Here is a 72,089-nt window from a genome sequence, read left to right as displayed (position 1 = left end):
CGTGGGTCCACCCTTTTTCTTTTGTCCTTACTGCAGCTTCGGTGGTCAGTAGCACCTGGAATGGGCCTTCCCACTGTGGCTGTAACTTCTCTGGCTTCCAAGTCTTAATCAGGACCCAGTCACCGGGCTGAGTTCGGTGGAGTGCGAAGTCCAGAGGTGGGGTTTGTGCGAGTAACCCCTTCCTGCGCAATTCTGCAAAAGAACGAGACAGTGCCTGTAAATAGTCCCTTACAAAGACATCTCCCCCTTGCAGGGAAGGATAGCCCTCCACCTTGTTCCAATATGGAAGGCCAAACAACATTTCATAAGGGGATACTCCTATATCTTTTCGAGGAGCCGTGCGGATTCTTAGTAGGGCCAGGGGTAGACACTTGGTCCAGGGTAGCTTGGTTTCCATCATTAGTTTTGTCAATTGCGTCTTCAAAGTACTGTTCATCCTCTCAACTCTTCCTGAGCTCTGAGGGTGCCGGGGTGTGCAGCTTCCACTGGATTCCTAAGGCGTCACAGATTAGCTGGTGTGTTTTTGAGGCAAGTGTGTTCCCCTATCTGAATCAATAGACCCCATTATTCCATATCTCGGGACTATATTTTCTAATAGGATCCGTGCCACTGTAGGGGCGTCCGCTTTAGTGGTTGGGAATGCTTCCACCCACCGAGTGAAGTGATCCACAATTACTAACAGGTACTTCCATCTCTGAACTTGTGGTAGTTCCGTAAAGTCTATTTGGATCCGATGGAACGGTCGGACGGCTAGTGTTTGTCCCCCCTTATGGGTGGCACGCATCATTTTCTTGTTTACCTTTTGGCAGGTAACAGCCCCACACCTCCTGTTGAGCTAGTGTGAATATCCCTTTACAAACATAGTCCCTTAGGATAGTGTCGCACATAGCTTGCACTCCCCAATGGCTTTGTTGGTGTAGTTGTTGCAGTATATGACGAGTTACTTCCTTATTCAGTACTTGCCGTCCGTCGGGGGTCTTCCACTCGCCTTCTGATGTTTGTCGGGCTCCCCTGTTGATTCCCCGTATAAGAACTGTGCCGGGTTACAACTATTGTTCCTTTCAAAGCTTACATCATCCCCGACCATCAGAATGGTTTCGTATTTCAGTATGCGAGAGTCCGTCAACCACCGCCGAGCTTTTTGGGCTAAGAGGGTGCTAACGGAGTGCTGGGTATACACCGTCATTCTTCCCCCAAAGGTTAATTTCCGTGCTTCTTCTACTAGTACGGCTGCTGCCGCTACGGCTTGTATGCACGTCGGCCATCCCCGGGATACCGGGTCTAACATTTTTGATAAAAAGGCCACAGGTTGCCGCTTTCCTCCTTTTTCTTGGGTTAGTACTCCTAACGCAGTTCCTTCATTGTTTGTTGCATACAGCTGAAAGGGCTTTTCCAGTGCTGGCAGTGTTAATACCGGGGCCCGAATTAGTTGCCCTTTTATTTTCCTGAACTTATGTTCTTCTTCTTCGGTCCAGCTGATTATTCCCCGGTCTTCCTTTGCCAATTTGTCGTACATAAACTTCACCAGGGAGGTATAATTCTCTATCCAAATCCGGCAATAGCCCACTAAGCCCAGAAATTGTCTTATTTCCTTCTTTGTCCTGGGAAGCGGTATTTTAGTTATTCCCGCTATTCTTTCTGGGGTTATTTGGCGGTGCCCTTTACTGACTGTGTCCGAGATATGTTATTTCCTTCTCGACAAATTGTAGTTTCTTCTTGGACACCCGCAATCCTTTTTCTCCTAGGTAATTCAGGAGTCTTATAGTATCGTCTCGCACTACCTCCTCTGCTGGTCCCGATAGTAGTAGGTCATCGACATACTGTAATAGTTGGTTCTTTTCGGTACAATGGAATCCAGCCAATACTTGCTCCAGTACCTGTTCGAATAGGTTTGGGGACTCCGTGAACCCTTGGGGCAAGACGGTCCACCGGAGTTGCTTCTTCCGCCCAGTGAAGGGATTTTCCCATTCAAATGCGAACATATCTCGGCTACCTTCCTCCAACGGGCAACTCCAAAAGGCATCTTTTAGATCTATCACACTGAACCATTCATGTTCAGGAGGTATTTTGCTCATTAATGTATAGGGGTTAGGCACTACCGGGTATCGTGTTTGGACTACCGCATTTAAGCCTCTCAGATCTTGAACCATTCGATACGTGCCGTCGGGCTTTCGGACCGGTAGGATGGGGGTGTTAAAGGGTGACATACATTCTTCCAGGAGTCCATCTGATACTAATGTCTCAATTACAGGTTGTAATCCCCTCCTCCCTTCCATGGCAATAGGATATTGCCGTCTTCTCTCTTGTTTGTCCCACTGTGGGTTGTTTACTGGAAATTTCCGGTCCCCCGGTAACTCATTCGGCTGTTCCCTTCCCCAAATTGATATTGCAGCTTGTCGTATCATTTGCCTCTCTTGTGCAGAAAATAGCGTTCCCATAATCGCATGCATTTCTTCCCAAGTGTAAACATTAGGTCCTAAGAATTGATCCAACTGTTCTGCCAGTCCCATTGGATCTTCTAATAAAGTTTTCATATCTTTCTTAAATCCTCGTACTTCGGTACTTGTCAGAGGGACGTTTACAAATCCTGTTCCTCCCCGTTCTCCTCCCATTGGAACCTCTCGAAGGGGACACAGCTGTACCTCTTCCTTTATAATTCGTCTTTCTTTTTCTTATCTGCTCCTGTCACACTCCTTGTTTCGATCCTTGCTTTTGCTTTTTCCCTAACATCCCTCTCTTCCCTCTCCGGGTCTATTTCTTCTGTTTTTTTTCACTTTCTGCACGTCCTCCCTCTGCTCCCGCAAGGGGCGCAGAAGGCTGGACATAGGGAGGGGGTAAATGATTGAGTGGGTCCCACTTCCGCTCCCCTTTAATGCCCAATTTAAAACTCTTTGTTGTTACTCCTGGCCAGGGAGCCCAACAAAAAGCATTTCACAGTGTGTCACCGTACACCACCCCGAGACTCATTTCACAGTCTGTCACCGTAAACCACCCAGAGACTCATTTCACAGTCTGTCACCGTACACCACCCGGAGACTCATTTCACAGTCTGTCAACATACACCACCCCGAGACTCATTTCAGTGTCTCACCGTACACCACCCCGAAATTCATTTCACAGTGTGTCACCGTACACCACACTGAGACTCATTGCACAGTGTGATACGGTACACCATACCGAGACTCATTTCACTGTCTGTCACCGTACACCACCCCGAGACTCATTTCACTGTCTGTCACCGTTCACTACACCGAGACTCATTTCACAGTCTGTCACGGGTACACCACCCCGAGTCCCATTTCACGGTCTGTCATCGTACACCACCCCGAGTCTCATTTCACAGTCTGTCGTCGTACACCACCCCGAGACTCATTTCACAGTCTGTCACCGAACACCACCCGGAGACTCATTTCACAGTGTGTCACCGTACACCACCCCGAGACTCGTTTCACAGTCTACCACCGTACACCACCCCGAGACTCATTTCACTGTCTGTCTTCGTACACCACCCCGAGACTCATTTCACAGTACGTCACCGTACACCACCCCGAGACTCATTTCACAGTGTGTCACCGTACACCACACCGAGACTCATTTCACAGTCTGTCACCGTACACCACTCTGAGACTCATTTTACAGTCTGTCACCGTACAACACCCTGAGACTCATTTCACAGTGTGTCAACTTCCACCACCCGTGACTCATTTCACAGTCTATCATCGTGCACCACCCTGAGACTCATTTAACAGTGTGTCACCGTACACCACCACTAGAATCATTTCACAGTGTGTCAACGTACACCACCCCGAGACTCATTTCACAGTGAGTCACCGTACACCACCTCGAGACTCATTTCACAGTGTCTCACCGTACACCACCCCGAGAGTCATTTCACAGTCTGTCACCGTACACCACCCCGAGACTCATTTCACAGTCTGTCACCGTACACCACCCCGAGACTCATTTCACATACTTTGACATTACCCCAACCCGAGACTCATTACACAGTCTGTCACCGTACACTACCCCGAGACTCATTTCACAGTCTGTCACCGTACACCACCCCGAGACTCATTTCACAGTCTGTCACCGTACTCCACCCCGAGAGTCATTTCACAGTGAGTCACCGTACCCCACCCCGAGACTCATTTCACAGTGTGTCACCGTACACCACCCCGAGACTCATTTCACAGTCTGTCACCGTACACCACCCCGAGACTCATTTCACAGTGTGTCACAGTACACCACCTCGAGACACATTTCACAGTCTGTCAACGTACACCACCCCGAGACTCATTTCACAGTGTGTCACCGTACACCACCCCGAGACTCATTTCACTGTCACCGTACACCACCCGAGACTCATTTCACAGTCTGTCACAGTACCCCACCCCGAGACTCATTTCACTGTCACCGTACACCACCCGAGTCTCATTTCACAGTCTGTCACAGTACCCCACCCCGAGACTCATTTCACAGTCTGTCACCATACACCACCCCGAGACTCATTTCACAGTGTGTCACCGTACACCACCCCGAGACTCATTTCACAGTCTGGCACCGTATAGCACCCCGAAACTCATTTCACAGTGTGATACGGTACACCACACCGAGACTCATTTCACTGTCTGTCACCGTACACCACCCCGAGTCTCATTTCACTGTCTGTCACCGTACACCACCCCGAGACTCATTTCACTGTCTGTCACCGTTCACCACACCGAGACTCATTTCACAGTCTGTCACGGGTACAGCACCCCGAGTCCCATTTCACGGTCTGTCATCGTACACCACCCCGAGACTCATTTCACAGTCTCTCACCGTGCGCCACCCCGAGACTCACTTCACAGTCTGTCACCGTACACCACCCCGAGACTCATTTCACAGTCTCTCACCGTGCGCCACCCCGAGACTCACTTCACAGTCTGTCACCGTACAAGACCCCGAGACTCATTTCACAGTCTGTCACCGTACACCACCCCGAAACTCACTTCACTGTCTGTCACCGTACACCACACCGAGACTCATTTCACTGTGTGTCACCTTACACCACCCCAAAATTCATTTCACAGTCTGTCACCGTACACCACACCGAGATTCATTTCACAGTCTGTCACCGTACACCACCCCGAGTCTCCTTTCACACCGTACACCACCCCGTGTCTCATTTCACAGTCTGTCACCGTATACCACCCGAGACTCATTGCACAGTGTGTCACCGTACACCACCCCGAGACTCATTTCACAGTCTGTCACCGTACACCACACCGAGACTCATTTCACAGTGTGTCACAGTACACCACCTCGAGACACATTTCACAGTCTGTCACCGTACACCACCCCGACACTCATTTCACATTCTTTGACATTACCCCAACCCGAGACTCATTACACAGTCTGTCACCGTACACCACCCCGAGACTCATTGCACATTGTGTCACCGTACACCACCCCGATACTCATTTCACAGTGTGTCACCGTACACCACCCCGAGACTCATTTCACAGTCTGTCACCGTACACCACCCCGAGACTCATTTCACAGTGTGTCACAGTACACCACCTCGAGACACATTTCACAGTTTGTCACCGTACACCACCCCGAGACTCATTTGACAGTGTGTCACCGTACACCACCCCGAGACTCATTTCACAGTCTGTCACCGTACAACACCGCGAGACTGATTTCACAGTCTGTCACAGTACCCCACCCCGAGACTCATTTCACAGTCTGTCACGATACACCACCCCGAGACTCATTTCACAGTCTGTCACCGTACTCCACCCCGAGACTCATTTCACTGTGTGTCACCTTACACCACCCCAAAATTCATTTCACAGTCTGTCACCGTACACCACACCGAGATTCATTTCACAGTCTGTCACCGTACACCACCCCGAAATTAATTTCACAGTCCGTCACCGTACACCACCCAGAGACTCATTTCACAGTCTGTCACCGTACACCACCCCGAGACTCATTTCACAGTCTGTCACCGAACACCACCCGGAGACTCATTTCACAGTGTGTCACCGTACACCACCCCGAGACTCGTTTCACAGTCTACCACCGTACACCACCCCGAGACTCATTTCACTGTCTGTCATCGTACACCACCCCGAGACTCATTTCACAGTCTGTCACCGTACCCCACCCCGAGACTCATTTCACAGTCTGTCACCATACACCACCCCGAGACTCATTTCACAGTCTGTCACCTTACACCACCCCGAGTCTCATTTCACAGTCTGTCACCGAACACCACCCGGAGACTCATTTCACAGTGTGTCACCGTACACCACCCTGAGACTCGTTTCACAGTCTACCACCGTACACCACCCCGAGACTCATTTCACTGTCTGTCATCGTACACCACCCCGAGACTCATTTCACAGTCTGTCACAGTACCCCACCCCGAGACTCATTTCACAGTCTGTCACCATACACCACCCCGAGACTCATTTCACAGTGTGTCACCGTACACCACCCCGAGACTCATTTCACAGTCTGGCACCGTATAGCACCCCGAAACTCATTTCACAGTGTGATACGGTACACCACACCGAGACTCATTTCACTGTCTGTCACCGTACACCACCCCGAGTCTCATTTCACTGTCTGTCACCGTACACCACCCCGAGACTCATTTCACTGTCTGTCACCGTTCACCACACCGAGACTCATTTCACAGTCTGTCACGGGTACAGCACCCCGAGTCCCATTTCACGGTCTGTCATCGTACACCACCCCGAGACTCATTTCACAGTCTCTCACCGTGCGCCACCCCGAGACTCACTTCACAGTCTGTCACCGTACACCACCCCGAGACTCATTTCACAGTCTCTCACCGTGCGCCACCCCGAGACTCACTTCACAGTCTGTCACCGTACACCACCCCGAGACTCATTTCACAGTCTCTCACCGTGCGCCACCCCGAGACTCACTTCACAGTCTGTCACCGTACAAGACCCCGAGACTCATTTCACAGTCTGTCACCGTACACCACCCCGAAACTCACTTCACTGTCTGTCACCGTACACCACACCGAGACTCATTTCACTGTGTGTCACCTTACACCACCCCAAAATTCATTTCACAGTCTGTCACCGTACACCACACCGAGATTCATTTCACAGTCTGTCACCGTACACCACCCCGAGTCTCCTTTCACACCGTACACCACCCCGTGTCTCATTTCACAGTCTGTCACCGTATACCACCCGAGACTCATTGCACAGTGTGTCACCGTACACCACCCCGAGACTCATTTCACAGTCTGTCACCGTACACCACACCGAGACTCATTTCACAGTGTGTCACAGTACACCACCTCGAGACACATTTCACAGTCTGTCACCGTACACCACCCCGACACTCATTTCACATTCTTTGACATTACCCCAACCCGAGACTCATTACACAGTCTGTCACCGTACACCACCCCGAGACTCATTGCACATTGTGTCACCGTACACCACCCCGATACTCATTTCACAGTGTGTCACCGTACACCACCCCGAGACTCATTTCACAGTCTGTCACCGTACACCACCCCGAGACTCATTTCACAGTGTGTCACAGTACACCACCTCGAGACACATTTCACAGTTTGTCACCGTACACCACCCCGAGACTCATTTGACAGTGTGTCACCGTACACCACCCCGAGACTCATTTCACAGTCTGTCACCGTACAACACCGCGAGACTGATTTCACAGTCTGTCACAGTACCCCACCCCGAGACTCATTTCACAGTCTGTCACGATACACCACCCCGAGACTCATTTCACAGTCTGTCACCGTACTCCACCCCGAGACTCATTTCACTGTGTGTCACCTTACACCACCCCAAAATTCATTTCACAGTCTGTCACCGTACACCACACCGAGATTCATTTCACAGTCTGTCACCGTACACCACCCCGAAATTAATTTCACAGTCCGTCACCGTACACCACCCAGAGACTCATTTCACAGTCTGTCACCGTACACCACCCCGAGACTCATTTCACAGTCTGTCACCGAACACCACCCGGAGACTCATTTCACAGTGTGTCACCGTACACCACCCCGAGACTCGTTTCACAGTCTACCACCGTACACCACCCCGAGACTCATTTCACTGTCTGTCATCGTACACCACCCCGAGACTCATTTCACAGTCTGTCACCGTACCCCACCCCGAGACTCATTTCACAGTCTGTCACCATACACCACCCCGAGACTCATTTCACAGTCTGTCACCTTACACCACCCCGAGTCTCATTTCACAGTCTGTCACCGAACACCACCCGGAGACTCATTTCACAGTGTGTCACCGTACACCACCCTGAGACTCGTTTCACAGTCTACCACCGTACACCACCCCGAGACTCATTTCACTGTCTGTCATCGTACACCACCCCGAGACTCATTTCACAGTCTGTCACAGTACCCCACCCCGAGACTCATTTCACAGTCTGTCACCATACACCACCCCGAGACTCATTTCACAGTCTGTCACCGTACACCACCCCGAGACTCATTTCACAGTCTGTCACCGTACACCACACCGAGACTCATTTCACAGTGTGTCACCGTACACCACCCCGAAATTCATTTCACAGTCTGTCACCGTACACCACCCCGACTCTCATTTCACATTGTGTCACCGTACAGCACCCTGAGACTCATTTCGCAGTCTGTCACCGTACATCACCCCGATTCTCATTTCACAGTGTGTCACCGTACACCACCCCGAGACTCATTTCACAGTCTGTCACCGTACACCACCCCGAGACTCATTTCACAGTCTGTCACCGTACACCACCCCGAGACTCATTTCACAGTGTGTCACAGTACCCCACCCCGTGACTCATTTCACAGTCTGTCACCTTACACCACCCCGAGTCTCATTTCACAATGTGTCACCGTACACCACCCCGAGGCTCATTTCACAGTCTGTCACCCTACACCATTCCGAGACTCATTTCACAGTGTGTCACCGTACACCACCCCGAGACTCATTTCACAGATTGTCACCGTACACCGCCCCGAGTCTCATTTAACAGTGTGTCACTGTACCCCAACCCGAGACTCATTTCACAGTCTGTCACCGTACACCACCACGAGACTCATTTCACAGTCTGTCACCGTACACCACCCCGAGACTCATTTCACAGTCTGTCACCGTACACCACCCCGAGACTCATTTCACAATGTCTCACCGTACACCACCCCGAGACTCATTTCACTGTGTGTTACCGTACACCACCCCGAGACTCATTTCACCGTCTCTCACCGTACACCACCCCAAGACACATTTCACCGTCTCTCACCGTACACCACCCCGAGACTCATTTCACAGTCTGTCACCGTGCACCACCCCGAGACTCATTTCACATTCTGTCACCGTACACAGCGCCGAGACTCATTTCACAGTGTGTCACACTACCCCTCCCCGAGACTCATTTCACAGTCTGTCACCGTACACCACCCCGAGACTCGTTTCACAGTCTGTCACCTTACACCACACCGAGTCTCATTTCACAGTCTGTCACCGTACACCACCCCGAGACTCGTTTCACAGTCTGTCACCTTACACCACTCCCAGTCTCATTTCACAGTGTGTCACCGTACAGCACCCCTATACTCATTTCACAGTGTGTCACAGTACCCCTCCCCGAGAGTCATTTCACAGTCTGTCACCGTACATCACCCCGATTCTCATTTCACAGTGTGTCACCGTACACCACCCCGAGACTCATTTCACAGTCTGTCACAGTACACCACACCGAGACTCATTTCACAGTGTGTCACCGTACACCACCCCGAAATTCATTTCACAGTCTGTCACCGTACACCACCCCGACTCTCATTTCACATTGTGTCACCGTACAGCACCCTGAGACTCATTTCGCAGTCTGTCACCGTACATCACCCCGATTCTCATTTCACAGTCTGTCACCGTACACCACCCCGAGACTCATTTCACAGTCTGTCACCGTACACCACCCCGAGACTCATTTCACAGTCTGACACCGTACACCACCCCGAGACTCATTTCACAGTGTGTCACAGTACCCCACCCCGTGACTCATTTCACAGATTGTCACCGTACACCGCCCCGAGTCTCATTTAACAGTGTGTCACTGTACCCCAACCCGAGACTCATTTAACAGTCTGTCACCGTACACCACACCGAAATTCATTTCACAGTCTGTCACCGTACACCACCCCGAGACTCATTTCACAGTCTGTCACCGTACACCACCCCGAGTCTCATTTCACAGTGTGTCACTGTACCCCACGCCGAGACTCATTTCACAGTCTGTCACCGTACACCACCCCGAGACTCATTTCACAGTCTGTCACCGTACACCGCCCCGAGTCTCATTTCACAGTGTGTCACTGTACCCCACGCCGAGACTCATTTCACAGTCTGTCACCGTACACCACCCCGAGACTCATTTCACAGTCTGTCACCGTATACCACCCCGAGACTCATTTGACAGTCTGTCACCGTACACCACACCGAGACTAATTTCACAGTGTGTCACCGTACACCACACCGAGACAAATTTCAAAGTCTGTCACCGTACAACACCCCGAGACTCATTTCACAGTCTGTCACCGTACACCACACCGAGACTCATTTCACAGTGTGTCACCGTACACCACCCCGAAATTCATTTCACAGTCTGTCACCGTACACCACCCCTACACTCATTTCACATTGTGTCACCGTACACCACCCTGAGACTCATTTCGCAGTCAGTCACCGTACACCACCCCGATACTCATTTCACAGTGTGTCACCGTACACCACCCCGAGACTCAGTTCACAGTCTGTCACCGTACACCACCCCGAGACTCATTTCACAGTCTGTCACCGTACACCACCCCAATACTCATTTCACAGTGTCACCATACACCACCCCGAGTCTCATTTCATAGTCTGTCACAGTACCCAACCCCGAGACTCATTTCACAGTCTGTCACCGTACACCACCCCGCGACTCATTTCACAGTCTGTCACCGTACACCACTCCGTGACTCATTTCACAGTCTGTCACCGTACACCACAGCGAGACTAATTTCACAGTGTGTCACCGTACACCAACCCGAGACACATTTCACAGTCTGTCACCATACAACACCCCGAGACTCATTTCACAGTCTGTCACCGTACACCACACCGAGACTGATTTCACAGTGTGTCACGTACACCACCACGAAATACATTTCACAGTCTGTCACCGTACACCACCCCGAGACTCATTTCACAGTCTGTCACCGTACACCACACCGAGACTAATTTCACAGTGTGTCACCGTACACCACACCGAGACAGATTTCACAGCCTGTCACCGTACACCACACCGAGACTCATTTCACAGTTTGTCACCGTACACCACCCCGAAATTCATTTCACAGTCTGTCACCGTACACCACCCCGACACTCATTTCACATTGTGTCACCGTACACCACCCCGACACTCATTTCACATTGTGTCACCGTACACCACCCTGAGACTCATTTCGCAGTCTGTCACCGTACACCACCCCGATTCTCATTTCACAGTGTGTCACCGTACACCACCCCGAGACTCATTTCACAGTCTGTCACCGTACACCACCCCGAAACTCATTTCACAGTCTGTCACCGTACACCACCCCGAGACGCATTTCACAGTGTGTCACCGTACAGAACCCCGAGACTCATTTCACAGTTTGTCACCGTACACCGCCCCGAGTCTCATTTAACAGTGTGTCACTGTACCCCAACCCGAGACTCATTTCATAGTCTGTCACCGTACACCACACCGAAATTCATTTCACAGTCTGTCACCGTACACCACCCCGAGACTCATTTCACAGTCTGTCACCGTACACCAGCCCGAGACTCATTTAACTGTGTGTCACCGTATACCACACCGAGAGTCATGTCACAGTCTGTCACCGTACACCACCCCGATACTCATTCCACAGTGTCACCATACACCACCCCGAGACTCATTTCACAGTCTGTCACCGTACACCACCCCGAGACTCATTTCACAGTTTGTCACCGTACACCGCCCCGAGTCTCATTTAACAGTGTGTCACTGTACCCCACCCCGAGACTCATTTCACAGTCTGTCACCGTACACCACCCCGAGACTCATTTCACAGTCTGTCACTGTATACCACCCCGAGACTCATTTGACAGTCTGTCACCGTACACCACACCGAGACTAATTTCACAGTGTGTCACCGTACACCACACCGAGACAAATTTCAAAGTCTGTCACCGTACAACACCCCGAGACTCATTTCACAGCCTGTCACCGTACACCACCCCGTGATGCATTTCACAGTCTGTCACCGTACACCACAGCGAGACTAATTTCACAGTGTGTCACCGTACACCAACCCGAGACACATTTCACAGTCTGTCACCATACAACACCCCGAGACTCATTTCACAGTCTGTCACCGTACACCACACCGAGACTGATTTCACAGTGTGTCACGTACACCACCACGAAATACATTTCACAGTCTGTCACCGTACACCTCCCCGACACTCATTTCACATTGTGTCACCGTACACCACGCGGAGACTCATTTCACAGTCTGTCACCGTCCACCACCCCGATACTCATTTCACAGTGTGTCCCCGTACACCACCCCGAGAGTAATTTCACAGTCTGTCACCGTACACCACCCCGAGAATCATTTCACAGTCTGTCACCTTACACCACTCCCAGTCTCATTTCACAGTGTGTCACCGTATAGCACCCCTATACTCATTTCACAGTGTGTCACAGTACCCCTCCCCGAGACTCATTTCACAGTCTGTCACCGTACATCACCCCGATTCTCATTTCACAGTGTGTCACCGTACACCACCCCGAGACTCATTTCACAGTCTGTCACCGTACACCACACCGAGACTCATTTCACAGTGTGTCACCGTACACCACCCCGAAATTCATTTCGCAGTCTGTCACCGTACACCACCCCGACTCTCATTTCACATTGTGTCACTGTACAGCACCCTGAGACTCATTTCGCAGTTTGTCACCGTACATCACCCCGATTCTCATTTCACAGTGTGTCACCGTACACCACCCCGAGACTCATTTAAGAGTCTGTCACCGTACACCACCCCGAGACTCATTTCACAGTCTGTCACCGTACACCACCCCGAGACTCATTTCACAGTGTGTCACAGTACCCCACCCCGTGACTCATTTCACAGTCTGTCACCTTACACCACCCCGAGTCTCATTTCACAATGTCTCACCGTACACCACCCCGAGGCTCATTTCACAGTCTGTCACCCTACACCATTCCGAGACTCATTTCACAGTGTGTCACCGTACACCACCCCGAGACACATTTCACAGATTGTCACCGTACACCGCCCCGAGTCTCATTTAACAGTGTGTCACTGTACCCCACCCCGAGACTCATTTCACAGTCTGTCACCGTACACAACCCCGAGACTCATTTCACAGTCTGTCACCGTATACCACCCCGAGACTCATTTGACAGTCTGTCACCGTACACCACACCGAGACTAATTTCACAGTCTGTCACCGTACACCACCCCTACACTCATTTCACATTGTGTCACCGTACACCACCCTGAGACTCATTTCGCAGTCTGTCACCGAACACCACCCCGATACTCATTTCACAGTGTGTCACCGTACACCACCCCGAGACTCAGTTCACAGTCTGTCACCGTACACCACCCCGAGACTCATTTCACAGCCTGTCACCGTACACCACACCGAGACTCATTTCACAGTGTGTCACCGTACACCACCCCGAAATTCATTTCACAGTCTGTCACCGTACACCACCCCGAGACTCATTTCACAGTGTGTCACAGTACCCCACCCCGTGACTCATTTCACAGATTGTCACCGTACACCGCCCCGAGTCTCATTTAACAGTGTGTCACTGTACCCCAACCCGAGACTCATTTAACAATCTGTCACCGTACACCACACCGAAATTCATTTCACAGTCTGTCACCGTACACCACCCCGAGACTCATTTCACAGTCTGTCACCGTACACCACCCCGAGACTCATTTCACAGTTTGTCACCGTACACCGCCCCGAGTCTCATTTAACAGTGTGTCACTGTACCCCACCCCGAGACTCATTTCACAGTCTGTCACCGTACACCACCCCGAGACTCATTTCACAGTCTGTCACCGTATACCACCCCGAGACTCATTTGACAGTCTGTCACCGTACACCACACCGAGACTAATTTCACAGTGTGTCACCGTACACCACACCGAGACAAATTTCAAAGTCTGTCACCGTACAACACCCCGAGACTCATTTCACAGCCTGTCACCGTACACCACACCGAGACTCATTTCACAGTGTGTCACCGTACACCACCCCGAAATTCATTTCACAGTCTGTCACCGTACACCACCCCTACACTCATTTCACATTGTGTCACCGTACACCACCCTGAGACTCATTTCGCAGTCAGTCACCGTACACCACCCCGATACTCATTTCACAGTGTGTCACCGTACACCACCCCGAGACTCAGTTCACAGTCTGTCACCGTACACCACCCCGAGACTCATTTCACAGTCTGTCACCGTACACCACCCCAATACTCATTTCACAGTGTCACCATACACCACCCCGAGTCTCATTTCATAGTCTGTCACAGTACCCAACCCCGAGACTCATTTCACAGTCTGTCACCGTACACCACCCCGCGACTCATTTCACAGTCTGTCACCGTACACCACAGCGAGACTAATTTCACAGTGTGTCACCGTACACCAACCCGAGACACATTTCACAGTCTGTCACCATACAACACCCCGAGACTCATTTCACAGTCTGTCACCGTACACCACACCGAGACTGATTTCACAGTGTGTCACGTACACCACCACGAAATACATTTCACAGTCTGTCACCGTACACCACCCCGAGACTCATTTCACAGTCTGTCACCGTACACCACACCGAGACTAATTTCACAGTGTGTCACCGTACACCACACCGAGACAGATTTCACAGCCTGTCACCGTACACCACACCGAGACTCATTTCACAGTTTGTCACCGTACACCACCCCGAAATTCATTTCACAGTCTGTCACCGTACACCACCCCGACACTCATTTCACATTGTGTCACCGTACACCACCCCGACACTCATTTCACGTTGTGTCACCGTACACCACCCTGAGACTCATTTCGCAGTCTGTCACCGTACACCACCCCGATTCTCATTTCACAGTGTGTCACCGTACACCACCCCGAGACTCATTTCACAGTCTGTCACCGTACACCACCCCGAGACTCATTTCACAGTCTGTCACCGTACACCACCCCGAGACGCATTTCACAGTGTGTCACCGTACAGAACCCCGAGACTCATTTCACAGTTTGTCACCGTACACCGCCCCGAGTCTCATTTAACAGTGTGTCACTGTACCCCAACCCGAGACTCATTTCATAGTCTGTCACCGTACACCACACCGAAATTCATTTCACAGTCTGTCACCGTACACCACCCCGAGACTCATTTCACAGTCTGTCACCGTACATCAGCCCGAGACTCATTTAACTGTGTGTCACCGTATACCACACCGAGAGTCATGTCACAGTCTGTCACCGTACACCACCCCGATACTCATTCCACAGTGTCACCATACACCACCCCGAGACTCATTTCACAGTCTGTCACCGTACACCACCCCGAGACTCATTTCACAGTTTGTCACCGTACACCGCCCCGAGTCTCATTTAACAGTGTGTCACTGTACCCCACCCCGAGACTCATTTCACAGTCTGTCACCGTACACCACCCCGAGACTCATTTCACAGTCTGTCACTGTATACCACCCCGAGACTCATTTGACAGTCTGTCACCGTACACCACACCGAGACTAATTTCACAGTGTGTCACCGTACACCACACCGAGACAAATTTCAAAGTCTGTCACCGTACAACACCCCGAGACTCATTTCACAGCCTGTCACCGTACACCACCCCGTGATGCATTTCACAGTCTGTCACCGTACACCACAGCGAGACTAATTTCACAGTGTGTCACCGTACACCAACCCGAGACACATTTCACAGTCTGTCACCATACAACACCCCGAGACTCATTTCACAGTCTGTCACCGTACACCACACCGAGACTGATTTCACAGTGTGTCACGTACACCACCACGAAATACATTTCACAGTCTGTCACCGTACACCTCCCCGACACTCATTTCACATTGTGTCACCGTACACCACGCGGAGACTCATTTCACAGTCTGTCACCGTCCACCAACCCGATACTCATTTCACAGTGTGTCCCCGTACACCACCCCGAGAGTAATTTCACAGTCTGTCACCGTACACCACCCCGAGAATCATTTCACAGTCTGTCACGTACACCACTCCCAGTCTCATTTCACAGTGTGTCACCGTATAGCACCCCTATACTCATTTCACAGTGTGTCACAGTACCCCTCCCCGAGACTCATTTCACAGTCTGTCACCGTACATCACCCCGATTCTCATTTCACAGTGTGTCACCGTACACCACCCCGAGACTCATTTCACAGTCTGTCACCGTACACCACACCGAGACTCATTTCACAGTGTGTCACCGTACACCACCCCGAAATTCATTTCGCAGTCTGTCACCGTACACCACCCCGACTCTCATTTCACATTGTGTCACTGTACAGCACCCTGAGACTCATTTCGCAGTTTGTCACCGTACATCACCCCGATTCTCATTTCACAGTGTGTCACCGTACACCACCCCGAGACTCATTTCAGAGTCTGTCACCGTACACCACCCCGAGACTCATTTCACAGTCTGTCACCGTACACCACCCCGAGACTCATTTCACAGTGTGTCACAGTACCCCACCCCGTGACTCATTTCACAGTCTGTCACCTTACACCACCCCGAGTCTCATTTCACAATGTCTCACCGTACACCACCCCGAGGCTCATTTCACAGTCTGTCACCCTACACCATTCCGAGACTCATTTCACAGTGTGTCACCGTACACCACCCCGAGACACATTTCACAGATTGTCACCGTACACCGCCCCGAGTCTCATTTAACAGTGTGTCACTGTACCCCACCCCGAGACTCATTTCACAGTCTGTCACCGTACACCACCCCGAGACTCATTTCACAGTCTGTCACCGTATACCACCCCGAGACTCATTTGACAGTCTGTCACCGTACACCACACCGAGACTAATTTCACAGTCTGTCACCGTACACCACCCCTACACTCATTTCACATTGTGTCACCGTACACCACCCTGAGACTCATTTCGCAGTCTGTCACCGTACACCACCCCGATACTCATTTCACAGTGTGTCACCGTACACCACCCCGAGACTCAGTTCACAGTCTGTCACCGTACACCACCCCGAGACTCATTTCACAGTCTGTCACCGTACACCACCCCAATACTCATTTCACAGTGTCACCATACACCACCCCGAGTCTCATTTCATAGTCTGTCACAGTACCCCACCCCGAGACTCATTTCACAGTCTGTCACCGTACACCACCCCGCGACTCATTTCACAGTCTGTCACCGTACACCACCCCGTGACTCATTTCACAGTCTGTCACCGTACACCACAGCGAGACTAATTTCACAGTGTGTCACCGTACACCAACCCGAGACACATTTCACATTCTGTCACCATACAACACCCCGAGACTCATTTCACAGTCTGTCACCGTACACCACACCGAGACTGATTTCACAGTGTGTCACGTACACCACCACGAAATACATTTCACAGTCTGTCACCGTACACCACCCCGAGACTCATTTCACAGTCTGTCACCGTATACCACCCCGAGACTCATTTGACACTCTGTCACCGTACACCACACCGAGACTAATTTCACAGTGTGTCACCGTACACCACACCGAGACACATTTCACAGCCTGTCACCGTACCCCACACCGAGACTCATTTCACAGTGTGTCACCGTACACCACCCCGAAATTCATTTCACAGTCTGTCACCGTACACCACCCCGACACTCATTTCACATTGTGTCACCGTACACCACCCCGACACTCATTTCACATTGTGTCACCGTACACCACCCTGAGACTCATTTCGCAGTCTGTCACCGTACACCACCCCGATTCTCATTTCACAGTGTGTCACCGTACACCACCCCGAGACTCATTTCACAGTCTGTCACCGTACACCACCCCGAGACTCATTTCACAGTCTGTCACCGTACACCACCCCGAGACTCATTTCACAGTGTGTCACAGTACCCCACCCCGTGACTCATTTCACAGTCTGTCACCTTACACCACCCCGAGTCTCATTTCACAATGTCTCACCGTACACCACCCCGAGGCTCATTTCACAGTCTGTCACCCTACACCATTCCGAGACTCATTTCACAGTGTGTCACCGTACACCACCCCGAGACACATTTCACAGATTGTCACCGTACACCGCCCCGAGTCTCATTTAACAGTGTGTCACTGTACCCCACCCCGAGACTCATTTCACAGTCTGTCACCGTACACCACCCCGAGACTCATTTCACAGTCTGTCACCGTATACCACCCCGAGACTCATTTGACAGTCTGTCACCGTACACCACACCGAGACTAATTTCACAGTCTGTCACCGTACACCACCCCTACACTCATTTCACATTGTGTCACCGTACACCACCCTGAGACTCATTTCGCAGTCTGTCACCGTACACCACCCCGATACTCATTTCACAGTGTGTCACCGTACACCACCCCGAGACTCAGTTCACAGTCTGTCACCGTACACCACCCCGAGACTCATTTCACACTCTGTCACCGTACACCACCCCAATACGCATTTCACAGTGCCACCGTACACCACCCCGAGAGTCATTTCACAGTCTGTCACCGTACACCACCCCGAGACTCATTTCACTGTGTGTCACCGTACACCACCCCGATACTCATTTCACAGTCTGTCACCGTACACCACCCCGAGACTCATTTCACAGTGTCACCATACACCACCCCGAGACTCATTTCACAGTCTGTCACCGTACACCAACCCGAGACTCATTTCACAGTGTGTCACCGTACAGCACCCCGAGTCTCATTTCACAGTGTCACCGTACACCACCCCGAGTCACATTTCACAGTCTGTCACCGTACACCACCCCGAGTCTCATTGCACAGTGTGTCCCCGTACACCACCCCAATACGCATTTCACAGTGCCACCGTACACCACCCCGAGAGTCATTTCACAGTCTGTCACCGTACACCACCCCGAGACTCATTTCACTGTGTGTCACCGTACACCACCCCGATACTCATTTCACAGTCTGTCACCGTACACCACCCCGAGACTCGTTTCACAGTCTGTCACCGTACACCACCCCGAGACTCGTTTCACAGTCTGTCACCGTACACCACTCCCAGTCTCATTTCTCAGTGTCACCGTACACCACCCCGAGACTCATTTCACAGTGTCACCATACACCACCCCGAGACTCATTTCACAGTCTGTCACCGTACACCAACCCGAGACTCATTTCACAGTGTGTCACCGTACACCACCCCGAGTCTCATTTCACAGTGTCACCGTACACCACCCCGAGACTCATTTCACAGTGTCACCATACACCACCCCGAGACTCATTTCACAGTCTGTCACCGTACACCACCCCGAGACTCATTTCACAGTCTGTCACCGTACACCACCCCGAGAGTTATTTCACAGTGTGTCACCGTACAGCACCCCGAAATTCATTTCACAGTCTGTCACCGTACACCACCCCGAGTCTCATTTCACAGTGTCACCGTACACCACCCCGAGACTCATTTCACAGTGTCACCATACACCACCCTGAGACTCATTTCGCAGTCTGTCACCGTACACCACCCCGATTCTCATTTCACAGTGTGTCACCGTACACCACCCCGTGACTCATTTCACAGTCTGTCACCTTACACCACCCCGAGTCTCATTTCACAATGTCTCACCGTACACCACCCCGAGGCTCATTTCACAGTCTGTCACCCTACACCATTCCGAGACTCATTTCACAGTGTGTCACCGTACACCACCCCGAGACACATTTCACAGATTGTCACCGTACACCGCCCCGAGTCTCATTTAACAGTGTGTCACTGTACCCCACCCCGAGACTCATTTCACAGTCTGTCACCGTACACCACCCCGAGACTCATTTCACAGTCTGTCACCGTATACCACCCCGAGACTCATTTGACAGTCTGTCACCGTACACCACACCGAGACTAATTTCACAGTCTGTCACCGTACACCACCCCTACACTCATTTCACATTGTGTCACCGTACACCACCCTGAGACTCATTTCGCAGTCTGTCACCGTACACCACCCCGATACTCATTTCACAGTGTGTCACCGTACACCACCCCGAGACTCAGTTCACAGTCTGTCACCGTACACCACCCCGAGACTCATTTCACAGTCTGTCACCGTACACCACCCCAATACTCATTTCACAGTGTCACCATACACCATCCCGAGTCTCATTTCATAGTCTGTCACAGTACCCCACCCCGAGACTCATTTCACAGTCTGTCACCGTACACCACCCCGCGACTCATTTCACAGTCTGTCACCGTACACCACCCCGTGACTCATTTCACAGTCTGTCACCGTACACCACAGCGAGACTAATTTCACAGTGTGTCACCGTACACCAACCCGAGACACATTTCACATTCTGTCACCATACAACACCCCGAGACTCATTTCACAGTCTGTCACCGTACACCACACCGAGACTGATTTCACAGTGTGTCACGTACACCACCACGAAATACATTTCACAGTCTGTCACCGTACACCACCCCGAGACTCATTTCACAGTCTGTCACCGTATACCACCCCGAGACTCATTTGACACTCTGTCACCGTACACCACACCGAGACTAATTTCACAGTGTGTCACCGTACACCACACCGAGACACATTTCACAGCCTGTCACCGTACCCCACACCGAGACTCATTTCACAGTGTGTCACCGTACACCACCCCGAAATTCATTTCACAGTCTGTCACCGTACACCACCCCGACACTCATTTCACATTGTGTCACCGTACACCACCCCGACACTCATTTCACATTGTGTCACCGTACACCACCCTGAGACTCATTTCGCAGTCTGTCACCGTACACCACCCCGATTCTCATTTCACAGTGTGTCACCGTACACCACCCCGAGACTCATTTCACAGTCTGTCACCGTACACCACCCCGAGACTCATTTCACAGTCTGTCACCGTACACCACCCCGAGACTCATTTCACAGTGTGTCACAGTACCCCACCCCGTGACTCATTTCACAGTCTGTCACCTTACACCACCCCGAGTCTCATTTCACAATGTCTCACCGTACACCACCCCGAGGCTCATTTCACAGTCTGTCACCCTACACCATTCCGAGACTCATTTCACAGTGTGTCACCGTACACCACCCCGAGACACATTTCACAGATTGTCACCGTACACCGCCCCGAGTCTCATTTAACGGTGTGTCACTGTACCCCACCCCGAGACTCATTTCACAGTCTGTCACCGTACACCACCCCGAGACTCATTTCACAGTCTGTCACCGTATACCACCCCGAGACTCATTTGACAGTCTGTCACCGTACACCACACCGAGACTAATTTCACAGTCTGTCACCGTACACCACCCCTACACTCATTTCACATTGTGTCACCGTACACCACCCTGAGACTCATTTCGCAGTCTGTCACCGTACACCACCCCGATACTCATTTCACAGTGTGTCACCGTACACCACCCCGAGACTCAGTTCACAGTCTGTCACCGTACACCACCCCGAGACTCATTTCACAGTCTGTCACCGTACACCACCCCAATACGCATTTCACTGTGCCACCGTACACCACCCCGAGAGTCATTTCACAGTCTGTCACCGTACACCACCCCGAGACTCATTTCACTGTGTGTCACCGTACACCACCCCGATACTCATTTCACAGTCTGTCACCGTACACCACCCCGAGACTCGTTTCACAGTCTGTCACCTTACACCACTCCCAGTCTCATTTCTCAGTGTCACCGTACACCACCCCGAGACTCATTTCACAGTGTCACCATACACCACCCCGAGACTCATTTCACAGTCTGTCACCGTACACCAACCCGAGACTCATTTCACAGTGTGTCACCGTACAGCACCCCGAGTCTCATTTCACAGTGTCACCGTACACCACCCCGAGTCACATTTCACAGTCTGTCACCGTACACCACCCCGAGTCTCATTGCACAGTGTGTCCCCGTACACCACCCCAATACGCATTTCACTGTGCCACCGTACACCACCCCGAGAGTCATTTCACAGTCTGTCACCGTACACCACCCCGAGACTCATTTCACTGTGTGTCACCGTACACCACCCCGATACTCATTTCACAGTCTGTCACCGTACACCACCCCGAGACTCGTTTCACAGTCTGTCACCTTACACCACTCCCAGTCTCATTTCTCAGTGTCACCGTACACCACCCCGAGACTCATTTCACAGTGTCACCATACACCACCCCGAGACTCATTTCACAGTCTGTCACCGTACACCAACCCGAGACTCATTTCACAGTGTGTCACCGTACACCACCCCGAGTCTCATTTCACAGTGTCACCGTACACCACCCCGAGACTCATTTCACAGTGTCACCATACACCACCCCGAGACTCATTTCACAGTCTGTCACCGTACACCACCCCGAGACTCATTTCACAGTCTGTCACCGTACACCACCCCGAGACTCATTTCACAGTGTGTTACCGTACACCACCCCGAGACTTATTTCACAGTCTGTCACCGTACACCACCCCGAGTCTCATTTCACAGTGTCACCGTACACCACCCCGAGACTCATTTCACAGTGTCACCATACACCACCCCGAGACTCATTTCACAGTGTCCCCATACACCACCCCGAGACTCATTTCACAGTCTGTCACCGTACACCACCCCGAGACTCATTTCACAGTGTGTCACCGTACACCACCCCGATACTCATTTCACAGTGTCAGCATACACCACCCCGAAAATTATTTCACAGCTTGTCACCGTACACCACCCCGAGACTCATTTTAGATGTCACAGTACCCCACCCCGACACTGATTTCACAGTCTGTCACCCGTACAACACCCCGAGACTCATTTCACAGTCCGTCACCGTACACCACCCCGTCTCATTTCACAGTTTGTCACCGTACACCACCCCGAGACTCATTTCACAGTGTGTCACAGTACCCCACCCCGAGACTGATTTCACAGTCTGTCACCGTACACCACCCCGAGACTCATTTCACAGTCTGTCACCATACACCACCCCGAGACTCATTTCACAATGTCTCACCGTACACCACCCCGAGACTCATTTCACAGTGTGTTACCGTACACCACCCCGAGACTCATTTCACATTCTGTCACCGCACACCACCCCGAGACTCATTTCACCGTCTCTCACCGTACACCACCCCGAGACACATTTCACCGTCTCTCACCGTACACCACCCCGAGACTCATTTCACAGTCTGTCACCGTGCACCACCCCGACACTCATTTCACATTGTGTCACCGTACACCACCCTGAGACTCATTTCGCAGCCTGTCACCGTACACCACCCCGATACTCATTTCACAGTGTGTCACCGTACACCACCCCGAGACTCAGTTCACAGTCTGTCACCGTACACCACCCCGAGACTCATTTCACAGTGTGTCACCGTACAGCACCCCGAAATTCATTTCACAGTATGTCACCGTACACCACCCCGAGACTCATTTCACAGTGTGTCAGATTACCCCACCCCGAGACTCATTTCACAGTCTGTCACCGTACACCACACCGAGACTCATTTCACTGTGTGTCACCGTACAGCACCCCGAGACTCATTGCACAGTGTGTCCCCGTACACCACCCCAATACGCATTTCACAGTGCCACCGTACACCACCCCGAGAGTCATTTCACAGTCTGTCACCGTACACCACCCCGAGACTCATTTCACAGTGTGTTACCGTACACCACCCCGAGACTCATTTCACAGTCTGTCACCGTACACCACCCCGAGTCTCATTTCACAGTGTCACCGTACACCACCCCGAGACTCATTTCACAGTGTCACCATACACCACCCCGAGACTCATTTCACAGTGTCACCATACACCACCCCGAGACTCATTTCACAGTCTGTCACCGTACACCACCCCGAGACTCATTTCACAGTGTGTCACCGTACACCACCCCGATACTCATTTCACAGTGTCAGCATACACCACCCCGAAAATTATTTCACAGCTTGTCACCGTACACCACCCCGAGACTCATTTTAGATGTCACAGTACCCCACCCCGACACTGATTTCACAGTCTGTCACCCGTACAACACCCCGAGACTCATTTCACAGTCCGTCACCGTACACCACCCCGAGTCTCATTTCACAGTTTGTCACCGTACACCACCCCGAGACTCATTTCACAGTGTGTCACAGTACCCCACCCCGAGACTGATTTCACAGTCTGTCACCGTACACCACCCCGATACTCATTTCACAGTCTGTCACCATACACCACCCCGAGACTCATTTCACAATGTCTCACCGTACACCACCCCGAGACTCATTTCACAGTGTGTTACCGTACACCACCCCGAGACTCATTTCACATTCTGTCACCGCACACCACCCCGAGACTCATTTCACCGTCTCTCACCGTACACCACCCCGAGACACATTTCACCGTCTCTCACCGTACACCACCCCGAGACTCATTTCACAGTCTGTCACCGTGCACCACCCCGACACTCATTTCACATTGTGTCACCGTACACCACCCTGAGACTCATTTCGCAGCCTGTCACCGTACACCACCCCGATACTCATTTCACAGTGTGTCACCGTACACCACCCCGAGACTCAGTTCACAGTCTGTCACCGTACACCACCCCGAGACTCATTTCACAGTGTGTCACCGTACAGCACCCCGAAATTCATTTCACAGTATGTCACCGTACACCACCCCGAGACTCATTTCACAGTGTGTCAGATTACCCCACCCCGAGACTCATTTCACAGTCTGTCACCGTACACCACACCGAGACTCATTTCACTGTGTGTCACCGTACAGCACCCCGAGACTCATTGCACAGTGTGTCCCCGTACACCACCCCAATACGCATTTCACAGTGCCACCGTACACCACCCCGAGAGTCATTTCACAGTCTGTCACCGTACACCACCCCGAGACTCATTTCACTGTGTGTCACCGTACACCACCCCGATACTCATTTCACAGTCTGTCACCGTACACCACCCCGAGACTCGTTTCACAGTCTGTCACCTTACACCACTCCCAGTCTGATTTCTCAGTGTCACCGTACACCACCCCGAGACTCATTTCACAGTGTCACCATACACCACCCCGAGACTCATTTCACAGTCTGTCACCGTACACCAACCCGAGACTCATTTCACAGTGTGTCACCGTACACCACCCCGAGTCTCATTTCACAGTGTCACCGTACACCACCCCGAGACTCATTTCACAGTGTCACCATACACCACCTCGAGACTCATTTCACAGTCTGTCATCGTACACCACCCCGAGACTCATTTCACAGTGTGTTACCGTACACCACCCCGAGACTCATTTCACAGTCTGTCACCGTACACCACCCCGAGACTCATTTCACAGTCTGTCATCGTACACCACCCCGAGACTCATTTCACAGTGTGTTACCGTACACCACCCCGAGACTCATTTCACAGTCTGTCACCGTACACCACCCCGAGACTCATTTCACAGTCTGTCACCGTACACCACCCCGAGAGTCATTTCACAGTCTGTCACCGTACACCACCCCGAGACTCATTTCACAGTCTGTCACCTTACACCACCCCGAGAGTCATTTCACAGTGTCACCATACACCACCCCGAGACTGATTTGACAGTCTGTCACCATACACAACCCCGAGACTCATTTCACAGTCTGTCACCGTATACCACCCCGAGACTCATTTCACAGTCTGTCATTGTACACCACCCCGAGACTCATTTCACAGTCTGTCATCGTACACCACCCCGATACTCATTTCACAGTCTGTCACCGTACACCACCCCGAGACTCATTTCACAGTGTGTCACCGTACACCACCCCGATACTCATTTCACAGTGTCAGCATACACCACCCCGAGAATTATTTCACAGTTTGTCACCGTACACCACACCGAGTCTCATTTCACAGTTTGTCACCGTACACCACCCCGAGACTCATTTCACAGTGTGTCACAGTACCCCACCCCGAGACTGATTTCACAGTCTGTCACCGTACACCACCCCGAGACTCATTTCACAGTCTGTCACCATACACCACCCCGAGACTCATTTCACAATATCTCACCGTACACCACCCCGAGACTCATTTCACAGTGTGTTACCGTACACCACCCCGAGACTCATTTCACATTCTGTCACCGCACACCACCCCGAGACTCATTTCACCGTCTCTCACCGTACACCACCCCGAGACACATTTCACCGTCTCTCACCGTACACCACCCCGAGACTCATTTCACAGTCTGTCACCGTACACCACCCCGATACTCATTTCACAGTCTGTCATCGTACACCACCCCGAGACTCATTTCACATTCTGTCACCGTACACCACCCCGAGACTCATTTCACAGTCTGTCATTGTACACCACCCCGAGACTCATTTCACAGTCTGTCACCGTACACCACTCCGAGTCTCATTTCACAGTGTGTCACACTACCCCACCCCGAGACTCATTTCACAGTCTGTCACCGTACACCACCCCGAGACTCGTTTCACAGTCTGTCACCTTACACCACTCCCAGTCTCATTTCACAGTGTGTCACCGTACAGCACCCCTATACTCATTTCACAGTGTGTCACAGTACCCCTCCCCGATACTCATTTCACAGTCTGTGACCGTACACAACCCCGAGACTCATTTCACAGTGTGTCACCGTACACCACCCCGATACTCATTTCACAGTGTCAGCATACACCACCCCGAGAATTATTTCACAGTTTGTCACCGTACACCACCCCGAGACTCATTTTAGATGTCACAGTACCCCACCCCGACACTGATTTCACAGTCTGTCACCCGTACAACACCCCGAGACTCATTTCACAGTCTGTCACCGTACACCACCCCGAGTCTCATTTCACAGTTTGTCACCGTACACCACCCCGAGACTCATTTCACAGTGTGTCACAGTACCCCACCCCGAGACTGATTTCACAGTCTGTCACCGTACACCACCCCGAGGCTCATTTCACAGTGTCACCGTACACCACCCCGAGACTCATTTCACAGTGTCACCGTACACCACCCCGAGACTCATTTCACAGTCTGTCACCATACACCACCCCGAGACTCATTTCACAATGTCTCACCGTACACCACCCCGAGACTCATTTCACAGTGTGTTACCGTACACCACCCCGAGACTCATTTCACAGTGTCACCGTACACCACCCCGAGACTCATTTCACATTCTGTCACCGCACACCACCCCGAGACTCATTTCACCGTCTCTCACCGTACACCACCCCGAGACACATTTCACCGTCTCTCACCGTACACCACCCCGAGACTCATTTCACAGTCTGTCACCGTACACAGCGCCGAGTCTCATTTCACAGTGTGTCACACTACCCCACCCCGAGACTCATTTCACAGTCTGTCACCGTACACCACCCCGAGACTCGTTTCACAGTCTGTCATCTTACACCACTCCCAGTCTCATTTCACAGTGTGTCACCGTACAGCACCCCTATACTCATTTCACAGTGTGTCACAGTACCCCTCCCCGAGACTCATTTCACAGTCTTTCACCGTACACCACCTGGAGACTCTTTTCACAGTCTGTCACCTTACACCACTCCCAGTCTCATTTCACAGTTTGTCACCGTACACCACCTGGAGACTCTTTTCACAGTCTGTCACCTTACACCACTCCCAGTCTCATTTCACAGTGTGTCACCGTACAGCACCCCGATACTCATTTCACAATGTGTCACCGTACACCACCCCGAGTCTCATTTCACAGTGTCACCGTACACCACCCCGAGACTCATTTCACAGTGTCACCATACACCACCCCGAGACTCATTTCACAGTCTGTCACCGTACACCACCCCGAGACTCATTTCACAGTCTGTCACCATACACCACCCCGAGACTCATTTCACAATGTCTCACCGTACACCACCCCGAGACTCATTTCACATTCTGTCACCGTACACCGCGCCGAGTCTCATTTCACAGTGTCACAGTACCCCACCCCGAGACTCATTTCACAGTCTGTCACCGTACACAACCCCGAGACTCGTTTCACAGTCTGTCACCTTACACCACTCCCAGTCTCATTTCACAGTGTGTCACCGTACAGCACCCCGATACTGATTTCACAGTGTGTCACCGTACACCACCCCGAGACTCATTTCACAGTGTCACCGTACACCACCCCGAAACTCATTTCACAGTGTCACCATACACCACCCCGAGTCTCATTTCACAGTCTGTCACCGTACACCACCCCGAGACGCATTTCACATTCTGTCACACTACCCCACCCCGAGACTCATTTCACAGTCTGTCACCGTACACCACCCCGAGACTCGTTTCACAGTCTGTCACCTTACACCACTCCCAGTCTCATTTCACAGTGTGTCACACTACCCCACCCCGAGACTCATTTCACAGTCTGTCACCGTACACCACACCGAGACTCGTTTCACAGTCTGTCACCGTACACCACCCCGAGACTCATTTCACAGTCTGTCACCGTACACCACCCCGAGACTCATTTCACAGTCTGTCACCGTACACCACCCCGAGACTCATTTCACAGTCTGTCATCGTACACCACCCCGAGACTCATTTCACAGTGTGTCACCGTACACCACCCGATACTCATTTCACAGTGTCAGCATACACCACCCCGAGAATTATTTCACAGTTTGTCACCGTACACCACACCGAGACTCATTTCACATGTCACAGTACCCCACCCCGAGACTGATTTCACAGTCTGTCACCCGTACAACACCCCGAGACTCATTTCACAGTCTGTCACCGTACACCACCCCGAGTCTCATTTCACAGTTTGTCACCGTACACCACCCCGAGACTCATTTCACAGTGTGTCACCGTACACCGCCCCGAGACTCATTTCACAGTCTGTCACCGTACACCGCCCCGGGACTCATTTCACAGTCTGTCACCGTACACAACCCCGAGACTCATTTCACAGTCTGTCACCGTATACCACCCCGAGACTCATTTCACAGTCTGTCATCGTACCCCACCCCGAGACTCATTTCACAGTCTGTCATCGTACACCACCCCGAGACTCATTTCACAGTCTGTCATCGTACACCACCCCGAGACTCATTTCACAGTGTGTCACCGTACACCACCCCGATACTCATTTCACAGTCTGTCATCGTACACCACCCCGAGACTCATTTCACAGTGCGTCACCGTACACCACCCCGATACTCATTTCACAGTGTCAGCATACACCACCCCGAGAATTATTTCAAAGTTTGTCACCGTACACCACACCGAGACTCATTTCACATGTCACAGTACCCCACCCCGAGACTGATTTCACAGTCTGTTACCCGTACAACACCCCGAGACTCATTTCACAGTCTGTCACCGTACACCACACCGAGACTCGTTTCACAGTGTGTTACCGTACACCACCCCGAGACTCATTTCACAGTCTGTCACCGTACACCACCCCGAGACTCATTTCACAGTCTGTCACCGTACACCACCCCGAGAGTCATTTCACAGTCTGTCACCGTACACCACCCCGAGAATCATTTCACTGTCTGTCACCGTACACCACCCCGAGAGTCATTTCACATGTCACAGTACCCCACCCCGAGACTGATTTCACAGTCTGTCACCCGTACAACACCCCGAGACTCATTTCACAGTCTGTCACCGTACACCACCCCGAGTCTCATTTCACAGTTTGTCACCGTACACCACCCCGAGACTCATTTCACAGTGTGTCACCGTACACCGCCCCGAGACTCATTTCACAGTCTGTCACCGTACACCACCCCGGGACTCATTTCACAGTCTGTCACCGTACACCACCCCGAGAATCATTTCACTGTCTGTCACCGTACACCACCCCGAGAGTCATTTCACAGTGTCACCGTACACCACCCCCAGACTGATTTCACAGTCTGTCACCATACACTACCCCGAGACTCATTTCACAGTCTGTCACCGTATACCACCCCGAGACTCATTTCAAAGTCTGTCATCGTACCCCACCCCGAGACTCATTTCACAGTCTGTCATCGTACACCACCCCGAGACTCATTTCACAGTCTGTCATCGTACACGACCCCGAGACTCATGTCACAGTGTGTCACCGTACACCACCCCGATACTCATTTCACACTCTGTCATCGTACACCACCCCGAGACTCATTTCACAGTCTGTCACCGTACACCACCCCGAGACTCATTTCACAGTGTCAGCATACACAACCCCGAGAATTATTTCACAGTTTGTCACCGCACACCACACCGAGACTCATTTCACATGTCACCATACCCCACCCCGAGACTGATTTCACAGTCTGTCACCCGTACAACACCCCGAGACTCATTTCACAGTTGTCACCGTACACCACCCCGAGTCTCATTTCACAGTTTGTCACCGTACACCACCCCGAGACTCATTTCACAGTGTGTCACCGTCCACCGCCCCGAGACTCATTTCACAGTCTGTCACCGTACAACCCCCCGGGACTCATTTCACAGTCTGTCACCGTACACCACCCCGAGAGTCATTTCACAGTGTCACCGTACACCACCCCCAGACTGATTTCACAGTCTGTCACCATACACTACCCCGAGACTCATTTCACAGTCTGTCACCGTATACCACCCCGAGACTCATTTCAAAGTCTGTCATCGTACCCCACCCCGAGACTCATTTCACAGTCTGTCATCGTACACCACCCCGAGACTCATTTCACAGTCTGTCATCGTACACGACCCCGAGACTCATGTCACAGTGTGTCACCGTACACCACCCCGATACTCATTTCACACTCTGTCATCGTACACCACCCCGAGACTCATTTCACAGTCTGTCACCGTACACCACCCCGAGACTCATTTCACAGTGTCAGCATACACAACCCCGAGAATTATTTCACAGTTTGTCACCGCACACCACACCGAGACTCATTTCACATGTCACCATACCCCACCCCGAGACTGATTTCACAGTCTGTCACCCGTACAACACCCCGAGACTCATTTCACAGTTGTCACCGTACACCACCCCGAGTCTCATTTCACAGTTTGTCACCGTACACCACCCCGAGACTCATTTCACAGTGTGTCACCGTACACCGCCCCGAGACTCATTTCACAGTCTGTCACCGTACAACCCCCCGGGACTCATTTCACAGTCTGTCACCGTACACAACCCCGAGACTCATTTCACAGTCTGTCACCGTATACCACCCCGAGACTCATTTCACAGTCTGTCATCGTACCCCACCCCGAGACTCATTTCACAGTCTGTCATCGTACACCACCCCGAGACTCATTTCACAGTCTGTCATCGTACACCACCCCGAGACTCATTTCACAGTGTGTCACCGTACACCACCCCGATACTCATTTCACAGTCTGTCATCGTACACCACCCCGAGACTCATTTCACAGTGTGTCACCGTACACCACCCCGATACTCATTTCACAGTGTCAGCATACACCACCCCGAGAATTATTTCAAAGTTTGTCACCGTACACCACACCGAGACTCATTTCACATGTCACAGTACCCCACCCCGAGACTGATTTCACAGTCTGTTACCCGTACAACACCCCGAGACTCATTTCACAGTCTGTCACCGTACACCACACCGAGACTCGTTTCACAGTGTGTTACCGTACACCACCCCGAGACTCATTTCACAGTCTGTCACCGTACACCACCCCGAGACTCATTTCACAGTCTGTCACCGTACACCACCCCGAGAGTCATTTCACAGTCTGTCACCGTACACCACCCCGAGAATCATTTCACTGTCTGTCACCGTACACCACCCCGAGAGTCATTTCACATGTCACAGTACCCCACCCCGAGACTGATTTCACAGTCTGTCACCCGTACAACACCCCGAGACTCATTTCACAGTCTGTCACCGTACACCACCCCGAGTCTCATTTCACAGTTTGTCACCGTACACCACCCCGAGACTCATTTCACAGTGTGTCACCGTACACCGCCCCGAGACTCATTTCACAGTCTGTCACCGTACACCACCCCGGGACTCATTTCACAGTCTGTCACCATACACAACCCCGAGACTCATTTCACAGTCTGTCACCGTATACCACCCCGAGACTCATTTCACAGTCTGTCATCGTACACCACCCCGAGACTCATTTCACAGTCTGTCATCGTACACCACCCCGAGACTCATTTCACAGTGTGTCACCGTACACCACCCCGATACTCATTTCACAGTCTGTCATCGTACACCACCCCGAGACTCATTTCACAGTGTGTCACCGTACACCACCCCGATACTCATTTCACAGTGTCAGCATACACCACCCCGAGAATTATTTCAAAGTTTGTCACCGTACACCACACCGAGACTCATTTCACATGTCACAGTACCCCACCCCGAGACTGATTTCCCAGTCTGTTACCCGTACAACACCCCGAGACTCATTTCACAGTCTGTCACCGTACACCACACCGAGACTCGTTTCACAGTGTGTTACCGTACACCACCCCGAGACTCATTTCACAGTCTGTCACCGTACACCACCCCGAGACTCATTTCACAGTCTGTCACCGTACACCACCCCGAGAGTCATTTCACAGTCTGTCACCGTACACCACCCCGAGAATCATTTCACTGTCTGTCACCGTACACCACCCCGAGAGTCATTTCACAGTGTCACCGTACACCACCCCCAGACTGATTTCACAGTCTGTCACCATACACTACCCCGAGACTCATTTCACAGTCTGTCACCGTATACCACCCCGAGACTCATTTCAAAGTCTGTCATCGTACCCCACCCCGAGACTCATTTCACAGTCTGTCATCGTACACCACCCCGAGACTCATTTCACAGTCTGTCATCGTACACGACCCCGAGACTCATGTCACAGTGTGTCACCGTACACCACCCCGATACTCATTTCACACTCTGTCATCGTACACCACCCCGAGACTCATTTCACAGTCTGTCACCGTACACCACCCCGAGACTCATTTCACAGTGTCAGCATACACAACCCCGAGAATTATTTCACAGTTTGTCACCGCACACCACACCGAGACTCATTTCACATGTCACCATACCCCACCCCGAGACTGATTTCACAGTCTGTCACCCGTACAACACCCCGAGACTCATTTCACAGTTGTCACCGTACACCACCCCGAGTCTCATTTCACAGTTTGTCACCGTACACCACCCCGAGACTCATTTCACAGTGTGTCACCGTACACCGCCCCGAGACTCATTTCACAGTCTGTCACCGTACAACCCCCCGGGACTCATTTCACAGTCTGTCACCGTACACAACCCCGAGACTCATTTCACAGTCTGTCACCGTATACCACCCCGAGACTCATTTCACAGTCTGTCATCGTACCCCACCCCGAGACTCATTTCACAGTCTGTCATCGTACACCACCCCGAGACTCATTTCACAGTCTGTCATCGTACACCACCCCGAGACTCATTTCACAGTGTGTCACCGTACACCACCCCGATACTCATTTCACAGTCTGTCATCGTACACCACCCCGAGACTCATTTCACAGTGTGTCACCGTACACCACCCCGATACTCATTTCACAGTGTCAGCATACACCACCCCGAGAATTATTTCAAAGTTTGTCACCGTACACCACACCGAGACTCATTTCACATGTCACAGTACCCCACCCCGAGACTGATTTCACAGTCTGTTACCCGTACAACACCCCGAGACTCATTTCACAGTCTGTCACCGTACACCACACCGAGACTCGTTTCACAGTGTGTTACCGTACACCACCCCGAGACTCATTTCACAGTCTGTCACCGTACACCACCCCGAGACTCATTTCACAGTCTGTCACCGTACACCACCCCGAGAGTCATTTCACAGTCTGTCACCGTACACCACCCCGAGAATCATTTCACTGTCTGTCACCGTACACCACCCCGAGAGTCATTTCACATGTCACAGTACCCCACCCCGAGACTGATTTCACAGTCTGTCACCCGTACAACACCCCGAGACTCATTTCACAGTCTGTCACCGTACACCACACCGAGACTCGTTTCACAGTGTGTTACCGTACACCACCCCGAGACTCATTTCACAGTCTGTCACCGTACACCACCCCGAGACTCATTTCACAGTCTGTCACCGTACACCACCCCGAGAGTCATTTCACAGTCTGTCACCGTACACCACCCCGAGAATCATTTCACTGTCTGTCACCGTACACCACCCCGAGAGTCATTTCACATGTCACAGTACCCCACCCCGAGACTGATTTCACAGTCTGTCACCCGTACAACACCCCGAGACTCATTTCACAGTCTGTCACCGTACACCACACCGAGACTCGTTTCACAGTGTGTTACCGTACACCACCCCGAGACTCATTTCACAGTCTGTCACCGTACACCACCCCGAGACTCATTTCACAGTCTGTCACCGTACACCACCCCGAGAGTCATTTCACAGTCTGTCACCGTACACCACCCCGAGAATCATTTCACTGTCTGTCACCGTACACCACCCCGAGAGTCATTTCACATGTCACAGTACCCCACCCCGAGACTGATTTCACAGTCTGTCACCCGTACAACACCCCGAGACTCATTTCACAGTCTGTCACCGTACACCACCCCGAGTCTCATTTCACAGTTTGTCACCGTACACCACCCCGAGACTCATTTCACAGTGTGTCACCGTACACCGCCCCGAGACTCATTTCACAGTCTGTCACCGTACACCACCCCGGGACTCATTTCACAGTCTGTCACCATACACAACCCCGAGACTCATTTCACAGTCTGTCACCGTATACCACCCCGAGACTCATTTCACAGTCTGTCATCGTACCCCACCCCGAGACTCATTTCACAGTCTGTCATCGTACACCACCCCGAGACTCATTTCACAGTCTGTCATCGTACACCACCCCGAGACTCATTTCACAGTGTGTCACCGTACACCACCCCGATACTCATTTCACAGTCTGTCATCGTACACCACCCCGAGACTCATTTCACAGTGTGTCACCGTACACCACCCCGATACTCATTTCACAGTGTCAGCATACACCACCCCGAGAATTATTTCAAAGTTTGTCACCGTACACCACACCGAGACTCATTTCACATGTCACAGTACCCCACCCCGAGACTGATTTCACAGTCTGTTACCCGTACAACACCCCGAGACTCATTTCACAGTCTGTCACCGTACACCACACCGAGACTCGTTTCACAGTGTGTTACCGTACACCACCCCGAGACTCATTTCACAGTCTGTCACCGTACACCACCCCGAGACTCATTTCACAGTCTGTCACCGTACACCACCCCGAGAGTCATTTCACAGTCTGTCACCGTACACCACCCCGAGAATCATTTCACTGTCTGTCACCGTACACCACCCCGAGAGTCATTTCACAGTGTCACCGTACACCACCCCCAGACTGATTTCACAGTCTGTCACCATACACTACCCCGAGACTCATTTCACAGTCTGTCACCGTATACCACCCCGAGACTCATTTCAAAGTCTGTCATCGTACCCCACCCCGAGACTCATTTCACAGTCTGTCATCGTACACCACCCCGAGACTCATTTCACAGTCTGTCATCGTACACGACCCCGAGACTCATGTCACAGTGTGTCACCGTACACCACCCCGATACTCATTTCACACTCTGTCATCGTACACCACCCCGAGACTCATTTCACAGTCTGTCACCGTACACCACCCCGAGACTCATTTCACAGTGTCAGCATACACAACCCCGAGAATTATTTCACAGTTTGTCACCGCACACCACACCGAGACTCATTTCACATGTCACCATACCCCACCCCGAGACTGATTTCACAGTCTGTCACCCGTACAACACCCCGAGACTCATTTCACAGTTGTCACCGTACACCACCCCGAGTCTCATTTCACAGTTTGTCACCGTACACCACCCCGAGACTCATTTCACAGTGTGTCACCGTACACCGCCCCGAGACTCATTTCACAGTCTGTCACCGTACAACCCCCCGGGACTCATTTCACAGTCTGTCACCGTACACAACCCCGAGACTCATTTCACAGTCTGTCACCGTATACCACCCCGAGACTCATTTCACAGTCTGTCATCGTACCCCACCCCGAGACTCATTTCACAGTCTGTCATCGTACACCACCCCGAGACTCATTTCACAGTCTGTCATCGTACACCACCCCGAGACTCATTTCACAGTGTGTCACCGTACACCACCCCGATACTCATTTCACAGTCTGTCATCGTACACCACCCCGAGACTCATTTCACAGTGTGTCACCGTACACCACCCCGATACTCATTTCACAGTGTCAGCATACACCACCCCGAGAATTATTTCAAAGTTTGTCACCGTACACCACACCGAGACTCATTTCACATGTCACAGTACCCCACCCCGAGACTGATTTCACAGTCTGTTACCCGTACAACACCCCGAGACTCATTTCACAGTCTGTCACCGTACACCACACCGAGACTCGTTTCACAGTGTGTTACCGTACACCACCCCGAGACTCATTTCACAGTCTGTCACCGTACACCACCCCGAGACTCATTTCACAGTCTGTCACCGTACACCACCCCGAGAGTCATTTCACAGTCTGTCACCGTACACCACCCCGAGAATCATTTCACTGTCTGTCACCGTACACCACCCCGAGAGTCATTTCACATGTCACAGTACCCCACCCCGAGACTGATTTCACAGTCTGTCACCCGTACAACACCCCGAGACTCATTTCACAGTCTGTCACCGTACACCACCCCGAGTCTCATTTCACAGTTTGTCACCGTACACCACCCCGAGACTCATTTCACAGTGTGTCACCGTACACCGCCCCGAGACTCATTTCACAGTCTGTCACCGTACACCACCCCGGGACTCATTTCACAGTCTGTCACCATACACAACCCCGAGACTCATTTCACAGTCTGTCACCGTATACCACCCCGAGACTCATTTCACAGTCTGTCATCGTACACCACCCCGAGACTCATTTCACAGTCTGTCATCGTACACCACCCCGAGACTCATTTCACAGTGTGTCACCGTACACCACCCCGATACTCATTTCACAGTCTGTCATCGTACACCACCCCGAGACTCATTTCACAGTGTGTCACCGTACACCACCCCGATACTCATTTCACAGTGTCAGCATACACCACCCCGAGAATTATTTCAAAGTTTGTCACCGTATACCACACCGAGACTCATTTCACATGTCACAGTACCCCACCCCGAGACTGATTTCACAGTCTGTTACCCGTACAACACCCCGAGACTCATTTCACAGTCTGTCACCGTACACCACACCGAGACTCGTTTCACAGTGTGTTACCGTACACCACCCCGAGACTCATTTCACAGTCTGTCACCGTACACCACCCCGAGACTCATTTCACAGTCTGTCACCGTACACCACCCCGAGAGTCATTTCACAGTCTGTCACCGTACACCACCCCGAGAATCATTTCACTGTCTGTCACCGTACACCACCCCGAGAGTCATTTCACAGTGTCACCGTACACCACCCCCAGACTGATTTCACAGTCTGTCACCATACACAACCCCGAGACTCATTTCACAGTCTGTCACCGTATACCACCCCGAGACTCATTTCACAGTCTATCACCATACACCACCCCGAGAGTCATTTCACAGTGTCACCATACACCACCCCGAGACTGATTTCACAGTCTGTCACCATACACTACCCCGAGACTCATTTCACAGTCTGTCACCGTATACCACCCCGAGACTCATTTCAAAGTCTGTCATCGTACCCCACCCCGAGACTCATTTCACAGTCTGTCATCGTACACCACCCCGAGACTCATTTCACAGTCTGTCATCGTACACGACCCCGAGACTCATGTCACAGTGTGTCACCGTACACCACCCCGATACTCATTTCACAGTCTGTCATCGTACACCACCCCGAGACTCATTTCACAGTCTGTCACCGTACACCACCCCGAGACTCATTTCACAGTGTCAGCATACACAACCCCGAGAATTATTTCACAGTTTGTCACCGCACACCACACCGAGACTCATTTCACATGTCACCATACCCCACCCCGAGACTGATTTCACAGTCTGTCACCCGTACAACACCCCGAGACTCATTTCACAGTCTGTCACCGTACTCCGCCCCGAGACTCATTTCACAATCTGTCACCGTACACCACCCCGGGACTCATTTCACAGTGTGTCACCGTACACCACCCCGAGACTCATTTCTCAGTCTGGCACCATACACCACACCGAGACTCATTTCACAATGTCTCACCGTACACCACCCCGAGACTCATTACACAGTGTGTCACCGTAAACCACACCGAGACTCATTTCACCGTCTCTCACCGTACACCACCCCGAGACACATTTCACCGTCTCTCACCGTACACCACCCCGAGACACATTTCACCATCTCTCACCGTACACCACCCCGAGACTCATTTCACAGTCTGTCACAGTACCCCTCCCCGAGATTCATTTCACAGTCTGTCACCGTACACCACCCCGAGACGCATTTCACATTCTGTCACCGTACACCGCGCCGAGTCTCATTTCACAGTGTGTCACACTACCCCACCCCGAGACTCATTTCACAGTCTGTCACCGTACACCACCCCGAGACTCGTTTCACAGTCTGTCACCTTACACCTCTCCCAGTCTCATTTCACAGTGTGTCACCGTACACCACCCCGAGTCTCATTTCACAGTGTCACCGTACACCACCCCGAGACTCATTTCACAGTGTCACCATACACCACCCCGAGACTCATTTCACAGTCGGTCACCGTACACCACCCCGAGACTCATTTCACAGTCTGTCATCGTACACCACCCCGAGACTCATTTCACTGTCTGTCACCGTACACCACCCCGAGACTCATTTCACAGTCTGTCATCGTACACTACCCCGAGACTCATTTCACTGTCTGTCACCGTACACCACCCCGAGACTCATTTCACAGTCTGTCACCGTACACCACCCCGAGACTCATTTCACAGTCTGTCATCGTACACCACCCCGAGACTCATTTCACAGTGTGTCACCGTACACTTCCCCGATACTCATTTCACAGTGTCAGCATACACCACCCCGAGAATTATTTCAGTTTGTCACCGTACAGCACCCCGAGACTCATTTCACAGTGTGTCACAGTACCCCACCCCGAGACTGATTTCACAGTCTGTCACCGTACACCACCCCGAGTCTCATTTCACAGTCTGTCACCATACACCTCCCCGAGACTCATTTCACAATGTCTCACCGTACACCACCCCGAGACTCATTTCACATTCTGTCACCGCACGCCACCCCGAGACACATTTCACCGTCTCTCACCGTACACCACCCCGAGACTCATTTCACATTCTGTCACCGCTCGCCACACCGAGACACATTTCACCGTCTCTCACCGTACAACACCCCGAGACTCATTTCACATTCTGTCACCGTACACCGCGCCGAGTCTCATTTCACAGTGTGTCACCGTAAACCACCCCGAGACTCATTTCACAGTGTGTCATCGTACACCACCCCGAGAGTCATGTCACATTGTGTCACAGTACCCCTTCCCGAGACTCATTTCACAGTCTGTCACCGTACACCACCCTGAGACGCATTTCACAGTGTGTCACCATACACCACCCCGAGACTCATTTCACAGTGTGTCACAGTACCCCTCCCCGAGACTCATTTCACAGTCTGTCACCGTACACCACCCCGAGACTCATTTCACAGTGTGTCACCGTTCACCACCCCGAGAGTCATTTCACAATCTGTCACCGCACCCCACCCCGAGACTCATTTCACAATCTGTCACCGTAAACCACCCCGAGACTCATTTCACAGTCTGTCACCGTACACCACCCCGAGACTCATTTCACAGTGTGTCACAGTACACCACCTCGAGACACATTTCACAGTCTGTCTCCGTACACCACCCCGAGACGCATTTCACATTCTTTGACATTACCCCAACCCGAGACTCATTACACAGTCTGTCACCGTACACCACCCCGAGACTCATTGCACATTGTGTCACCGTACCCCACCCCGAGACTCATTTCACAGTCTGTCACCGTAAACCACCCCGAGACTCATTTCACAGTCTGTCACCGTACACCACCCCGAGAGTCATTGCACATTGTGTCACAGTACCCCACCCCGAGACTCATTTCACAGTGTCTCACCGTACACCACCCCGAGACTCATTTCACAGTGTCTCACCGTACACCACCCCGAGAGTCATTTCACTGTGTGTCACAGTACCCCACCCCGAGACTCATTTCACAGTGTCACCGTACACCACCCCGAGACTTATTGCACAGTCTGTCACCGTACACCACCCCGAGAGTCATGTCACAGTGTGTCACAGTACCCCACCCCGAGACACATTTCACAGTCAGTCACCGTACACCACCCCGAGAGTCATTTCACAGTCTGTCACCGTACACCACCCCGAGACTCATTTCACAGTATGTCACCATACACCACCCCGAGACTCATTTCACAGTGTGTCACCGTACACCACCCCGAGAGTCCTGTCACATTGTGTCACAGTACACCACCCCGAGACTCATTTCACAGTGTCACCGCACACCACACCGAGACTCATTTCACAGTCTGTCACCGTACACCACCCCGAGACTCATTTCACAGTGTGTCACAGTACCCCACCCCGAGACTCATTTCACAGTCTGTCACCGTACACCACCCCGAGACTCATTTCACAGTGTGTCACAGTACACCACCTCGAGACACATTTCACAGTCTGTCTCCGTACACCACCCCGAGACTCATTTCACATTCTTTGACATTACCCCAACCCGAGACTCATTACACAGTCTGTCACCGTACACGACCCCGAGACTCATTGCACATTGTGTCACCGTACCCCACACCGAGACTCATTTCACAGTCTGTCACTGTAAACCACCCCGAGACTCATTTCACAGTCTGTCACCGTACACCACCCCGAGAGTCAGCGCACATTGTGTCACAGTACCCCACCCCGAGACTCATTTCACAGTGTGTCACCTTACACGACCCCGAGAGTCAGGTCACAGTGTGTCACAGTACACCACCCCGAGACTCATTTCACAGTCTGTCACCGCACACCACACCGAGACTCATTTCACAGTCTGTCACCGTACACCACCCCGAGACTCATTTCACAGGGTGTCACAGTACCCCACCCCGAGACTCATTTCACAGTGTCACCGCACACCACCCCGATACTCATTTCACAGTGTGTCACCGTACACCACCCCGAGACACATTTCACAGTGTCACCGCACACCACCCCGATACTCATTTCACAGTGTGTCACAGTACACCACACCGAGACTCATTTCACAGTCTGTCGCCGTACACCACCCCGAGTCTCATTTCACAGTCTGTCACCGCACACCAGCTCGAGACTCATTTCACAGTCTGTCACCGTACACCACCCCGAGACTCATTTCACAGTGTCACCATACACCACCCCGAGACTCATTTCACAGTCTGTCACCGTACACCACCCCGAGACTCATTTCACAGTCTGTCATCGTACACCACCCCGAGACTCATTTCACTGTCTGTCACCGTACACCACCCCGAGACTCATTTCACAGTCTGTCATCGTACACTACCCCGAGACTCATTTCACTGTCTGTCACCGTACACCACCGCGAGACTCATTTCACAGTCTGTCACCGTACACCACCCCGAGACTCATTTCACAGTCTGTCACCGTACACTTCCCCGATACTCATTTCACAGTGTCAGCATACACCACCCCGAGAATTATTTCAGTTTGTCACCGTACACCACCCCGAGACTCATTTCACAGTGTGTCACAGTACCCCACCCCGAGACTGATTTCACAGTCTGTCACCGTACACCACCCCGAGTCTCATTTCACAGTCTGTCACCATACACCTCCCCGAGACTCATTTCACAATGTCTCACCGTACACCACCCCGAGACTAATTTCACATTCTGTCACCGCACGCCATCCCGAGACACATTTCACCGTCTCTCACCGTACACCACCCCGAGACTCATTTCACATTCTGTCACCGCTCGCCACACCGAGACACATTTCACCGTCTCTCACCGTACAACACCCCGAGACTCATTTCACATTCTGTCACCGTACACCGCGCCGAGTCTCATTTCACAGTGTGTCACCGTAAACCACCCCGAGACTCATTTCACAGTGTGTCACCGTAAACCACCCCGAGAGTCATGTCACATTGTGTCACAGTACCCCTTCCCGAGACTCATTTCACAGTCTGTCACCGTACACGACCCCGAGACGCATTTCACAGTGTGTCACCGTACACCACCCCGAGACTCATTTCACAGTCTGTCTCCGTACACCACCCCGAGACGCATTTCACATTCTTTGACATTACCCCAACCCGAGACTCATTACACAGTCTGTCACCGTACACCACCCCGAGACTCATTGCACATTGTGTCACCGTACCCCACCCCGAGACTCATTTCACAGTCTGTCACCGTAAACCACCCCGAGACTCATTTCACAGTCTGTCACCGTACACCACCCCGAGAGTCATTGCACATTGTGTCACAGTACCCCACCCCGAGACTCATTTCACAGTGTCTCACCGTACACCACCCCGAGACTCATTTCACAGTGTCTCACCGTACACCACCCCGAGAGTCATTTCACTGTGTGTCACAGTACCCCACCCCGAGACTCATTTCACAGTGTCACCGTACACCACCCCGAGACTTATTGCACAGTCTGTCACCGTACACCACCCCGAGAGTCATGTCACAGTGTGTCACAGTACCCCACCCCGAGACACATTTCACAGTCAGTCACCGTACACCACCCCGAGAGTCATTTCACAGTCTGTCACCGTACACCACCCCGAGACTCATTTCACAGTATGTCACCATACACCACCCCGAGACTCATTTCACAGTGTGTCACCGTACACCACCCCGAGAGTCCTGTCACATTGTGTCACAGTACACCACCCCGAGACTCATTTCACAGTGTCACCGCACACCACACCGAGACTCATTTCACAGTCTGTCACCGTACACCACCCCGAGACTCATTTCACAGTGTGTCACAGTACCCCACCCCGAGACTCATTTCACAGTCTGTCACCGTACACCACCCCGAGACTCATTTCACAGTGTGTCACAGTACACCACCTCGAGACACATTTCACAGTCTGTCTCCGTACACCACCCCGAGACTCATTTCACATTCTTTGACATTACCCCAACCCGAGACTCATTACACAGTCTGTCACCGTACACGACCCCGAGACTCATTGCACATTGTGTCACCGTACCCCACACCGAGACTCATTTCACAGTCTGTCACTGTAAACCACCCCGAGACTCATTTCACAGTCTGTCACCGTACACCACCCCGAGAGTCAGCGCACATTGTGTCACAGTACCCCACCCCGAGACTCATTTCACAGTGTGTCACCTTACACGACCCCGAGAGTCAGGTCACAGTGTGTCACAGTACACCACCCCGAGACTCATTTCACAGTCTGTCACCGCACACCACACCGAGACTCATTTCACAGTCTGTCACCGTACACCACCCCGAGACTCATTTCACAGGGTGTCACAGTACCCCACCCCGAGACTCATTTCACAGTGTCACCGCACACCACCCCGATACTCATTTCACAGTGTGTCACCGTACACCACCCCGAGACACATTTCACAGTGTCACCGCACACCACCCCGATACTCATTTCACAGTGTGTCACAGTACACCACACCGAGACTCATTTCACAGTCTGTCGCCGTACACCACCCCGAGTCTCATTTCACAGTCTGTCACCGCACACCAGCTCGAGACTCATTTCACAGTCTGTCACCGTACACCACCCCGAGACTCATTTCACAGTGTCACCATACACCACCCCGAGACTCATTTCACAGTCTGTCACCGTACACCACCCCGAGACTCATTTCACAGTCTGTCATCGTACACCACCCCGAGACTCATTTCACTGTCTGTCACCGTACACCACCCCGAGACTCATTTCACAGTCTGTCATCGTACACTACCCCGAGACTCATTTCACTGTCTGTCACCGTACACCACCGCGAGACTCATTTCACAGTCTGTCACCGTACACCACCCCGAGACTCATTTCACAGTCTGTCACCGTACACTTCCCCGATACTCATTTCACAGTGTCAGCATACACCACCCCGAGAATTATTTCAGTTTGTCACCGTACACCACCCCGAGACTCATTTCACAGTGTGTCACAGTACCCCACCCCGAGACTGATTTCACAGTCTGTCACCGTACACCACCCCGAGTCTCATTTCACAGTCTGTCACCATACACCTCCCCGAGACTCATTTCACAATGTCTCACCGTACACCACCCCGAGACTAATTTCACATTCTGTCACCGCACGCCATCCCGAGACACATTTCACCGTCTCTCACCGTACACCACCCCGAGACTCATTTCACATTCTGTCACCGCTCGCCACACCGAGACACATTTCACCGTCTCTCACCGTACAACACCCCGAGACTCATTTCACATTCTGTCACCGTACACCGCGCCGAGTCTCATTTCACAGTGTGTCACCGTAAACCACCCCGAGACTCATTTCACAGTGTGTCACCGTAAACCACCCCGAGAGTCATGTCACATTGTGTCACAGTACCCCTTCCCGAGACTCATTTCACAGTCTGTCACCGTACACCACCCCGAGACGCATTTCACAGTGTGTCACCGTACACCACCCCGAGACTCATTTCACAGTCTGTCACCGTACACCACACCGAAATTCATTTCACAGTCTGTCACCGTACACAACCCCGAGACTCATTTCACAGTCTGTCACCGTACACCACCCCGAGACTCATTTCACAGTGTCACCATACACCACCCCGAGACTCATTTCACAGTCTGTCACCGTACACCACCCCGAGACTCATTTCACAGTCTGTCACCGTACACCACCCCGAGACTCATTTCACAGTCTGTCATCGTACACCACCCCGAGACTCATTTCACTGTCTGTCACCGTACACCACCCCGAGACTCATTTCACAGTCTGTCATCGTACACTACCCCGAGACTCATTTCACTGTCTGTCACCGTACACCACCGCGAGACTCATTTCACAGTCTGTCACCGTACACCACCCCGAGACTCATTTCACAGTCTGTCACCGTACACTTCCCCGATACTCATTTCACAGTGTCAGCATACACCACCCCGAGAATTATTTCAGTTTGTCACCGTACACCACCCCGAGACTCATTTCACAGTGTGTCACAGTACCCCACCCCGAGACTGATTTCACAGTCTGTCACCGTACACCACCCCGAGTCTCATTTCACAGTCTGTCACCATACACCTCCCCGAGACTCATTTCACAACGTCTCACCGTACACCACCCCGAGACTCATTTCACATTCTGTCACCGCACGCCACCCCGAGACACATTTCACCGTCTCTCACCGTACACCACCCCGAGACTCATTTCACATTCTGTCACCGCTCGCCACACCGAGACACATTTCACCGTCTCTCACCGTACAACACCCCGAGACTCATTTCACATTCTGTCACCGTACACCGCGCCGAGTCTCATTTCACAGTGTGTCACCGTAAACCACCCCGAGACTCATTTCACAGTGTGTCACCGTAAACCACCCCGAGAGTCATGTCACATTGTGTCACAGTACCCCTTCCCGAGACTCATTTCACAGTCTGTCACCGTACACCACCCCGAGACGCATTTCACAGTGTGTCACCGTACACCACCCCGAGACTCATTTCACAGTCTGTCACCGTACACCACACCGAAATTCATTTCACAGTCTGTCACCGTACACAACCCCGAGACTCATTTCACAGTCTGTCACCGTACACCAGCCCGAGACTCATTTCACTGTGTGTCACCGTATACCACACCGAGAGTCATTTCACAGTCTGTGACCGTACACCACCCCGATACTCATTTCACAGTGTCACCGTACACCACCCAGAGACTCATTTCACAGTCTGTCACCGTACACCACCCCGAGACTCATTTCACAGTCTGTCACCGTACACCACCCCGAGACTCATTTCACAGTCTGTCATCGTACACCACCCCGAGACTCATTTCACTGTCTGTCACCGTACACCACCCCGAGACTCACTTCACAGTCTGTCATCGTACACTACCCCGAGACTCATTTCACTGTCTGTCACCGTACACCACCGCGAGACTCATTTCACAGTCTGTCACCGTACACCACCCCGAGACTCATTTCACAGTCTGTCACCGTACACTTCCCCGATACTCATTTCACAGTGTCAGCATACACCACCCCGAGAATTATTTCAGTTTGTCACCGTACACCACCCCGAGACTCATTTCACAGTGTGTCACAGTACCCCACCCCGAGACTGATTTCACAGTCTGTCACCGTACACCACCCCGAGTCTCATTTCACAGTCTGTCACCATACACCTCCCCGAGACTCATTTCACAATGTCTCACCGTACACCACCCCGAGACTCATTTCACATTCTGTCACCGCACGCCACCCCGAGACACATTTCACCGTCTCTCACCGTACACCACCCCGAGACTCATTTCACATTCTGTCACCGCTCGCCACACCGAGACACATTTCACCGTCTCTCACCGTACAACACCCCGAGACTCATTTCACATTCTGTCACCGTACACCGCGCCGAGTCTCATTTCACAGTGTGTCACCGTAAACCACCCCGAGACTCATTTCACAGTGTGTCACCGTAAACCACCCCGAGAGTCATGTCACATTGTGTCACAGTACCCCTTCCCGAGACTCATTTCACAGTCTGTCACCGTACACCACCCCGAGACGCATTTCACAGTGTGTCACCGTACACCACCCCGAGACTCATTTCACAGTCTGTCACCGTACACCACACCGAAATTCATTTCACAGTCTGTCACCGTACACAACCCCGAGACTCATTTCACAGTCTGTCACCGTACACCAGCCCGAGACTCATTTCACTGTGTGTCACCGTATACCACACCGAGAGTCATTTCACAGTCTGTGACCGTACACCACCCCGATACTCATTTCACAGTGTCACCGTACACCACCCAGAGACTCATTTCACAGTCTGTCACCGTACACCACCCCGAGACTCATTTCACAGTTTGTCACCGTACACCACCCCGAGACTCATTTCACAGTTTGTCACCGTACACCGCCCCGTCTCATTTAACAGTGTGTCACTGTACCCCACCCCGAGACTCATTTCACAGTCTGTCACCGTACACCACCCCGAGACTCATTTCACAGTCTGTCACCGTATACCACCCCGAGACTCATTTCACAGTCTGTCACCGTACACCACCCCGACACTCATTTCACATTGTGTCACCATACACCACCCCGAGACTCATTTCACAGTGTGTCACCGTACAGCACCCCGAAATTCATTTCACAGTTTGTCACCGTACACCACCCCGAGACTCATTTCACAGTTTGTCACCGTACACCGCCCCGTCTCATTTAACAGTGTGTCACTGTACCCCACCCCGAGACTCATTTCACAGTCTGTCACCGTACACCACCCCGAGACTCATTTCACAGTCTGTCACCGTACACCACCCCAATACTAATTTCACAGTGTCACCATACACCACCCCGAGACTCATTTCACAGTCTGTAACTGTACACCACCCCGAGACTCATTTCACAGTCTGTCACCGTACACCACCCCGAGTCACATTTCACAGTCTGTCACCGTACACCACCCCGAGTCTCATTGCACAGTGTGTCCCCGTACACCACCCCAATACGCATTTCACAGTGCCACCGTACACCACCCCGAGAGTCATATCACAGTCTGTCACCGTACACCACCCCGAGTCTCATTGCACAGTCTGTCATCGTACACTACCCCGAGACTCATTTCACAGTGTGTCACAGTACCCCACCCCGAGACTGATTTCACAGTCTGTCACCGTACACCACCCCGAGTCTCATTTCACAGTCTGTCACCATACACCTCCCCGAGACTCATTTCACAATGTCTCACCGTACACCACCCCGAGACTCATTTCACATTCTGTCACCGCACGCCACCCCGAGACACATTTCACCGTCTCTCACCGTACACCACCCCGAGACTCATTTCACATTCTGTCACCGCTCGCCACACCGAGACACATTTCACCGTCTCTCACCGTACAACACCCCGAGACTCATTTCACATTCTGTCACCGTACACCGCGCCGAGTCTCATTTCACAGTGTGTCACCGTAAACCACCCCGAGACTCATTTCACAGTGTCACCATACACCACCCCGAGACTCATTTCACAGTCTGTCACCGTACACCACCCCGAGACTCATTTCACAGTCTGTCACCGTACACCACCCCGAGACTCATTTCACAGTCTGTCATCGTACACCACCCCGAGACTCATTTCACTGTCTGTCACCGTACACCACCCCGAGACTCATTTCACAGTCTGTCATCGTACACTACCCCGAGACTCATTTCACTGTCTGTCACCGTACACCACCGCGAGACTCATTTCACAGTCTGTCACCGTACACCACCCCGAGACTCATTTCACAGTCTGTCACCGTACACTTCCCCGATACTCATTTCACAGTGTCAGCATACACCACCCCGAGAATTATTTCAGTTTGTCACCGTACACCACCCCGAGACTCATTTCACAGTGTGTCACAGTACCCCACCCCGAGACTCATTTCACAACGTCTCACCGTACACCACCCCGAGACTCATTTCACATTCTGTCACCGCTCGCCACACCGAGACACATTTCACCGTCTCTCACCGTACAACACCCCGAGACTCATTTCACATTCTGTCACCGTACACCGCGCCGAGTCTCATTTCACAGTGTGTCACCGTAAACCACCCCGAGACTCATTTCACAGTGTGTCACCGTAAACCACCCCGAGAGTCATGTCACATTGTGTCACAGTACCCCTTCCCGAGACTCATTTCACAGTCTGTCACCGTACACCACCCCGAGACGCATTTCACAGTGTGTCACCGTACACCACCCCGAGACTCATTTCACAGTCTGTCACCGTACACCACACCGAAATTCATTTCACAGTCTGTCACCGTACACAACCCCGAGACTCATTTCACAGTCTGTCACCGTACACCAGCCCGAGACTCATTTCACTGTGTGTCACCGTATACCACACCGAGAGTCATTTCACAGTCTGTGACCGTACACCACCCCGATACTCATTTCACAGTGTCACCGTACACCACCCAGAGACTCATTTCACAGTCTGTCACCGTACACCACCCCGAGACTCATTTCACAGTCTGTCACCGTACACCACCCCGAGACTCATTTCACAGTCTGTCATCGTACACCACCCCGAGACTCATTTCACTGTCTGTCACCGTACACCACCCCGAGACTCACTTCACAGTCTGTCATCGTACACTACCCCGAGACTCATTTCACTGTCTGTCACCGTACACCACCGCGAGACTCATTTCACAGTCTGTCACCGTACACCACCCCGAGACTCATTTCACAGTCTGTCACCGTACACTTCCCCGATACTCATTTCACAGTGTCAGCATACACCACCCCGAGAATTATTTCAGTTTGTCACCGTACACCACCCCGAGACTCATTTCACAGTGTGTCACAGTACCCCACCCCGAGACTGATTTCACAGTCTGTCACCGTACACCACCCCGAGTCTCATTTCACAGTCTGTCACCATACACCTCCCCGAGACTCATTTCACAATGTCTCACCGTACACCACCCCGAGACTCATTTCACATTCTGTCACCGCACGCCACCCCGAGACACATTTCACCGTCTCTCACCGTACACCACCCCGAGACTCATTTCACATTCTGTCACCGCTCGCCACACCGAGACACATTTCACCGTCTCTCACCGTACAACACCCCGAGACTCATTTCACATTCTGTCACCGTACACCGCGCCGAGTCTCATTTCACAGTGTGTCACCGTAAACCACCCCGAGACTCATTTCACAGTGTGTCACCGTAAACCACCCCGAGAGTCATGTCACATTGTGTCACAGTACCCCTTCCCGAGACTCATTTCACAGTCTGTCACCGTACACCACCCCGAGACGCATTTCACAGTGTGTCACCGTACACCACCCCGAGACTCATTTCACAGTCTGTCACCGTACACCACACCGAAATTCATTTCACAGTCTGTCACCGTACACAACCCCGAGACTCATTTCACAGTCTGTCACCGTACACCAGCCCGAGACTCATTTCACTGTGTGTCACCGTATACCACACCGAGAGTCATTTCACAGTCTGTGACCGTACACCACCCCGATACTCATTTCACAGTGTCACCGTACACCACCCAGAGACTCATTTCACAGTCTGTCACCGTACACCACCCCGAGACTCATTTCACAGTTTGTCACCGTACACCACCCCGAGACTCATTTCACAGTTTGTCACCGTACACCGCCCCGTCTCATTTAACAGTGTGTCACTGTACCCCACCCCGAGACTCATTTCACAGTCTGTCACCGTACACCACCCCGAGACTCATTTCACAGTCTGTCACCGTATACCACCCCGAGACTCATTTCACAGTCTGTCACCGTACACCACCCCGACACTCATTTCACATTGTGTCACCATACACCACCCCGAGACTCATTTCACAGTGTGTCACCGTACAGCACCCCGAAATTCATTTCACAGTTTGTCACCGTACACCACCCCGAGACTCATTTCACAGTTTGTCACCGTACACCGCCCCGTCTCATTTAACAGTGTGTCACTGTACCCCACCCCGAGACTCATTTCACAGTCTGTCACCGTACACCACCCCGAGACTCATTTCACAGTCTGTCACCGTACACCACCCCAATACTAATTTCACAGTGTCACCATACACCACCCCGAGACTCATTTCACAGTCTGTAACTGTACACCACCCCGAGACTCATTTCACAGTCTGTCACCGTACACCACCCCGAGTCACATTTCACAGTCTGTCACCGTACACCACCCCGAGACTCATTGCACAGTGTGTCCCCGTACACCACCCCAATACGCATTTCACAGTGCCACCGTACACCACCCCGAGAGTCATATCACAGTCTGTCACCGTACACCACCCCGAGTCTCATTGCACAGTCTGTCATCGTACACTACCCCGAGACTCATTTCACTGTCTGTCACCGTACACCACCGCGAGACTCATTTCACAGTCTGTCACCGTACACCACCCCGAGACTCATTTCACAGTCTGTCACCGTACACTTCCCCGATACTCATTTCACAGTGTCAGCATACACCACCCCGAGAATTATTTCAGTTTGTCACCGTACACCACCCCGAGACTCATTTCACAGTGTGTCACAGTACCCCACCCCGAGACTGATTTCACAGTCTGTCACCGTACACCACCCCGAGTCTCATTTCACAGTCTGTCACCATACACCTCCCCGAGACTCATTTCACAATGTCTCACCGTACACCACCCCGAGACTCATTTCACATTCTGTCACCGCACGCCACCCCGAGACACATTTCACCGTCTCTCACCGTACACCACCCCGAGACTCATTTCACATTCTGTCACCGCTCGCCACACCGAGACACATTTCACCGTCTCTCACCGTACAACACCCCGAGACTCATTTCACATTCTGTCACCGTACACCGCGCCGAGTCTCATTTCACAGTGTGTCACCGTAAACCACCCCGAGACTCATTTCACAGTGTGTCACCGTAAACCACCCCGAGAGTCATGTCACATTGTGTCACAGTACCCCTTCCCGAGACTCATTTCACAGTCTGTCACCGTACACCACCCCGAGACGCATTTCACAGTGTGTCACCGTACACCACCCCGAGACTCATTTCACAGTCTGTCACCGTACACCACACCGAAATTCATTTCACAGTCTGTCACCGTACACAACCCCGAGACTCATTTCACAGTCTGTCACCGTACACCAGCCCGAGACTCATTTCACTGTGTGTCACCGTATACCACACCGAGAGTCATTTCACAGTCTGTGACCGTACACCACCCCGATACTCATTTCACAGTGTCACCGTACACCACCCAGAGACTCATTTCACAGTCTGTCACCGTACACCACCCCGAGACTCATTTCACAGTTTGTCACCGTACACCACCCCGAGACTCATTTCACAGTTTGTCACCGTACACCGCCCCGTCTCATTTAACAGTGTGTCACTGTACCCCACCCCGAGACTCATTTCACAGTCTGTCACCGTACACCACCCCGAGACTCATTTCACAGTCTGTCACCGTATACCACCCCGAGACTCATTTCACAGTCTGTCACCGTACACCACCCCGACACTCATTTCACATTGTGTCACCATACACCACCCCGAGACTCATTTCACAGTGTGTCACCGTACAGCACCCCGAAATTCATTTCACAGTTTGTCACCGTACACCACCCCGAGACTCATTTCACAGTTTGTCACCGTACACCGCCCCGTCTCATTTAACAGTGTGTCACTGTACCCCACCCCGAGACTCATTTCACAGTCTGTCACCGTACACCACCCCGAGACTCATTTCACAGTCTGTCACCGTACACCACCCCAATACTAATTTCACAGTGTCACCATACACCACCCCGAGACTCATTTCACAGTCTGTAACTGTACACCACCCCGAGACTCATTTCACAGTCTGTCACCGTACACCACCCCGAGTCACATTTCACAGTCTGTCACCGTACACCACCCCGAGACTCATTGCACAGTGTGTCCCCGTACACCACCCCAATACGCATTTCACAGTGCCACCGTACACCACCCCGAGAGTCATATCACAGTCTGTCACCGTACACCACCCCGAGTCTCATTGCACAGTCTGTCATCGTACACTACCCCGAGACTCATTTCACTGTCTGTCACCGTACACCACCGCGAGACTCATTTCACAGTCTGTCACCGTACACCACCCCGAGACTCATTTCACAGACTGTCACCGTACACTTCCCCGATACTCATTTCACAGTGTCAGCATACACCACCCCGAGAATTATTTCAGTTTGTCACCGTACACCACCCCGAGACTCATTTCACAGTGTGTCACAGTACCCCACCCCGAGACTGATTTCACAGTCTGTCACCGTACACCACCCCGAGTCTCATTTCACAGTCTGTCACCATACACCTCCCCGAGACTCATTTCACAATGTCTCACCGTACACCACCCCGAGACTCATTTCACATTCTGTCACCGCACGCCACCCCGAGACACATTTCACCGTCTCTCACCGTACACCACCCCGAGACTCATTTCACATTCTGTCACCGCTCGCCACACCGAGACACATTTCACCGTCTCTCACCGTACAACACCCCGAGACTCATTTCACATTCTGTCACCGTACACCGCGCCGAGTCTCATTTCACAGTGTGTCACCGTAAACCACCCCGAGACTCATTTCACAGTGTGTCACCGTAAACCACCCCGAGAGTCATGTCACATTGTGTCACAGTACCCCTTCCCGAGACTCATTTCACAGTCTGTCACCGTACACCACCCCGAGACGCATTTCACAGTGTGTCACCGTACACCACCCCGAGACTCATTTCACAGTCTGTCACCGTACACCACACCGAAATTCATTTCACAGTCTGTCACCGTACACAACCCCGAGACTCATTTCACAGTCTGTCACCGTACACCACCCCGAGACTCATTTCACAGTGTCACCATACACCACCCCGAGACTCATTTCACAGTCTGTCACCGTACACCACCCCGAGACTCATTTCACAGTCTGTCATCGTACACCACCCCGAGACTCATTTCACTGTCTGTCACCGTACACCACCCCGAGACTCATTTCACAGTCTGTCATCGTACACTACCCCGAGACTCATTTCACTGTCTGTCACCGTACACCACCGCGAGACTCATTTCACAGTCTGTCACCGTACACCACCCCGAGACTCATTTCACAGTCTGTCACCGTACACTTCCCCGATACTCATTTCACAGTGTCAGCATACACCACCCCGAGAATTATTTCAGTTTGTCACCGTACACCACCCCGAGACTCATTTCACAGTGTGTCACAGTACCCCACCCCGAGACTGATTTCACAGTCTGTCACCGTACACCACCCCGAGTCTCATTTCACAGTCTGTCACCATACACCTCCCCGAGACTCATTTCACAATGTCTCACCGTACACCACCCCGAGACTCATTTCACATTCTGTCACCGCACGCCACCCCGAGACACATTTCACCGTCTCTCACCGTACACCACCCCGAGACTCATTTCACATTCTGTCACCGCTCGCCACACCGAGACACATTTCACCGTCTCTCACCGTACAACACCCCGAGACTCATTTCACATTCTGTCACCGTACACCGCGCCGAGTCTCATTTCACAGTGTGTCACCGTAAACCACCCCGAGACTCATTTCACAGTGTGTCACCGTAAACCACCCCGAGAGTCATGTCACATTGTGTCACAGTACCCCTTCCCGAGACTCATTTCACAGTCTGTCACCGTACACCACCCCGAGACGCATTTCACAGTGTGTCACCGTACACCACCCCGAGACTCATTTCACAGTCTGTCACCGTACACCACACCGAAATTCATTTCACAGTCTGTCACCGTACACAACCCCGAGACTCATTTCACAGTCTGTCACCGTACACCAGCCCGAGACTCATTTCACTGTGTGTCACCGTATACCACACCGAGAGTCATTTCACAGTCTGTGACCGTACACCACCCCGATACTCATTTCACAGTGTCACCGTACACCACCCAGAGACTCATTTCACAGTCTGTCACCGTACACCACCCCGAGACTCATTTCACAGTTTGTCACCGTACACCACCCCGAGACTCATTTCACAGTTTGTCACCGTACACCGCCCCGTCTCATTTAACAGTGTGTCACTGTACCCCACCCCGAGACTCATTTCACAGTCTGTCACCGTACACCACCCCGAGACTCATTTCACAGTCTGTCACCGTATACCACCCCGAGACTCATTTCACAGTCTGTCACCGTACACCACCCCGACACTCATTTCACATTGTGTCACCATACACCACCCCGAGACTCATTTCACAGTGTGTCACCGTACAGCACCCCGAAATTCATTTCACAGTATGTCACCGTACACCACCCCGAGACTCATTTCACAGTGTTTCAGATTACCCCACCCCGAGACTCATTTCACAGTCTGTCACCGTACACCACACCGAGACTCATTTCACTGTGTGTCACCGTACAGCACCCCGAGACTCATTTCACAGTCTGTCACCGTACACCACCCCGAGACTCATTTCACAGTCTGTCACCGTACACCACCCCAATACTAATTTCACAGTGTCACCATACACCACCCCGAGACTCATTTCACAGTCTGTAACTGTACACCACCCCGAGACTCATTTCACAGTCTGTCACCGTACACCACCCCGAGTCACATTTCACAGTCTGTCACCGTACACCACCCCGAGTCTCATTGCACAGTGTGTCCCCGTACACCACCCCAATAAGCATTTCACAGTGCCACCGTACACCACCCCGAGAGTCATTTCACAGTCTGTCACCGTACACCACCCCGAGTCTCATTGCACAGTGTGTCCCCGTACACCACCCCAATAAGCATTTCACAGTGCCACCGTACACCACCCCGAGTGTCATTTCACAGTCTGTCACCGTACACCACCCCGAGACTCATTTCACTGTGTGTCACCGTACACCACCCCGAGACTCATTTCACAGTCTGTCACCGTACACCAGCCCGAGACTCATTTCACTGTGTGTCACCGTATACCACACCGAGAGTCATTTCACAGTCTGTGACCGTACACCACCCCGATACTCATTTCACAGTGTCACCGTACACCACCCAGAGACTCATTTCACAGTCTGTCACCGTACACCACCCCGAGACTCATTTCACAGTTTGTCACCGTACACCACCCCGAGACTCATTTCACAGTTTGTCACCGTACACCGCCCCGTCTCATTTAACAGTGTGTCACTGTACCCCACCCCGAGACTCATTTCACAGTCTGTCACCGTACCCCACCCCGAGACTCATTTCACAGTCTGTCACCGTATACCACCCCGAGACTCATTTCACAGTCTGTCACCGTACACCACCCCGACACTCATTTCACATTGTGTCACCATACACCACCCCGAGACTCATTTCACAGTGTGTCACCGTACAGCACCCCGAAATTCATTTCACAGTATGTCACCGTACACCACCCCGAGACTCATTTCACATTGTGTCACCATACACCACCCCGAGACTCATTTCACAGTGTGTCACCGTACAGCACCCCGAAATTCATTTCACAGTATGTCACCGTACACCACCCCGAGACTCATTTCACAGTGTTTCAGATTACCCCACCCCGAGACTCATTTCACGGTCTGTCACCGTACACCACACCGAGACTCATTTCACTGTGTGTCACCGTACAGCACCCCGAGACTCATTTCACAGTCTGTCACCGTACACCACCCCGAGACTCATTTCACAGTCTGTCACCGTACACCACCCCAATACTAATTTCACAGTGTCACCATACACCACCCCGAGACTCATTTCACAGTCTGTCACCGTACACCACCCCGAGTCACATTTCACAGTCTGTCACCGTACACCACCCCGAGTCTCATTGCACAGTGTGTCCCCGTACACCACCCCAATACGCATTTCACAGTGCCACCGTACACCACCCCGAGAGTCATTTCACAGTCTGTCACCGTACACCACCCCGAGTCTCATTGCACAGTGTGTCCCCGTACACCACCCCAATAAGCATTTCACAGTGCCACCGTACACCACCCCGAGTGTCATTTCACAGTCTGTCACCGTACACCACCCCGAGACTCATTTCACTGTGTGTCACCGTACACCACCCTGATACTCATTTCACAGTCTGTCACCGTACACCACCCCGAGACTCATTTCACAGTCTGTCACCGTACACCACCCCAATACTAATTTCACAGTGTCACCATACACCACCCCGAGACTCATTTCACAGTCTGTAACTGTACACCACCCCGAGACTCATTTCACAGTCTGTCACCGTACACCACCCCGAGTCACATTTCACAGTCTGTCACCGTACACCACCCCGAGTCTCATTGCACAGTGTGTCCCCGTACACCACCCCAATACGCATTTCACAGTGCCACCGTACACCACCCCGAGAGTCATTTCACAGTCTGTCACCGTACACCACCCCGATACTCATTTCACTGTGTGTCACCGTACACCACCCAGAGACTCATTTCACAGTCTGTCACCGTACACCACCCCGAGACTCATTTCACAGTTTGTCACCGTACACCACCCCGAGACTCATTTCACAGTTTGTCACCGTACACCGCCCCGTCTCATTTAACAGTGTGTCACTGTACCCCACCCCGAGACTCATTTCACAGTCTGTCACCGTACACCACCCCGAGACTCATTTCACAATGTCTCACCGTACACCACCCCGAGACTCATTTCACATTCTGTCACCGCACGCCACCCCGAGACACATTTCACCGTCTCTCACCGTACACCACCCCGAGACTCATTTCACATTCTGTCACCGCTCGCCACACCGAGACACATTTCACCGTCTCTCACCGTACAACACCCCGAGACTCACTTCACATTCTGTCACCGTACACCGCGCCGAGTCTCATTTCACAGTGTGTCACCGTAAACCACCCCGAGACTCATTTCACAGTGTGTCACCGTAAACCACCCCGAGAGTCATGTCACATTGTGTCACAGTACCCCTTCCCGAGACTCATTTCACAGTCTGTCACCGTACACCACCCCGAGACGCATTTCACAGTGTGTCACCGTACACCACCCCGAGACTCATTTCACAGTCTGTCACCGTACACCACACCGAAATTCATTTCACAGTCTGTCACCGTACACAACCCCGAGACTCATTTCACAGTCTGTCACCGTACACCACCCCGAGACTCATTTCACAGTGTCACCATACACCACCCCGAGACTCATTTCACAGTCTGTCACCGTACACCACCCCGAGACTCATTTCACAGTCTGTCATCGTACACCACCCCGAGACTCATTTCACTGTCTGTCACCGTACACCACCCCGAGACTCATTTCACAGTCTGTCATCGTACACTACCCCGAGACTCATTTCACTGTCTGTCACCGTACACCACCGCGAGACTCATTTCACAGTCTGTCACCGTACACCACCCCGAGACTCATTTCACAGTCTGTCACCGTACACTTCCCCGATACTCATTTCACAGTGTCAGCATACACCACCCCGAGAATTATTTCAGTTTGTCACCGTACACCACCCCGAGACTCATTTCACAGTGTGTCACAGTACCCCACCCCGAGACTGATTTCACAGTCTGTCACCGTACACCACCCCGAGTCTCATTTCACAGTCTGTCACCGCTCGCCACACCGAGACACATTTCACCGTCTCTCACCGTACAACACCCCGAGACTCATTTCACATTCTGTCACCGTACACCGCGCCGAGTCTCATTTCACAGTGTGTCACCGTAAACCACCCCGAGACTCATTTCACAGTGTGTCACCGTAAACCACCCCGAGAGTCATGTCACATTGTGTCACAGTACCCCTTCCCGAGACTCATTTCACAGTCTGTCACCGTACACCACCCCGAGACGCATTTCACAGTGTGTCACCGTACACCACCCCGAGACTCATTTCACAGTCTGTCACCGTACACCACACCGAAATTCATTTCACAGTCTGTCACCGTACACAACCCCGAGACTCATTTCACAGTCTGTCACCGTACACCAGCCCGAGACTCATTTCACTGTGTGTCACCGTATACCACACCGAGAGTCATTTCACAGTCTGTGACCGTACACCACCCCGATACTCATTTCACAGTGTCACCGTACACCACCCAGAGACTCATTTCACAGTCTGTCACCGTACACCACCCCGAGACTCATTTCACAGTTTGTCACCGTACACCACCCCGAGACTCATTTCACAGTTTGTCACCGTACACCGCCCCGTCTCATTTAACAGTGTGTCACTGTACCCCACCCCGAGACTCATTTCACAGTCTGTCACCGTACACCACCCCGAGACTCATTTCACAGTCTGTCACCGTATACCACCCCGAGACTCATTTCACAGTCTGTCACCGTACACCACCCCGACACTCATTTCACATTGTGTCACCATACACCACCCCGAGACTCATTTCACAGTGTGTCACCGTACAGCACCCCGAAATTCATTTCACAGTATGTCACCGTACACCACCCCGAGACTCATTTCACAGTGTTTCAGATTACCCCACCCCGAGACTCATTTCACAGTCTGTCACCGTACACCACACCGAGACTCATTTCACTGTGTGTCACCGTACAGCACCCCGAGACTCATTTCACAGTCTGTCACCGTACACCACCCCGAGACTCATTTCACAGTCTGTCACCGTACACCACCCCAATACTAATTTCACAGTGTCACCATACACCACCCCGAGACTCATTTCACAGTCTGTAACTGTACACCACCCCGAGACTCATTTCACAGTCTGTCACCGTACACCACCCCGAGTCACATTTCACAGTCTGTCACCGTACACCACCCCGAGTCTCATTGCACAGTGTGTCCCCGTACACCACCCCAATAAGCATTTCACAGTGCCACCGTACACCACCCCGAGAGTCATTTCACAGTCTGTCACCGTACACCACCCCGAGTCTCATTGCACAGTGTGTCCCCGTACACCACCCCAATAAGCATTTCACAGTGCCACCGTACACCACCCCGAGTGTCATTTCACAGTCTGTCACCGTACACCACCCCGAGACTCATTTCACTGTGTGTCACCGTACACCACCCCGAGACTCATTTCACAGTCTGTCACCGTACACCAGCCCGAGACTCATTTCACTGTGTGTCACCGTATACCACACCGAGAGTCATTTCACAGTCTGTGACCGTACACCACCCCGATACTCATTTCACAGTGTCACCGTACACCACCCAGAGACTCATTTCACAGTCTGTCACCGTACACCACCCCGAGACTCATTTCACAGTTTGTCACCGTACACCACCCCGAGACTCATTTCACAGTTTGTCACCGTACACCGCCCCGTCTCATTTAACAGTGTGTCACTGTACCCCACCCCGAGACTCATTTCACAGTGTGTCACCGTACACCACCCCGAGACTCATTTCACAGTCTGTCACCGTATACCACCCCGAGACTCATTTCACAGTCTGTCACCGTACACCACCCCGACACTCATTTCACATTGTGTCACCATACACCACCCCGAGACTCATTTCACAGTGTGTCACCGTACAGCACCCCGAAATTCATTTCACAGTATGTCACCGTACACCACCCCGAGACTCATTTCACATTGTGTCACCATACACCACCCCGAGACTCATTTCACAGTGTGTCACCGTACAGCACCCCGAAATTCATTTCACAGTATGTCACCGTACACCACCCCGAGACTCATTTCACAGTGTTTCAGATTACCCCACCCCGAGACTCATTTCACGGTCTGTCACCGTACACCACACCGAGACTCATTTCACTGTGTGTCACCGTACAGCACCCCGAGACTCATTTCACAGTCTGTCACCGTACACCACCCCGAGACTCATTTCACAGTCTGTCACCGTACACCACCCCAATACTAATTTCACAGTGTCACCATACACCACCCCGAGACTCATTTCACAGTCTGTCACCGTACACCACCCCGAGTCACATTTCACAGTCTGTCACCGTACACCACCCCGAGTCTCATTGCACAGTGTGTCCCCGTACACCACCCCAATACGCATTTCACAGTGCCACCGTACACCACCCCGAGAGTCATTTCACAGTCTGTCACCGTACACCACCCCGAGTCTCATTGCACAGTGTGTCCCCGTACACCACCCCAATAAGCATTTCACAGTGCCACCGTACACCACCCCGAGTGTCATTTCACAGTCTGTCACCGTACACCACCCCGAGACTCATTTCACTGTGTGTCACCGTACACCACCCTGATACTCATTTCACAGTCTGTCACCGTACACCACCCCGAGACTCATTTCACAGTCTGTCACCGTACACCACCCCAATACTAATTTCACAGTGTCACCATACACCACCCCGAGACTCATTTCACAGTCTGTAACTGTACACCACCCCGAGACTCATTTCACAGTCTGTCACCGTACACCACCCCGAGTCACATTTCACAGTCTGTCACCGTACACCACCCCGAGTCTCATTGCACAGTGTGTCCCCATACACCACCCCAATACGCATTTCACAGTGCCACCGTACACCACCCCGAGAGTCATTTCACAGTCTGTCACCGTACACCACCCCGATACTCATTTCACTGTGTGTCACCGTACACCACCCAGAGACTCATTTCACAGTCTGTCACCGTACACCACCCCGAGACTCATTTCACAGTTTGTCACCGTACACCACCCCGAGACTCATTTCACAGTTTGTCACCGTACACCGCCCCGTCTCATTTAACAGTGTGTCACTGTACCCCACCCCGAGACTCATTTCACAGTCTGTCACCGTACACCACCCCGAGACTCATTTCACAATGTCTCACCGTACACCACCCCGAGACTCATTTCACATTCTGTCACCGCACGCCACCCCGAGACACATTTCACCGTCTCTCACCGTACACCACCCCGAGACTCATTTCACATTCTGTCACCGCTCGCCACACCGAGACACATTTCACCGTCTCTCACCGTACAACACCCCGAGACTCATTTCACATTCTGTCACCGTACACCGCGCCGAGTCTCATTTCACAGTGTGTCACCGTAAACCACCCCGAGACTCATTTCACAGTGTGTCACCATAAACCACCCCGAGAGTCATGTCACATTGTGTCACAGTACCCCTTCCCGAGACTCATTTCACAGTCTGTCACCGTACACCACCCCGAGACGCATTTCACAGTGTGTCACCGTACACCACCCCGAGACTCATTTCACAGTCTGTCACCGTACACCACACCGAAATTCATTTCACAGTCTGTCACCGTACACAACCCCGAGACTCATTTCACAGTCTGTCACCGTACACCACCCCGAGACTCATTTCACAGTGTCACCATACACCACCCCGAGACTCATTTCACAGTCTGTCACCGTACACCACCCCGAGACTCATTTCACAGTCTGTCATCGTACACCACCCCGAGACTCATTTCACTGTCTGTCACCGTACACCACCCCGAGACTCATTTCACAGTCTGTCATCGTACACTACCCCGAGACTCATTTCACTGTCTGTCACCGTACACCACCGCGAGACTCATTTCACAGTCTGTCACCGTACACCACCCCGAGACTCATTTCACAGTCTGTCACCGTACACTTCCCCGATACTCATTTCACAGTGTCAGCATACACCACCCAGAGAATTATTTCAGTTTGTCACCGTACACCACCCCGAGACTCATTTCACAGTGTGTCACAGTACCCCACCCCGAGACTGATTTCACAGTCTGTCACCGTACACCACCCCGAGTCTCATTTCACAGTCTGTCACCATACACCTCCCCGAGACTCATTTCACAATGTCTCACCGTACACCACCCCGAGACTCATTTCACATTCTGTCACCGCACGCCACCCCGAGACACATTTCACCGTCTCTCACCGTACACCACCCCGAGACTCATTTCACATTCTGTCACCGCTCGCCACACCGAGACACATTTCACCGTCTCTCACCGTACAACACCCCGAGACTCATTTCACATTCTGTCACCGTACACCGCGCCGAGTCTCATTTCACAGTGTGTCACCGTAAACCACCCCGAGACTCATTTCACAGTGTGTCACCGTAAACCACCCCGAGAGTCATGTCACATTGTGTCACAGTACCCCTTCCCGAGACTCATTTCACAGTCTGTCACCGTACACCACCCCGAGACGCATTTCACAGTGTGTCACCGTACACCACCCCGAGACTCATTTCACAGTCTGTCACCGTACACCACACCGAAATTCATTTCACAGTCTGTCACCGTACACAACCCCGAGACTCATTTCACAGTCTGTCACCGTACACCAGCCCGAGACTCATTTCACTGTGTGTCACCGTATACCACACCGAGAGTCATTTCACAGTCTGTGACCGTACACCACCCCGATACTCATTTCACAGTGTCACCGTACACCACCCAGAGACTCATTTCACAGTCTGTCACCGTACACCACCCCGAGACTCATTTCACAGTTTGTCACCGTACACCACCCCGAGACTCATTTCACAGTTTGTCACCGTACACCGCCCCGTCTCATTTAACAGTGTGTCACTGTACCCCACCCCGAGACTCATTTCACAGTGTGTCACCGTACACCACCCCGAGACTCATTTCACAGTCTGTCACCGTATACCACCCCGAGACTCATTTCACAGTCTGTCACCGTACACCACCCCGACACTCATTTCACATTGTGTCACCATACACCACCCCGAGACTCATTTCACAGTGTGTCACCGTACAGCACCCCGAAATTCATTTCACAGTATGTCACCGTACACCAGCCCGAGACTCATTTCACAGTGTTTCAGATTACCCCACCCCGAGACTCATTTCACAGTCTGTCACCGTACACCACACCGAGACTCATTTCACTGTGTGTCACCGTACAGCACCCCGAGACTCATTTCACAGTCTGTCACCGTACACCACCCCGAGACTCATTTCACAGTCTGTCACCGTACACCACCCCAATACTAATTTCACAGTGTCACCATACACCACCCCGAGACTCATTTCACAGTCTGTAACTGTACACCACCCCGAGACTCATTTCACAGTCTGTCACCGTACACCACCCCGAGTCACATTTCACAGTCTGTCACCGTACACCACCCCGAGTCTCATTGCACAGTGTGTCCCCGTACACCACCCCAATAAGCATTTCACAGTGCCACCGTACACCACCCCGAGAGTCATTTCACAGTCTGTCACCGTACACCACCCCGAGTCTCATTGCACAGTGTGTCCCCGTACACCACCCCAATAAGCATTTCACAGTGCCACCGTACACCACCCCGAGTGTCATTTCACAGTCTGTCACCGTACACCACCCCGAGACTCATTTCACTTTGTGTCACCGTACACCACCCCGAGACTCATTTCACAGTCTGTCACCGTACACCAGCCCGAGACTCATTTCACTGTGTGTCACCGTATACCACACCGAGAGTCATTTCACAGTCTGTGACCGTACACCACCCCGATACTCATTTCACAGTGTCACCGTACACCACCCAGAGACTCATTTCACAGTCTGTCACCGTACACCACCCCGAGACTCATTTCACAGTTTGTCACCGTACACCACCCCGAGACTCATTTCACAGTTTGTCACCGTACACCGCCCCGTCTCATTTAACAGTGTGTCACTGTACCCCACCCCGAGACTCATTCCACAGTCTGTCACCGTACACCACCCCGAGACTCATTTCACAGTCTGTCACCGTATACCACCCCGAGACTCATTTCACAGTCTGTCACCGTACACCACCCCGACACTCATTTCACATTGTGTCACCATACACCACCCCGAGACTCATTTCACAGTGTGTCACCGTACAGCACCCCGAAATTCATTTCACAGTATGTCACCGTACACCACCCCGAGACTCATTTCACATTGTGTCACCATACACCACCCCGAGACTCATTTCACAGTGTGTCACCGTACAGCACCCCGAAATTCATTTCACAGTATGTCACCGTACACCACCCCGAGACTCATTTCACAGTGTTTCAGATTACCCCACCCCGAGACTCATTTCACGGTCTGTCACCGTACACCACACCGAGACTCATTTCACTGTGTGTCACCGTACAGCACCCCGAGACTCATTTCACAGTCTGTCACCGTACACCACCCCGAGACTCATTTCACAGTCTGTCACCGTACACCACCCCAATACTAATTTCACAGTGTCACCATACACCACCCCGAGACTCATTTCACAGTCTGTAACTGTACACCACCCCGAGACTCATTTCACAGTCTGTCACCGTACACCACCCCGAGTCACATTTCACAGTCTGTCACCGTACACCACCCCGAGTCTCATTGCACAGTGTGTCCCCGTACACCACCCCAATACGCATTTCACAGTGCCACCGTACACCACCCCGAGAGTCATTTCACAGTCTGTCACCGTACACCACCCCGAGTCTCATTGCACAGTGTGTCCCCGTACACCACCCCAATAAGCATTTCACAGTGCCACCGTACACCACCCCGAGTGTCATTTCACAGTCTGTCACCGTACACCACCCCGAGACTCATTTCACTGTGTGTCACCGTACACCACCCTGATACTCATTTCACAGTCTGTCACCGTACACCACCCCGAGACTCGTTTCACAGTCTGTCACCGTACACCACCCCAATACTAATTTCACAGTGTCACCATACACCACCCCGAGACTCATTTCACAGTCTGTAACTGTACACCACCCCGAGACTCATTTCACAGTCTGTCACCGTACACCACCCCGAGTCACATTTCACAGTCTGTCACCGTACACCACCCCGAGTCTCATTGCACAGTGTGTCCCCGTACACCACCCCAATACGCATTTCACAGTGCCACCGTACACCACCCCGAGAGTCATTTCACAGTCTGTCACCGTACACCACCCCGATACTCATTTCACTGTGTGTCACCGTACACCACCCAGAGACTCATTTCACAGTCTGTCACCGTACACCACCCCGAGACTCATTTCACAGTTTGTCACCGTGCACCACCCCGAGACTCATTTCACAGTTTGTCACCGTACACCGCCCCGTCTCATTTAACAGTGTGTTACTGTACCCCACCCCGAGACTCATTTCACAGTCTGTCACCGTACACCACCCCGAGACTCATTTCACAGTCTGTCACCGTATACCACCCCGAGACTCATTTCACAGTCTGTCACCGTACACCACCCCGACACTCATTTCACATTGTGTCACCATACACCACCCCGAGACTCATTTCACAGTGTGTCACCGTACAGCACCCCGAAATTCATTTCACAGTATGTCACCGTACACCACCCCGAGACTCATTTCACAGTGTTTCAGATTACCCCACCCCGAGACTCATTTCACAGTCTGTCACCATACACCACACCGAGACTCATTTCACTGTGTGTCACCGTACAGCACCCCGAGACTCATTTCACAGTCTGTCACCGTACACCACCCCGAGACTCATTTCACAGTCTGTCACCGTACACCACCCCAATACTAATTTCACAGTGTCACCATACACCACCCCGAGACTCATTTCACAGTCTGTAACTGTACACCACCACGAGACTCATTTCACAGTCTGTCACCGTACACCACCCCGAGTCACATTTCACAGTCTGTCACCGTACACCACCCCGAGTCTCATTGCACAGTGTGTCCCCGTACACCACCCCAATACGCATTTCACAGTGCCACCGTACACCACCCCGAGAGTCATTTCACAGTCTGTCACCGTACACCACCCCGAGTCTCATTGCACAGTGTGTCCCCGTACACCACCCCAATAAGCATTTCGCAGTGCCACCATACACCACCCCGAGTGTCATTTCACAGTCTGTCACCGTACACCACCCCGAGACTCATTTCACTGTGTGTCACCGTACACCACCCCGAGACTCATTTCACAGTCTGTCACCGTATACCTCCCCGAGACTCATTTCACAATGTCTCACCGTACACCACCCCGAGACTCATTTCACATTCTGTCACTGCACGCCACCCCGAGACACATTTCACCGTCTCTCACCGTACACCACCCCGAGACTCATTTCACATTCTGTCACCGCTCGCCACACCGAGACACATTTCACCGTCTCTCACCGTACAACACCCCGAGACTCATTTCACATTCTGTCACCGTACACCGCGCCGAGTCTCATTTCACAGTGTGTCACCGTAAACCACCCCGAGACTCATTTCACAGTGTGTCACCGTAAACCACCCCGAGAGTCATGTCACATTGTGTCACAGTACCCCTTCCCGAGACTCATTTCACAGTCTGTCACCGTACACCACCCCGAGACGCATTTCACAGTGTGTCACCGTACACCACCCCGAGACTCATTTCACAGTCTGTCACCGTACACCACACCGAAATTCATTTCACAGTCTGTCACCGTACACAACCCCGAGACTCATTTCACAGTCTGTCACCGTACACCACCCCGAAACTCATTTCACAGTGTCACCATACACCACCCCGAGAGTCATTTCACAGTCTGTCACCGTACACCACCCCGAGTCTCATTGCACAGTGTGTCCCCGTACACCACCCCAATAAGCATTTCACAGTGCCACCGTACACCACCCCGAGTGTCATTTCACAGTCTGTCACCGTACACCACCCCGAGACTCATTTCACTGTGTGTCACCGTACACCACCCTGATACTCATTTCACAGTCTGTCACCGTACACCACCCCGAGACTCGTTTCACAGTCTGTCACCGTACACCACCCCAATACTAATTTCACAGTGTCACCATACACCACCCCGAGACTCATTTCACAGTCTGTAACTGTACACCACCCCGAGACTCATTTCACAGTCTGTCACCGTACACCACCCCGAGTCACATTTCACAGTCTGTCACCGTACACCACCCCGAGTCTCATTGCACAGTGTGTCCCCGTACACCACCCCAATACGCATTTCACAGTGCCACCGTACACCACCCCGAGAGTCATTTCACAGTCTGTCACCGTACACCACCCCGATACTCATTTCACTGTGTGTCACCGTACACCACCCAGAGACTCATTTCACAGTCTGTCACCGTACACCACCCCGAGACTCATTTCACAGTTTGTCACCGTACACCACCCCGAGACTCATTTCACAGTTTGTCACCGTACACCGCCCCGTCTCATTTAACAGTGTGTCACTGTACCCCACCCCGAGACTCATTTCACAGTCTGTCACCGTACACCACCCCGAGACTCATTTCACAGTCTGTCACCGTATACCACCCCGAGACTCATTTCACAGTCTGTCACCGTACACCACCCCGACACTCATTTCACATTGTGTCACCATACACCACCCCGAGACTCATTTCACAGTGTGTCACCGTACAGCACCCCGAAATTCATTTCACAGTATGTCACCGTACACCACCCCGAGACTCATTTCACAGTGTTTCAGATTACCCCACCCCGAGACTCATTTCACAGTCTGTCACCGTACACCACACCGAGACTCATTTCACTGTGTGTCACCGTACAGCACCCCGAGACTCATTTCACAGTCTGTCACCGTACACCACCCCGAGACTCATTTCACAGTCTGTCACCGTACACCACCCCAATACTAATTTCACAGTGTCACCATACACCACCCCGAGACTCATTTCACAGTCTGTAACTGTACACCACCACGAGACTCATTTCACAGTCTGTCACCGTACACCACCCCGAGTCACATTTCACAGTCTGTCACCGTACACCACCCCGAGTCTCATTGCACAGTGTGTCCCCGTACACCACCCCAATACGCATTTCACAGTGCCACCGTACACCACCCCGAGAGTCATTTCACAGTCTGTCACCGTACACCACCCCGAGTCTCATTGCACAGTGTGTCCCCGTACACCACCCCAATAAGCATTTCGCAGTGCCACCATACACCACCCCGAGTGTCATTTCACAGTCTGTCACCGTACACCACCCCGAGACTCATTTCACTGTGTGTCACCGTACACCACCCCGAGACTCATTTCACAGTCTGTCACCGTACACCTCCCCGAGACTCATTTCACAATGTCTCACCGTACACCACCCCGAGACTCATTTCACATTCTGTCACCGCACGCCACCCCGAGACACATTTCACCGTCTCTCACCGTACACCACCCCGAGACTCATTTCACATTCTGTCACCGCTCGCCACACCGAGACACATTTCACCGTCTCTCACCGTACAACACCCCGAGACTCATTTCACATTCTGTCACCGTACACTGCGCCGAGTCTCATTTCACAGTGTGTCACCGTAAACCACCCCGAGACTCATTTCACAGTGTGTCACCGTAAACCACCCCGAGAGTCATGTCACATTGTGTCACAGTACCCCTTCCCGAGACTCATTTCACAGTCTGTCACCGTACACCACCCCGAGACGCATTTCACAGTGTGTCACCGTACACCACCCCGAGACTCATTTCACAGTCTGTCACCGTACACCACACCGAAATTCATTTCACAGTCTGTCACCGTACACAACCCCGAGACTCATTTCACAGTCTGTCACGTACACCACCCCGAGACTCATTTCACAGTGTCACCATACACCACCCCGAGACTCATTTCACAGTCTGTCACCGTACACCACCCCGAGACTCATTTCACAGTCTGTCATCGTACACCACCCCGAGACTCATTTCACTGTCTGTCACCGTACACCACCCCGAGACTCATTTCACAGTCTGTCATCGTACACTACCCCGAGACTCATTTCACTGTCTGTCACCGTACACCACCGCGAGACTCATTTCACAGTCTGTCACCGTACACCACCCCGAGACTCATTTCACAGTCTGTCACCGTACACTTCCCCGATACTCATTTCACAGTGTCAGCATACACCACCCCGAGAATTATTTCAGTTTGTCACCGTACACCACCCCGAGACTCATTTCACAGTGTGTCACAGTACCCCACCCCGAGACTGATTTCACAGTCTGTCACCGTACACCACCCCGAGTCTCATTTCACAGTCTGTCACCATACACCTCCCCGAGACTCATTTCACAATGTCTCACCGTACACCACCCCGAGACTCATTTCACATTCTGTCACCGCACGCCACCCCGAGACACATTTCACCGTCTCTCACCGTACACCACCCCGAGACTCATTTCACATTCTGTCACCGCTCGCCACACCGAGACACATTTCACCGTCTCTCACCGTACAACACCCCGAGACTCATTTCACATTCTGTCACCGTACACCGCGCCGAGTCTCATTTCACAGTGTGTCACCGTAAACCACCCCGAGACTCATTTCACAGTGTGTCACCGTAAACCACCCCGAGAGTCATGTCACATTGTGTCACAGTACCCCTTCCCGAGACTCATTTCACAGTCTGTCACCGTACACCACCCCGAGACGCATTTCACAGTGTGTCACCGTACACCACCCCGAGACTCATTTCACAGTCTGTCACCGTACACCACACCGAAATTCATTTCACAGTCTGTCACCGTACACAACCCCGAGACTCATTTCACAGTCTGTCACCGTACACCAGCCCGAGACTCATTTCACTGTGTGTCACCGTATACCACACCGAGAGTCATTTCACAGTCTGTGACCGTACACCACCCCGATACTCATTTCACAGTGTCACCGTACACCACCCAGAGACTCATTTCACAGTCTGTCACCGTACACCACCCCGAGACTCATTTCACAGTTTGTCACCGTACACCACCCCGAGACTCATTTCACAGTTTGTCACCGTACACCGCCCCGTCTCATTTAACAGTGTGTCACTGTACCCCACCCCGAGACTCATTTCACAGTCTGTCACCGTACACCACCCCGAGACTCATTTCACAGTCTGTCACCGTATACCACCCCGAGACTCATTTCACAGTCTGTCACCGTACACCACCCCGACACTCATTTCACATTGTGTCACCATACACCACCCCGAGACTCATTTCACAGTGTGTCACCGTACAGCACCCCGAAATTCATTTCACAGTATGTCACCGTACACCACCCCGAGACTCATTTCACAGTGTTTCAGATTACCCCACCCCGAGACTCATTTCACAGTCTGTCACCGTACACTACACCGAGACTCATTTCACTGTGTGTCACCGTACAGCACCCCGAGACTCATTTCACAGTCTGTCACCGTACACCACCCCGAGACTCATTTCACAGTCTGTCACCGTACACCACCCCAATACTAATTTCACAGTGTCACCATACACCACCCCGAGACTCATTTCACAGTCTGTAACTGTACACCACCCCGAGACTCATTTCACAGTCTGTCACCGTACACCACCCCGAGTCACATTTCACAGTCTGTCACCGTACACCACCCCGAGTCTCATTGCACAGTGTGTCCCCGTACACCACCCCAATAAGCATTTCACAGTGCCACCGTACACCACCCCGAGAGTCATTTCACAGTCTGTCACCGTACACCACCCCGAGTCTCATTGCACAGTGTGTCCCCGTACACCACCCCAATAAGCATTTCACAGTGCCACCGTACACCACCCCGAGTGTCATTTCACAGTCTGTCACCGTACACCACCTCGAGACTCATTTCACTGTGTGTCACCGTACACCACCCCGAGACTCATTTCACAGTCTGTCACCGTACACCAGCCCGAGACTCATTTCACTGTGTGTCACCGTATACCACACCGAGAGTCATTTCACAGTCTGTGACCGTACACCACCCCGATACTCATTTCACAGTGTCACCGTACACCACCCAGAGACTCATTTCACAGTCTGTCACCGTACA

Source organism: Hypanus sabinus (genome assembly GCF_030144855.1).
Source record: "Hypanus sabinus isolate sHypSab1 chromosome 1 unlocalized genomic scaffold, sHypSab1.hap1 SUPER_1_unloc_2, whole genome shotgun sequence".
In the NCBI taxonomy this organism is placed as follows: Eukaryota; Metazoa; Chordata; class Chondrichthyes; order Myliobatiformes; family Dasyatidae; genus Hypanus; species Hypanus sabinus.
This window is presented reverse-complemented; position numbering follows the sequence as displayed.